Genomic DNA, 72,089 nt, shown 5'->3' with positions numbered 1-72,089 from the left:
AAATGCCAGATAGATTTCCAAAGTGGTTGTACCATTTTACATTCCCACCAGCAGTGTATAAGAGTTCCAATCTCTCTGCAGCCTCTCCAACATTTATTATTTTGTGTTTTTTGGATTAATACCAGCCTCGTTGGAGTGAGATGGAATCTCATCGTAGTTTTAATTTGCATTTCTCTAATGGCTAATGATCGAGAGCATTTTCTCATGTATCTGTTAGCCGCCTGAATATCTTCTTTAGTGAAGTGCGTGTTCATATCCTTTGCCCACTTTTTGATTGGGTTGTTTGTCGTTTTGTGGTTGAGTTTTAACAGAATCATATAGATTTTAGAGATCAGGCCCTGGTCAAAGATGTCAGAGCTGAAAATTTTTTCCCAATCTGTAGGTGGTCTTTTTACTCTTTTGGTGAAGTCTTTAGATGAGCATAGGTGTTTGATTTTTAGGAGCTCCCAGTTATCTGGTTTCGCTTTGTCATTTTTAGTAATTTTTGTATTTTGTTTATGACTTGTATTAGGGCTCCTAACGTTGTCCCTATTTTTTCTTCCATGATCTTTATTGTTTTAGTCTTTATGTGTAGGTCTTTGATCCACTTGGAGTTAGTTTTTGTGCATGGTGTGAGGTATGGGTCCTGTTTCATTTTTTTGCAAATGGATAACCAGTTATGCCAGCACCATTTGTTAAAAAGACTATCTTTTCCCCGGTTAACTGACACTGGGCCTTTGTCAAATGTCAGCTGCTCATATGTGGATGGATTTATATCTGGGTTCTCGATTCTGTTCCACTGTCTATGTGCCTGTTGTTGTACCAGTACCAGGCTGTTTTGACTACTGTGGCTGTATAATAGGTTCTAAAATCAGGTAGAATGAGGCCTCCCACTTCCTTCTTCTTTTTCAGTAATGCTTTACTTATCCGGGGCTTCTTTCCCTTCCATATGAAGTTGGTGATTTGTTTCTCCATCACATTAAAAAATGTCATTGGAATCTGGATCGGAAGTGCATTGTATGTATAGATGGCTTTTGGTAGAATAGACATTTTTACTATGTTAAGTCTTCCTATCCAGGAGCAAGGTATGTTTTTCCACTTATGTCGGTCCCTTTTAGTTTCTTGCACTAGTACTTTGTAGTTTTCTTTGTGTAGGTCCTTTACATCTTTGGTAAGATTTATTCCTAAGTATTTTATCTTCTTGGGGGCTACTGTGAATGGTATTGGTGATTTCCTCTTCGGTGTTCTTTTTGTTGATGTAGAGGAATCCAGGTGATTTTTGTATGTTTATTTTATAACCTGAGACTCTGCCGAACTCTTCTATTAGTTTCAGTAGTTTTCTGGAGGATTCCTTAGGGTTTTCTGTGTATAAGATCATGTGATCTGCAAATAGAGATAATTTTACTTCTTCCTTGCCAATCTGAATGCCCTTTATTTCTTTGTCTAGACTAATTGCTCTGGCTGGGACCTCTAGCACGATGTTGAATAAGAGCGGTGATAAAGGGCATTCAAAGGCTTATTTTTAAATAAGTGTAACTATCCTACTTTGAGCGACTTGTTTTTAGCAACAAAATGATCTCCCTGCATTCATACAGAATAAATTAAAAAAAAATTTTTTTTTTTTTTAATTTCAAGCAGCTATGCATACAGAATAGCTACTTGAAATAAACCCTGTGTTTTGATTATTTTTAACATCAGGATAAAAAACAAAAGACATAGGAAAGGTGAAAAGAACTGTGAAGGAGATAACCATAGAATGCTATGCATGAACCCTGATTGGATCCTTTTTGAGAACAACTGGGGAAATTAGATGATATATAATGGGTATTTTTTTTTTTAAGTGTAATAGTTGCTGTCATGATTATGTAGGAGATGCATGCAAAATATTTTGTAGTGAAGAGTTGTAATGCATGCAACTTATTTTCAAATGCTTCATAAAAATTTTGTGTAAAAAAATTTTTTTATGTACAGAAAGAAAGAGAAAGCAAATGTGACAAAAATGTTAACAATACGTTAATCTAGGTGAAGCATTCGTTTTATTACTGTATTTTTCTTTCAAATTTGCTATAGGTATGAAAATTTTTTTAATAAAAAGTTGAAGGGGAAGAGTTGACACCGATTCATCTCAAACTATTCCAGAATGTAGAAAAGGAAGGGATACTCCCTAATTCATTCTATGAAACCAGCAGAACTCTAATACCAAAGCAAGGTAAAGACACCACACAAAAAAGAGAAAATTACAGGTCAATATCCCTTACGAATATAGATGCAAAAATTCTCAACAAAATCTTAGCCAATAAGCATATTAAAAAAAAATAATAATACATCATGATCAAGTGTGATTCATACCAGGCATGCAAGGATGGTTCAACATTAGAAAATCAATCAGTGTAATTCACTGCATAAATAAAACAAAGGAAAAGAATCACATGATCATCTCAATCAATGCAGATGAGGCATTTGATAAATTCCAACACCCTTTCCGAATACAAACTCTGAACAAAATAGGAATAGAAGGGAAATTCCTCAACATAATTAAGGGCATATATGCACAACCAATAGCCAATGTTATTCTCAATGGAGAAAGATTGAGAACATCCCCCTTGAGAACAGGAATGAAAAAAGGATACCCATTATCACCACTCTTATTCAATATTGTACTGGAAGTCCTAGCCAGAGCAATAAGGGAAGAAAGGGAAATAAATGGTATCCAAATTGGAAAGAAAGAAGTAAAACTATCCTTATTCACAGATGACATGATTCTGTACATACCCAGAGACTCCACAAGAAAGTTGATGGAACTAATAGAAGGATTCAGCAATGTGGCAGGGTACAAGTTCAACACACAAAACTCAGTTGGGTTCCTCCACACTAATAGGGAGAGCTCCAAAAAGGAAATGAAGAAAGCAATACCATTTACAATAACTCCCAAAAGGATAAAATACCTAGGAATAAGCCTAACCAGGGATGTAAAAGAACTTATACAAGGAAAACTATAAAACGGTGCTGCAAGAAACCAAAAGAGACCTACATAAATGGAAAAACATTCCATGCTTGTGGATTGGAAGACTTAACATTGTGAAAATGTCAATACTACCCAAAGAGATCTATAGACATAATGAAACCTCAATCCAAATTCCAACAGCATTCTTTAATGAAATGGGAAAACTAATCTCCAACTTTATAAGGAAAGAAACGGGCCCCGAATAGCTAAAGCCATACTGAAGAAGAAAAAAGTATGAGGGCTCACACTTTCTGATCTCAAAACTTACTAGACAGCCACAGTTATCAAAACAACCTGGTATTGGTACAGTGACAGACACATAGACCAACAGAATGGAATTGAGAACCTGGAAGTAAATCTATCCAGCTACGGGCAGCTGATAATTCAATAAAGTGTTGAAGTCCATTCAATGAGGAAGAAACAATGTCTTTAATAAATGGTGCTGGTAAAACTGGATATCCATTTGTAGAAAAATGAAACAGGATCCATACCTCAAACACCATGCACAAAAACTAACTCAAAATGGATAAAAGACTTAAATGTTAAAGTGAAAACTATAAAGTTCCCGGAAGATAATATAGGGACAAAACTAGGGGACCTAATTTTTAGTATAAATAGATTCAAATACAACTGAAAATGGATGAAGAACAGAAGATAAATTAGATTGCTGGGACCTCCTAAAAATTAAATACTTATTAAAAAAACTTCACCAAAAGAGTAAAAAGAGAATCTACAGACTGAGAAAAAATCTTTGTCAATGGCATATCTGACAAGGGTCTAATCTCCAAAATATATAGAAAACCAGCAATTCAACAACCAAAAGACAAGTAATCCGATAAAAAACTGGGCAAAGTACATGAACAGACACTTCACCAAAGAGGACATTCTGGCAGCCAACAAATACATGAAAAGATACTCTCTATTGTTACCACTAAAAACAGCAAAACAACCCGTTGCTGTGGTGTTGATTCTGACTCACAGTGACCCTATAGGACAGAGTAGAACTGCCCCATAAGGTTTCTAAGGAGGAGCTGGTGGATTTGAACTGCCGCACTTTTGGTTAGCAACCTGAGCTCTTGATCACTGTGCCACCATTAGCCACTAGAGATATGCAAATCAAAACTACAATACAATGCCACTTTACACCTGCAAAAATGTCACTGATCAAAAAATCAGAAAACAACAAATGCTGGCAAGGTTGTGGGGAGATTGGAACTCTAAGCAACAAATGCTGGCAAGGTTGTGGGGAGATTGGAACTCTAAGCAACAAATGCTGGCAAGGTTGTGGGGAGATTGGATCTCTTACACACTGCTAGTGGGATTATAAAATGGTACAACCACTATGGAAAACAGTATGGTGCTTCCTTAAAAAGCTAGAAATAAAAATACCTTATACTCCAGCAATCCCACTCCTAGGTATATACCCAAGAGATATGAGAGCAGTGACATGAATAGACATAGCCATACCTATGTTCATTGCAGCATTCTTCACAATAGCAAAAACATGGAAACAACCTAAGTTCCCATCGACAGTGGATAATCAAATTGTGGTACATATATACAAGGGAATACTATGCAACAATAAAGAATAATGATGAGTCCATGAAAATCTTTTAACCTGGATGAATCTGGAGGACATTATGCTCAGTGAAATAAATCAATCACAAAAGGACACACATTGTATGGTCCCACTATTATAAAAAGTTAAGGATAGATAAACACACATAAATCAACATTCTTTGAGGGTTAGCAGGGAGGGGAGAAAGGGAGGAGGAATCACTTTCTAGATAGTAGACACTTGTTATTTTTGGTGATGGGAAAGGCAATACCAAATATGAGTAAAGTCTGCACAACCTGACCAAGGTAAATGAAGACACTAAGAAGTACACAAGAAAAAGGGACAGACAACTACAGTAAAGGATATAAAATACACAATTTTGCAACAACAGTAATAACAACCAAAGGAAAAAAATGTGTATGGTTGCATAGGCACATATGTGTGCACGCATGTGTGTACGAAAGCATGTGTGAGCACATGCACATGCATTTATAGGTGTATCTGTAGGCATATGTATACACAGTTTTGCGTGTGCTGCATACATATCCATATATATAATAAAGCACATAGGAGGTACAGTTATGGAGACTTTCTAGACATATCCATGCAATTCCAGGAATTGGTTTACTGGGTTAAAATGCTTAGGGCCATAGTCTTGGGGGACAATTTAGTCAGTTAATATAACATAATTCATAAAGATAATGTTCTAAACCCTGCTTTGGTGAATAGTGTCTGGGGTCTTAAAAGCTTGTGAGTGGTCATCTAACTATTGCTCTCTACTTGTTTGGAGCAAAAGAGAAGGAAGGAAACCAAAGGCTTAAAGAAGAAACTATGCCACAGGGCTCTCCTAACCTGAGACCAGAAGAACTAAATGGTGCCCAACTAATACTATTGGCTATTCTGACTAGGGTCACAATAGAAGGTCCCAGACAGAATGGGAGAAAAATGTAGAACAAAATTCAAATTCCTAAAAAAGTCCAGATCTATTGGACTAATAGAGACTAGAGGAACCCTTGAGACTATCGCCCTAAGACACCCTTTGAATTTGGCACTAAAGCCGCTCCTGGAAGTCACCTTTCAGCTAAATAATAAATAGTCTTATAAAATAAATATATCACCCATGAGTAATGTGTCCCTTAAACAATCAACTATAAGAAACCAAATGATCAACATTTACCCAGAGCAAAGATGAGAAGACAAAGAGGGGAAGTGAAGCTAGGTCAATGGAAATAAACAGAATGGAAATACTGAGAAAGCTGACACATTGTGAAAATGGTAACCAACCTCATGGAACAATTTGTATAAAGATTGTTAACTGGGAACTGAATTTGCTGTGTGAACTTTCAACCTAAAACACAGTAAACTGTAAAAAAAAAAAAAGCTGGGTCAGGGAAGAGTGATGTAGCCCCAGGAGTGGAATGCAGGAGGGCAGGGACACAGTCTAACATCCGCCTCCGTGAGGACAGAGGAGGGAAGCTGTGTGCAGTGCCCTGTTTGTTGGCCACAGCGGCTTTGAGGGAGGAGGACTGCAGAGGGTGGAGAAAGCTATTGCTTGTGGTTTGCCATTCCCTTCTTTGGAAGTCTTTAAAGACAGCCTCTGATTATGATTTAAGTGTGAAGAGGGCGGGGAGTTGTGAGTTCCCTGCGTTCTAGGACTCTGAGGTGTCATTTTTGGAGTTTATTTAGACAGTGGCAGTTGTCAGCTTGCCCACAGACCACCTCAGGCTGCTTTTGTGTAGGGTTGGAAACAAAAATAAAGATGCCATTTTATAAGCAAGAGTCCAGACAGGTTTGGATGTAAGATTAGACAATATTTTTGTTTTCATGGAATTGCTAACTCCCTAGAGTGCTACAGAAAGTCCCCTGCCAAGTCTGCAGCCTGCTTTGTTTTATGTAGGAAATGAATCGTAAATCCAACTGCATCCTGGAAGTTCTAGGTTTGGATAAGATCAGTTTCCGCGGCAGTGGGGTGTAACACCAGATGATCTTCAAATTCCCTCTCTGTGACTCACCAAGACCTGTCCTAACAAATCAGACAAAAACTGTTTGGTACAATACCCTGTGACCTATTAGGTGCCACAATGGGACGGCCCTGTTCCGCCCATTTCTAGGAAAGTAATGAGCATATACCTATGAAGTATACATGGAAAGATACGGTAGTACTTACAACAAGTATGATCGACAGCTGTCTGATGGGAGATGAAGTTGTTACTGGGTTGTATAGCAATTAATTGTGAAGGATTAGCATACCTCACAAACAGCTGTGATCAAATGATTTCTACACAAAATAACCTAACTCTTGGTTTGTGATTTTCCGTAGCTCCCACGCTGACAATTTTCTCGCCACCACTCACAATGTAGTAGTCTTCAGCAGGTTTCCTAGGGAAGAGCTCTGAATGAGAAGACAGACCCTGGGTTCTAGTCCCTGATGAGCCCCTAGCAAGCTGTTTGACCTTTCTGAAGCTCAGTTACATCCCCTCCAGAACGAGGGGGCTGACTTAAACCACATGTAAGGACCATGGAGTGCAAATGCTCTGGAATTGCCTCCTGCCACATACTGTGGGATGGGACCATCCATGTCTACTCACCCTTACCCTGGCTCCCGTATCTTGCATCCAATACACGAGGACGGTGCAAGGAGCCTGGAGAGCTGGGAGCAGTTGAGATCAGTCGGGAGGATGTACTTGGGCAGAGGGGGGAAGAAGGAAGCTAGCTGGAGTGTGGGAGGGGAGTGGAGACCCAGAGAGGAGCTGCCCAGTGGGAATGGTGGTTTAGGGTAGGGGGAGGGGGCAGGGAGAGAGGCCTTCACCCAAGGATTTTTTTATTTAGTTTTTCTTTTTTTATTGTACTTTAGATGAAGGTTTACAGAACAAACTAGTTTCTCATCAAACAGAACACACACTGTTGTATGACGTTGGTTAACAACCCCATGACATGTCAGCTCTCTCCCTTCTCAACTCTGGGTCCCCTATTACCGGCTTTCCTGTTCCCTCCTGCCTTCCAGTCCCTGCCCCAGGGCTGGTGCACCCCTTTAGTCTTGTTTTGTTCCATGGGCCTGTTCAGTCTTTGGCTGAAAGGTGAATGTCAGGAGTGACCTCTTTACTGAGCTGAAAGAGTGTCTGGGGCCCATACCCTCACGGTTTCTCCAGTGTCTGCCAGGCCAGTAAGTCTGGTCTTTCTTTTTCAGTTAGAATTTTGTTCTACCTTTTTCTTCAGCTCTGTCCAGGACCCTCTATTGTGATCCCTGTCAGAGCAGTCAGTGGTGGTAGCCGGGCACCATCTAGTTGTACTGGACTCAGTCTGGTGGAGGCCGTGGTGGATGTGGTCCGTTATTCCTTTGGACTAATCTTTCCCTTGTATCTTTAGTTTTCTCCGTTATTCCTTGCTCCTGAAGGAGTGAGACCAGTGGAGTGTCCTAGATGGCTGCTCACAGGCTTTTAAGACCCCAGATGCTACTCACCAAAGTAGAATGTAAAACATTTTCTTTATGAACTATGTTGTGCCAGTTGAGCTGGATGTTCCCCAAGACTGTGGTCCCCGCAGCCCTCAGCCCAGTAATTCAGGCCCTCAGGGAGGCTGGATGTGCCTTTGGAGCTGCCATGACCTTGCCTTGTACAGGTTGTGCTGGCTTCCCCAGTATTGTGTACTGTCTTACTCTTCACCAAAGTTACCACTTAATGTATTGTCTATTTAGTGTTTTTCCACCCCCACCCCGTCCTCTCCCTTGCAACCATCAAAGATTGTTTCTTTTCGTATATAAAACTTTTCAGTACAGTAGTGGTCTCATACTATATTTGCCCTTTTGTGGTTGACTGATTTCACTCAGCATAATGCCCTCCAGAGTCATCCATGTTATGAGATGCATCACAGATTCATCGCTGTTCTTTATCATTGTGTAATACTCCATTGTGTGTATGTACCACTGTTTATCCATTCATCTGTTGACGGGCAACTAGATTGTTTCCATCTTTTTGCTATTGTGAACAATGCTGCAATGAACATGGGTGTGCATATGTCTATTCATGTGATGACTCTTATTTCTCTAGGATATATCACCATGAGTGGGATGGCTGGATCATACGGTATTTCTATTTCTAGCTTTCTAAGGAAGCGCCATATTGTTTTCCAAAATGCTTGTATCATTTTCATTCCCACCAGCAGTGCATAAGAGTTCTGATCTCCCCACAGCCTCTCCAACATTTGTTATTTCCTGTTTTATTGATTGTGCCAGTAATGACGGACTGAGATGGTATCTCATTGTGGTTTTGATTTGCATTTCTCTGATGGCTAGAGATCGTGAGCATTTCCTCATGTGTCTGTTGGCTGCTTGAATGTCTTTTTTGGTGAAGTGTCTGTTCATTTCCTTTGCCCATTTTTTAATTGGATTATTTATCTTTTTGTTGTAGAGGTGTTGGATTTTCTTGCAGATTTTAGAGGTTAGACCTTTGTCTGATTTGTAATAGACGTATTTTTTTTTTGCCAGTCTGTAGTTTCTCTTTTTAGTCTTTTGGTAAGTTCTTTTGAGGAGCACAAGTGCTTAATTTTTAGAAGATCCCAGTTATCTAGCTTATCCTCTGAAGCTTGTGTGTTATTTGTTGTGGTTTGTATCCTGTTAATGCTGTGTATTAGGGCCTCTAGTGTTGATCCTATTTTTTCTTCTATGAACTTCATAGTTTTTGGCTTTATATTTAGGTGTTTGATCTATTTTGAGTTAGCTTTTGCATATGGTGTGAAGTATGGGTCCTGTTTCATTTTTTTGGAGATGGACATCAAGTTTTGCCAGCACTATTTGTTAAAAAGACAGTCTTTTCCCCATTTGATGGACTTTGGGCACTTTTCGAAGATCAGGTGACCGTAGGTGGATGAATTTACATCTGGGCTCTCAATTTTGTTCCATTGGTAAGTGTATCTGTCACTGTACCAGTACCAGGCTGTTTTGACTACAGTAGTTGTGTAGTAGTTTCTGAGGTCAGGTAGTGTGAGTCCTCCTATTTTATTCTTCTTCAGTAGCGCTTTATTTATCTGAGGCTTCTTCCCTTTCTGTTTAAAGTTAATGATAAGTTTTTCTATCTCTTTAAAGAATTTTGTTGGTATTTGGATAGGTATTGCATTGTATTTGTAAATCGCTTTGGGTAGAATTGTCATTTTCACAATGTTGAGTCCACCTATCCGTGAGCATCGTATGTTTTTCCATTTATGTAGCTCTCTTTTGGTTTCCTGCAGTAGTGTTTTGTAGTTTTCTTTGTATAGGTCTTTTACATCCCTGGTTAGATTTATTCCCAATATTTTATTTTTTTAGGGGCTATTATAAATGGTATTGTTTTCATGATTTCATTTTCATCCTTCTCTTTATTGGTGTATAGGAAACCAACTGATTTTTGTATGTTTATCTTGTATCCTTCTAATCTGCTGAATCTTTCTATTAGTTCCAATAGTTTTCTCGTGCAGCCTTTTTGGTTTTCTACATATAGTATCATATAATCCTCAAGTAGGGACAGTTTAAATTCTTCATTACAATTTGGATGCCCTTTATTTCTGTTTCTTGCCTTATTGCTCTAGCTAGGACTTCCAACATAACGTTAAACAGGAGTGGTGATAAAGGGCATCCTTGTCTTGTTCCTGTTCTCAAGGGGAATGTTTTCACCCTCTCTCCATTAAGAATGACGTTGGCCATAATTTATTATGTTGAGAAATTTCCCTTCTATATCTATTTTATTAAGGGCTTTTATCAGGAATGGTTGTTGGACTTTGTCGAATGCCTTTTCTGTGTCAATTGAGATGATCATGTGATTCTTTTCTTTCCTTTTCTTTATGTGGTGGATTACGTTTATTGATTTTCTAATGTTGAACCATCCTTGCATACCTGGTATGATTCCTACTTGGTTGTGGTGTATTATTTTTTTGATATGATGCTGAATTCTATTGGCTAGAATTTTGTTGAGAATTTTTGCATCTATATTCACAAGAGACATTTGTCTGTAATTTTCTTTTTTTGTGGTATCTTTGCCTGGTTTTGGTATCAGGGTTATGCTGGCTTCATAGAATAAATCCAAAAGTATCACTTCCTTTTCTATCTTCTGAAATAGTTTAAGTAGTACTGGTGTAAGCTCTCCTCTGAATGTTTGGTAGAATTCTCCAGTGAAGCCACCTGGGCTAGGGCTTTTTATTTTTGTTGTTGTTGGGAGTTTGTTTTTTTTTTTTTTAACCTTTTCGATCCCTTCTGTTGTTATGGGTCTGTTCAGATTTTCAACATCATTTTGTGTTAGTTTATGTAGGTAGTGAGTTTCCAGAAATTTGTCCATTTCCTCTAGGTTTTCAAATTTGTTGGAGTATAGTGTTTCATAATACTCTGTTATGATCCTTTTTATTTCATCTAGGTCAGTTTTAATGTCCCCCATTTCATTTATTTTTTGGGTTATTTGCATCCTCTCCTGTTTTTCTTTTGTCGGTTTTGCCAGTGGTTAGCTGATTTTGTTGATCCTTTCAGAGAACCAACTTTTGGTTTTGTTGATTCTTTCTATTGTTTTTCTAGTCTCTATTTTATTTATTTCTGCTTTGGTCTTTGTTATTTCCTTTCTTCTGTTGGCTGTAGGCTTCTTTTACTGTTCTCTTTCTATTTGTTCAAGTTGTGCAACTAATGTTTTGATTTTGTCCCTTTCTTCTTTTTTGATGTGTGCATCTATTGCTATAAATTAACCCCTGAGGACTGCCTTTGCTCTGTCCCAAAGGTTTTGTTATGATGTGTTTTCATTCTCATATATTCTAGGAAATTTTTTATTCCATTTCTGATTTCTTCTATTATCCAGTGGTTTTTAAGCAGGGTGTTATTAAGTTTCCATGTAATTTATTTTCTTTTTCCTTGCTCTTCCTGTTGTTAATTTCTACTTTGATGGGGTTGTGGTCAGAGAAGATACTTTGTATTATCTCAATGTTTTGGATTATATTGAGGGTTGTTTTGTAGCCTAAAATGTGGTCTATTCTGGAGAGTGTTCCATGTGCATTAGAAATGAATGTGTACTTTGCAGCTGTTGGGTAAAGTGTTCCATATATGTCTATGAGGTCAAGTTGGCTGATTGTGGCCTTTAGATCTTCTGTATCTTTGTTGAGTTTCTTTCTAGATGTTCTATCTTTTAGCAAGAGTGGTGTGTTGAAGTCTCCTACTATTATTGTGGAACTGTTAATTTCTCTTTTCAGTGCTATTAAAGTTTGTTTTGTGTATTTTGGAGCCCTGTCATTGGGTGCGTAGATGTTTATTATGGTTAAGTCTTCAGGATGGATCATCCCTTAAATCATTATATAGTACTCTTCTTTGTCTTTTATGGTGGATTTTGTTTTAAAGTCTATTTTATCTGAGATTAGTATTGCCACTCCTGCTCTTTTTTGGTAGCTATTTGCTTAATATATTTTTTCCATCCTTTGATTTTTAATAAATTTATGTCTTTGTTTTTAAGGTATGTTTCTTGTAGGCAGCATATTGATGGATCCTGTTTTTTAATCCATTCTGTCTCTCTGTGTCTCTTTATGGGTGCATTTAGGCCATTTACATTCAGTGTAATTATTGATAGGTGTGAGTGTTTGCTGTCATTTTGTCGTGCTTTTTTTGTGTGTGATGCTAACATTTTCTTTGTTCCTCTTACTCTCCTGTGCTGAGTTCCTTTTGTTTGTGGGTTTCTTTTTCATTTCTTTTGTTTTTACTGAGACTTTGTTTTTCTTCTTTATTTTGATGAGTAGGTTTGTTAACTTTCTTTGTGGTTACCTTGAAATTTACCCTTTTCTTGCTAGGTTTGAACTAGTCTATTATTACTTGGTATCACCTTACCTTCCTCTCCATTGGAAAGTTCTATACCTATACCGTTTATTGCTCCTTTTATTGTTCTGACATTGTTGTCATTTATAGATTAACCTCTCTGGTTCTCTGTTGCCATTCTTTTGGTTTTGGATAGTCCTTGAGATTTCATTTCCTGGGTTGGTATCTGGCTGGTACAATCTTGCATCCTAGATTCAGGCTGTGGTCTGATGTTGTTGGTTCTCAGACCCAAAGACTCCCTTTAATAATTCTTGTAAGTTTGGTTTGGTGTTTACATATTCCCTGAATTTCTGTTGATTAGGAAATGTCCTAATTTCACCATCATATTTGAACGGAAGTTTTGCAGGATATGTTATTCTTGGTTGGCAGTTTTTTTTTCTTTTATATATGTCATCCCATTGCCTTCTTGCCTGCATGGTTTCTGCCAAATAATCAGAAGTTAGTATTATTGTTTCTCCCCTGTATGTGACTTTTTGTTTTCTGGAGCTGCTCTCAGGATTTTTTTCTTTGTCTTTGGTTTTAGCGAGTGTCATTATGATATGCCTTGGTGTTTTTTCTTTTGAGGGTCTGCCCTATATGGAGTTTGTTGAGCTTCTTGGATGGTCACCTTTTCATCATTCATGATATTAGGGAAGTTTTCTGTCAGCAATTCTTCAATGATCCTCTCTGTGTTTTCTGTTTTCTCCCCCTGTTCTGGAACTCTTATCACTCGTAAATTTTTGCTTTTGATTTTATCCCACATAATTCTCAGGGTTTCCTCATTTTTCTTCATTCTTTTTTTCTGATTTTTCCTCAGAGTTGTATCCAAGTATTTGTCTTCAATTTTGCTGATCCTGTCTTCCATTATTTCAAACTTGCTCCTCAGCCCTTCTATGACACTGTCCATTTCCAAAATCTTATTTTTATCTTTTGGATTTCTAGTTGTTGTTTTTGTATGATTTCTAGTTGTGAATTCATTTTGTCTTATTGTTCCAGTATTATTATTTTTGGAATTCTTCCATTTTTTTTAATCTGTATTTTCCATGAATTTGTCTGCCTTTTCCAAAAATTTGTCTTTTCCTCATTTTTGTCTGCTTTTTGCTTCAACTCTTGGATTGCTCTGAATATTAAAGATTTGAATTCCCTGTCAGGTGTTTTAGTACCTTTTCTTCTACTGGAAAGCCATCTGGTGTTTTATTTTGGAAGCCTACTGGAGCCATCCTGTCCTATTTTTTATATGTTTTGATATCATCTGTGGTCTTTGGCACATTAAGTAGTTATTTTCTTTGCTTCTTGATTGTAGATTTGTTTGTTTCATCCTGCTTTTTTGTTTTACTTGATTATGTCTGAGTAGGTGGGCTTTGTGTTCTTTGTTGTTTGCTCATCTGTAGTCATAATACTTTTCACCTCCTTGTCCAATGGGCAGGGCCAGTCTCTCAGCTATGGTTCAGCGGGGCAGGTCCAGCTGCAGTGGAGAGGCTGGGATGGGTTGTTTGTTGCACATACAAGGGCCAACAGGGCTAGATGGAAATCAGTGCTGGGCAGGTTCTGGTAGGCCGTGCTTGTGCTGCTTGGGGCTGTGATGTTCAGAGCATAGTGCAGGTAGGCAGGAAGGTGGGGGGGGAGGTTGTGATGTGTGGAGCTAATATGGGGATGGGAAAGAGGCAAGAGAGGAGACAGAAACAGGAGCCAAAACAAACAAAGGAAAAAATAAAGAGTGCTAAGGGAGCTTACCTTTGGAGTGAAGAGATGAGAAGCCAAGAAATGGAGAAAAGCAAAATGGAAAAAAAACTAGATAAAAATTTGGAAAAGAAAAGACCCCAGCGGTCCCACCAGTGGGGCTGCAAAGACTGGGAAAATGGCTCCCAGGCTGCACAGTATAGCCTGGCTAGAGGAGGTATAGATGTCTCACAGTACCAGGTATTCAGGAGACAGGAAAAGAAAGTAAGTATAGAGAGACAGGAACTGAGAAATGAAGACAGAAAAGGAAAAAGGGAGAAAAAAAAGAAAGAAAGAAATGCCCCCAGGGATCCCAGCTAGGTGGCTGTGTGGATTGGAGGAGTGACTTCTAAGCTATGGAGTGCAGCTTAGCTAGAATGGGCTTCCAAGCTGTGAAAAGAAAAAGAAAACAAATAAAAAAAAAACAAAACAAGGAAAAAAAAGTCCCAGCGATCCCACCAGGATGGTGTCATGGCCTGGTTCCCCAGCTGAGCGGGGCTTCACAGCCTTTCAAGAAGAAGTAAAGATGGCACATGGAGCCAGGTGTTCGAGAGAAAGGAGAGGGAGGTGGTGGGAGGCATGATAGAAGCCAAAAGAAATGGAAAGAAGCAACATCAGCCAGGGAGCCGACCAGTGTGGGCAGGGTAAATCCAATTGGCCTGGGGCAGTTGCCTCCCAGCCAAGAGACTGCAGCTGGCTGGAAGAAGAGGAGACCGAGGGGGAGTGTGGAGAAGACTGGGGGTTAGGAAAGCGTATATCACTGGTTACTGGGTGCTCTGTCTCCTGCTGGGAACTTCCTGAAGCTGCTTTCCTGTACTCCTTGTCAGCTGATCTCTTATGTGGATGGGGTGAATCCAAGTGGCACTGATGCTGCATGTCCTGGCCTGCCAAGCCACCACAGCCAGCCAGGAAGTGGTGGTAGAGCAGTGGGGAGAGGATGGGAGGTGGGAAAGCGTGTATCTATGGTTTCCGGGTGCTCTGTCTCCTGCTGGGAGCTCCGTGAAGTTGCTGTCCCATGTTTCCTGTCTGGCGATCTCCAACAGGTGTCCAAGAGGGTGAATCTGTGCTACATTAGCTGATAGGGGACCTCCGCACGTGTCTCTCCTCGCTCTGTCCTCTGTCAGTTTCTTATTCCATTCAGCATTTGGCTGAGTTCTTTATCACTTCATTTGACACTTTGAGTTTCAGAAATGACATTTGTCTCTGTTTTACTTAATTTTTGGGGTCTTTGCTGTGGAGGGATGGCGTGGTGCTTCTGTCTATGGTGCCATGTTGGCCAGAAGTCCGACATAAGGATTTTTTTTTAATAATTTCTATTGTGCTTTAAGTGAAAGTTTACAAATCAAGTCAGTCTGTCATATATAAGCTTATATACACTTTACTCCATACTCCCACTTACTCTCCCCCTAATGAGTCAGCCCACTCCCTCCTTCCAGTCTCTCCTTTCATGACGATTTTACCGGTTTCTAACCCTCTCTACCCTTCCATCTCTCCTCCAGACAGGAGATGTCAACACAGTCTCAAGTGTCCACCTGATATAATTAGCTAACTCTTCATCAGCATCTCTCTCCAACCCATTGTCCAGTCCATTCCATGTCTGATGAGTTGTCTTCGGGAATGGTTCCTACCCTGGGCCAACAGAAGTTTTCAGGACCATGACTGCCAGGATTCTTCTAGTCTCGGTCAGACCATTAAGTCTGGCCTTTTTATGAGAATTTGGGGTCTGCATCCCACTGTTCTCCTGCTCCCTCAGGGGTTCTCTGTTGTGCTCCCTGTCGGGGCAGTTATCAGTTGTGTCTGGGCTGACCCAAGGATTTTTAAAGTCAGCTGAATCAGGGCAATTTTCAGGACTAGACTTTGGCAGTTTATATTTTTAAAATAAACTTTACATTACTTTCCCATTAATAAGTGGCAGATGAGCTTCACAAAAATTGGAAAAGGCTGAAAATAGAAAAAAGACAAAATTCGACCCCTGCAACACCATCAATTATATATTGTTAGTTTAGTACACTTCTTGCTAGTCTTTTATTCTATAACTATTTTTTAAGAAACATAATTGGGTTCCTGTGGCATGTAGACTTTAAAAAATTAACTTTGCAGCCTAACTTCCTTATGTTAGCATGGCAGGTACTTCATGAAAACTGGCTTTAATGGCTGCACAACATTTCATAGTGTATTGGAATTATCCCCTTTGCTGGACATTTGGATGTTTCTAATTTTTCACAGTTATCAATACTGACTGCTTCAACAAACATCTTTGTGCATGAAATATTTTTTGAACTTAGAATTGAGGATAGGTTCCTCGGAGTGGAATTTCAGGGTCAAGTCGTATGGTTCTTTAGAAGGATATAGATACATGTCATCAATCTTCTTTCCACAACTGGCACCATGTCGGTCACCACGTGAGCACTCAGCACAACCTGTGCCAAGTGCTGCCTAGTGAGGAAGACGGCCCTCAGTATCCCACTCGTCTCTGGCAGTGGAAGTGCATCGCGCACATAGAGAATCAGGGCTGCGCAGGTCTCATGCCTGTCCCGGGCCTGGCTTGTGTGGTCAGAGATGTCAGCTCTGCCCTGATTGAGGGTGGGGGTGACGCTGGGAGGCCAAGGTTGTCACTGAAGTGCAAAGGAGGGTCTGAGGCCCCCAGGACCTTGCCCTCATAATTCCCAGTGGATTCCGACTCATGGCGACCCATGCGTGTTAGAGTAGAATTGTGCTCCATTAGGGTTTTCAATGGCTGTGACCTTTGGAAGTAGATTGCCAGGACTTTCTTCTGAGGCACCTCTGGCTGGACTGGAACCTCCAACCTTTTTGTTAGTTAGCAGCAGAGCAAGTAACTGTTCGCACCACCTGGGATCCCTCTGCCACTTCATCCACCACCTTTTAAAAGGACAGCCCCTGACAGTGACATCTGCATTCCCCCCTCCACCTTTGGGAAACACTAGTGCACACAACCCCCTTGCTAAGAAATACAGGTGGCTGGGATTAGTATGTAGTGAAGTGCTAGGGTCTGACCAAGCGGGGGTAAAATGGGGCAAGTCATTCCAGCCTTACAGGATTGTTTTTCAAAAAATGTGTTTTCTTTTGGAGCCTGGCACACAGCTGGCACTCCACATGTTGGGCTCACTTATGTTCCTCTCAGTCCTGGTGCTGCCCCTCAGCAGAAGAAAATGACCTTGCTTTATTAAAGTCATTGGGCTTTAAAAAATAAAGTTTACATAAAGTACAAATTGATCAGCATGATTATTGATTGGAAAGATGGTGGTGTGTGTGTGTTTTAGGGATAAATACTTAGCAATATATATTTATATACTCAATCATCTTTTATTTAAAATCATGGACAGATATTTACTTCATTGACGTAACAAACAATAAAATAAGCATTCAGTTCTGTAATTTATTCAGACAAGAGAAAAGAGAGGGCATCGGAAGGGAATGAGGGAATAGGGAATACAGAAAAGGGTAGAAAAAGCATCATGCGTAAAGGGGAAATGAGAAACGTGGAGAAAGCTGGTGAGCTCTTCTCTGGTGGGGCTGGCTGGTCCTTCTCCAAGCCCTACCCTCCCACAGGCCAACAGAACAGTCAGCGCGTAGCAGGCCCAGGGAGAGAGGCCTTCCAGCGAGAAGCTCAGGACAGCATTAGCTTTGTCTGCTGATTTGGGTGGACGGTACTTTTTTGGGTAGTTAGTGAGGATTCCTTGATTTACTCATTCTTTTCTTCAACAAATATCAAGTGCTCACTACGTCCCAGACAATGCCCTGGGTGCTGATTATTATAGCTGCGGCAGATAAAGACCATGCAATTATAATAATGTGATGCACCAGGGGCGAATAGTGATTGCCATCCTTCATACTACTGAATGACTTGGAAAATTTTTACATTAATTTAATGGAAGAAAATGATGAAAGCGAGTGAAGGCGGCTGCCCTCACGCCAGCAGGCGGAAGGCGTGGGTGGAAGAAGATTCCAATAGCCTTGTGCATGTAGGAAAACGACCACTGGACACCTGGGGTCCGAGGGGCCCTTTCTGACGAGGCCAGGAGCTCAGACAGTGAGGTCTGCTGCACAACTTCTCAACTGGATGCCAGAGCCACTGGCCTGCAGAGCCTGGCTGTGCAGTACTGCAGAGGATCTTGTGTCCAAAGTCCCAGGGAAATGGGTTTCTCCTAGACGTCTCGGCCACCTCTGCCTTTTCTTACCAGACCCATGTTCTGAAGAACCCAATGAGCATTTGCATGCATACTAGGTAAGTTTTTGCGACACTCTTACAAGCGAGATGTGGGTCCATTCATTAGTCATCTCACTCTTTTCATGTGACACTGAACCTTGACCCTTGGTTCCCTTTGGCTCTCACCCTGCTTCCCTGTGATTAAGACCCCGCCTTGGCCTGGTCGTGGAACAGGACCCTCCAGCCTAGTCCCTGGAGGCATCTGGATGCTGCCTGGAGCCTCTCCAGGAGCTGGTCCAGCCCTGGGGCAAGGCTCCCATTTCTGGTCCCTACTCTCTCCTCACCGGCTGCTTCCCAATCCTGGTCCAGACTTCCACCTCCGTCTTCTGTTTGGCTTGGCGCTCCTGGTACCCGTGGGTCTCGCGGCCTTTTGGACATGTTCATTTTTTCCCCAGCCTTTCCTACACCAGTGGAGAGCTATCTTGTAAGGGAAGGGCGTCACCAGAGGCAAATAACTAAAGTACAAATGGGAATGTTTGGGTTTTTGCAGTTTAGCTTTGTGAATTGGGTTCAATTAAGTTAATCTGTATCCTCCCATCTCCCAGCTAGAATGATCCAGTACGCTCTTCTCCAGATTCTGGTCCCAGATTCCTGCTCTACATGACATTACCATCCAGGACTGTCAGTCCCAGGCCAACCGTCCTCCCCTGTGTCTCTGCCAACCACAGTATCACCCACTCACTAGGTGTGGCCTAGGGTCAGATAACCCAAGTATTTGACATTTATATCTTACTAGCCCACTAGATTATAAATTCCTTAAGGCTAAAGGGTAGATTTCCTGTATATTCTCCATCCGTTGCCGTCAAGTCGATTCCCACTCATAGTGACCCTATAGGACAGAGTCGAACTGCCCTATAGGGTTTCCAAGTCTGTAATCTTTAAGGGAGCAAACTGCCACATCTTTCTCCTGTAGCAAGTTGGTGGGTTCGAACTTCCAAGATTAGCAGGCAAGCACTTAACCACTGTGCCACCAAGACTCCTTATGTTCTCCATAGCACTCAGTGTATTACTTCATAAGAAAACACAGTAACTGATTGTGAATGAGGAAAATGGAATGGCAGAAGATTTGCGCAGATAGACTTTCCTTTCCTGGAAGGAAGACCCAGAGTACTATGATGGGAAATAAAAATTAAATAATGCTGACCTAAACAAAGATGTTTCCACCAGGGTTTTCTCAGAATTAAGTATAAATTCAGATCGTTTTTTAAAATGGAGTCAGATGGTCCAACACCTGATGTGATCAACCAGTTATTTGGGAGTTCCATTCCTGCTCAGGCCTTCACATTTTAGTTAGGGATTGAAGTTTGTATCTAGTGTAGTCTTGGCCCTGAATGTTTCTTTGCGGGTAAGGGGAGGAGTGGCTGGTGGTAGCGGTGGTGGTAGAGAGGTTGGATGTGGTCCCATCCTTGCCTGTCCCTTGCATTAGCTATGTGACTTGGCCTCTCTGAGGCTCTAGGGACCTGCGTCCTGTGCCTCACAGTCCTGCTGGGAGAGGTCCTGTTATCATGACTGTAAAGAGCTTTGTAAACTGTGTACGACTCAACAAAATAATGTCAGAATTCTTATTATTTCTCCTCTATGGTAAAACTGTGGCTATCTGGAGAGTGTAACTCAGTTTAAGCAAGGGTCTATGCCTTCTCCCAGCGGTCTCAGCTGTTCTCAGGAATTCTGGAAGTCATTCCCTCAGCTCTCAGCTGGCCCAGTGATCCAGAAAACAGCTTTCCCCACTCATCCCAACAATGCTCATGCCTGATTTCCTAACACTTTCCTACTAAGTTATATTTGTGAACAATGGTTCACTTGTTCAAACAGTGGAGAAAAAAAATGACCTGGTACTGGGCACACACAGGGCTCCAAGAATTGAGCTGGGTGCTTTCACATGTCTTCTCACTTAATTACCATCATTTCCAAGGCAGACAGTACTTCTATTTTTAGTCGAGAGCGCCTAAGTAACCTGTCCTGAGTCACATATTTGGATTCTAGCTTCTTACAAAAACTAGGTCCCTGGGAGCTACAGATGTATTTATAGCTGGCACGTGCCAACAGAACAGTTTCCACTGCAACAGAATTGATTTTAGAAACTGATTAACAGGAAGAACCATTTCTTCGTTGCTCATTCCAGAGAGAAGAAAATTCTACCAGGGAGGGCTGGAGGCCACAGCTTCCTCTCTGTTTGATGAGGTCTTGCTGCACCCTCTCTCTGGACCCCCCACTCTCCCACCCGCACAACCCCGAGCCGCTGAGGGCACCCTCTGTCCCTGCCATGCATTCCCTCAAGTCTCTACGGCAGACACCTCGCCCGCTGTCCTCTCATCTGCTTCCACTCAGTAGAACAGCCGGGCAACGGGCATCTCAAGGCCCACAGACTATTTTTATGTGACCATCTGTCCTGAGACCGGCCCGGCAGGCAGCAGCAGGTCAAGGAATGACATACCAGGCGGGTGACGCCTGAACAGCTGCAGATGCTCAACCCTGTCTTTGACCGTTGTTCTATCTACTAACTCTGGAAATTTGGAGTGAGGAGACCTAAAGGAGGAAAAAGAAGGCCTTTGAAAAATCATAAAACTTGGGCAATGTGGTCGAGCTTTCTTCCTTTTCCACGTCTATAAAGTGCTGAGGCCAGCTCTGTCCTGCCTTTGCCAAGGTCTGTCCCAGGAGGCCAGTGAAGCGACCAGGTCTTCGTCTCAGACTTGGGCCAGCTCCCTGGACGCTGACTGCTGTGAGTGAGGATTTCACTGCCCACAAAGGAGAGGGCCTGGGAGAATTCTCTGCAGAGGAAATTAATTCACAGGAAGCCTTTGGCCTCAGTTTGTGATAAGACCCTAAGATATCAACAGTGTAGCCCAACTTGACTGAAAATAGCCTGAGACAAAGTCAAGTAGGAGGCTTCTCTGCCCAGGAGACATAAAGGGGCACAGAATACTCAAAATTAGAAGAAGTTATTTTGTGAAAATCAAAAGCACAACAAGCTATCACTTCACACCGATTAGTATGGCTATCATAAAAAAACAGAAAATAAGTGTTGTCAAGAATGTGGAGAAATTGGAATCCTTGTGCATTGCTGGCGGGATTATAAAAGGGTGCAGCTGCTGTGGAAAACAGTTTGGCGGTTTCTCAAAAAGTTGAACATAGAATTACTATGTTTAGTATATTGTAGCATTCTACTCCTAGGTATGTACACACACACACACGCACAAAACTTGAAAACTGGACTCAAACAGATACTTGTACACCAATGTTTATTTTGTGACATTAACCACAAAAGCCAAAAGGTGGAAACAACCCAAGTGTCCACACAGATGAATGGATAAATAAAATGTGGTATATCCATACAATGGAGTATTATTCAGTCATAACGACAGACGAAGTTCTGATATATGCTGCCACATGAATGAAACTTGAAAACATCATGCTGAGTGAAAGTAGACACAAAGGAACAAATATATCATCCCACATGTATAAAATATTTAGAATAAGCAAATGCATAGAAAAACCAAAAACCAAACCCATTGCAGTCAAGTCGATTCCTACTCGTAGCCCATAGCGACCCTACGGGACAGAGTAGAGCTGCCCCATAGAGTTTCCCAGGAGGGCCCGGTGGGTTTGAACTGCTGACCTTTGGGTTAGCAGCTGTACCACTTAATCACTATGTCACTAGGGTTTCCAAATTCATAGAGGCAAAGGCTTATTTGTGGTTACTGGGAGCTAGGGTAGGGAGACTGCTTAAGGGGTACTGAGTTTCTGTTTGGGGTGGTGAAAAAGTTTTGGAAATAGTGGAGTTGGTTGTACAACATGGTGAATATAATTCATGTCACTGAATTGTACACTTAAAAATCGTTTAAAAGGCAAATTTCATGTTATATATATTTTATTACAGTTAAAAAGAAAACAAAAAGGAATTATTTGAACCAACAGGGGCCAGCAACTCTCTTTTGGGCAGTTAAACTGCCCGCCGAGATGGAGAGATTGAAAAATTAAGCCACACTTCCCAAACTGCCCTGCGAGGAGGGTTCTGGATACAAAATACCGTTGCTAATAAGATGTTCTTGGGCACAGCTGAGCAGCGGTACTCTTGCTGTTTCTCTTATTGATGGCAAGCAAGACCAGCATGGAGAGGAGCTGCTGGGTGATGCAGGGTGCTGCCCCACTATGGTGGTGTTGGGGACAGTTTGGTGGCAGTAGAAGCAGTGCCCTGACCTTTGGGTTAGAGTCTGTTGGTGGCCCTGCCCCACTCCTGCAGTGCTTTCCGCCATTTTGCTTGAACCGTCTGGAAGGATTGCTCTTCCTTAATTGGAGACTGCTGGAGCTGGCAACGCAGGGCTGCATGATAAACCAGCCTCCAGGACTCGGATCCACTAGGCCTGGCTCTCCCTGTCTCTGGTTGGTTTTGGTCTCTGTTGCTGTCATTCTCTTAGACTTTTTGGGTACCAGGAACACGATGCTGATTGCGCCCACCTGGATCATGTAACAAGTGGCAGTGTGTTTTTGTGCTGCTGGTGTTTTTATAGTCAGTGATCTTGTCAAATCTCCTGGTGTTTTAGCTACAATATTGTGGTAATTAGCATGGGGGTGTCTTAGTTATCTAGTGCTGCTATAACAGAAATACCACACATGGATGGCTTTAACAAACAGGCATTTATTATCTCACAGTCTAGGAGGCTAGAAGTCCAATTTCAGGGTGCCAGTTCCAGGGGAAGGCTTTCTCTCTCGTCAGCTGTGGGGGAAGGTCCTTGTCATCAGTCTTCTCCTGGTCTAGGAGCTTTTCAGCACAGGGACCCCAGGTTCAAAAGACCCACGCTCCTGCTGTTCTTTCTTGGTGGTATAAGCCCCACCCTCCACCCCATCTCTCTGCTTGCTTCTCTCTTTTATATCTCAAAAGAGATTGACTTAAAGCACAACCTAATCTTGTAGATTGAGTCCTGCTTCTTTATTAACATTACTGGTGCTAATTCCACCTCATTAACATCATAGAGATAGGATTTACAACACATAGGAAAATCACATCAGGTCACAAAACGGTGGACAATCACACAGTAGTGGGAATCATGGCCTAACCAAATTGACACACAATTTTGGGGGACACAATTCAATCTGTAACAGCGGTTTACGCCATGAGTTACTGCACTGACACTAACCCTAGTGATGCCACTGGCAAGTGGGCAGCTTCTCCCCCCAAAAAACAGTCAAATAGGGTAAGGGCTATTTGAGGGTGAGCTTGTCTCACCTGAAGAATGGGGAGGGCTGCTGCACAGAGAGAGCAGCACATGCCAATTCATGCAACTCCACACAAGTATTAGCCAAGAAAATGAAAATAAGTGCCGAACTCTGGTGTCTGGGGGTTGCATTTTGTGTTGCTGAGTCACACTGTGCACCGAGGCCCTCCTCCCCCAACGCAGTGGCTCAGAAAGACCAGCACCTGTTTTCTTGCTCAGGGGCCACAGTTGGCTGGCAGCTCTGCTTGGTGCCTTGGGGCAGCTTTGGACATGGGGGTGGGACCTCTGTCACATGTACTAATCTGCCATGCCCAGTGTCATGGTGGGGACACCATTCCCATACCCTTCACCACAGAAGCTGGAGACACTGAGCCTATTGTGAGGGTGGCAGGAGAAAACCATTTGTTTCATGTTCCATGAATTGAGTTAATCTGAACGTTGTTTTCATAAAGGATTTTCTTCACTAGTAGAGCCAGGTGGCCTGCTTCAGATTAAGCTTTTTGCTGTTTTTCACAGTGATCAAGAACAATGTATAGAGAGGCTGAGCCAACATGGCATTATAGACAGAAGCACCACGCCATCCCTCCACAGCAAAGACCCAAAAACCTAAGTAAAACAGAGACAAATGTCAATCCTGGAAATTTAAGCATCAAATGAAAGAAGAAAGAACTCAACCAAGCTCCGAATAGAATATAAAACAAAACTAAAAGATTTGCAACAGGGAACCAGAGAGGTTAATCTGTAAACAACAACGTCAGAACATAAAAGAGGGAATGAACAGTGTAGGTATACAACTTTCAAATGGAGAGGAAGTCAAGGAGATACAAAGTAATAAAAGACTGGTTCAAACTTAAGAAGACAAGGGTAAATTTCCAAGTAACCACAAAGAAAGTTAACAAACCTACACATCAAAATAAAGAAAATAAATAAATAAAGTCTCAGTAAACACAAAATCTATAATAACAAAAGAAACAGAAAAAAAAAATACACAAACAAGGAATTCAGCACGGGACAGTAGAGGAACAAAGAAAATGTTAGCACCACAAAAAAAAGAAAACTCTATAAAATGACAGCAATAAACTCACACCTATCAATAATTACACTGAATGTATATGGTCTAAATGTATCCATTAAGAGACAGAGAGTGAAAAAGTGGATAAAAAAACAGGATCCATCAATATGCTGTCTCCAGGAGAAACATCTTAGAAACAAAGACATAAATTTTTTAAAAATCAAAGGATGGAAAAAAATATATCAAGTAAACAGCTACCAAAAAAGAGCAGGAGTGGCAATACTAATCTCAGATAAAATAGACTTTAAAACAAAATTCACCATAAAAGACTAAGAAGGCACTATATAATAATTAAAGGGACAATCCATCATGAAGACATAACCATAATAAATATCTATGCACCCAATGACAGGGCTCCAAAACACATAAAACAGACTCTAATGCACTGAAAAGAGAAATCAACAGTTTCACAATAATAGTAGGAGACTTCAACACACCACTGTCGCTAAAGGATAGAACATCTAGAAAGAAACTCAACAAAGATACAGAAGATCTAAAGGCCACAATCAGCCAACTTGACCTCGTAGACATATATAGAACACTTTACCCAACAGCTGCAAAGTACACATTCTTTTCCAACACACATGGAACATTCTCCAGAATAGACCACATTTTAGGCCACAAAGCAACACTCAACATAATCCAAAACATTGAGCTAATACAAAGTGTCCTCTCTGATCACAATGCAAAGTAGAAATTAACAACAGGGAGAGCAAGGGAAAAAAGTCAAATAAATAGAAATGAAATAACAGCCTTCTTAAAAACTACTGGGTAATAGAAGAAATCAAAGATGGAATCAAAAAATTCCTAGACTCAAATGAGAATGAAAACACATCATACCAAAACCTTTGGGAAGCAGGAAAGGCAGTCCTCAGAGGTCAATTTATAGCAATAGATGCACATATCAAGAAAAGAAGGGACAAAATCAAAACGTTAGCTGCACAAGTTGAACAAATAGAAAGAGAACAGCAAAAAAAAAGCCCACAGCCACCAAAAGAAAGGCGATAATAAAGATCAGAGCAGAAATAAATGAAATAGAGTATAGAAAAACAATAGAAAGAATCAACAAAACCAAAAGTTGGTTCTTTTAAAGGATCAACAAAATCAATAAACCGTTGGCCAAACTGACAGAAGAAAAACAGGAGAGGATGCAAATAACTCAAATAAGAAATGGAATGGGTGACATTACAACAGACCCAACTGAAATAAAAAGAATCATAACAGAGTACTATGAAAAACTATACTCCAACAAACTTGAAAACCTGGAGGAAATGGACAAATTTCTAGAAACGCACTACCTACTCAAATTAACACAGACTGAAGTAGAATATCTGAACAAACCCATAAAAAGAGAAGAGATTGAAAAGGTAACTAAAAAAAACCCAAAAAACAAAACAAAATGAAAGACCTCCCAACAAAAAGAAAGCCCTGGCCCAGATGCCTTCACTGGAGAATTTTCCCAAACATTCAGAGAAGAGCTTACACCAGTACTACTCAAACTATTTCAGAAGGTAGAAAAGGAAAGGATACTTCTTAATTCATTCTATGAAGCCAGCATAACCCTGATACCAAAGCCAGGCAAAGCCACCACAAAAAAAGAAAATTACAGACCAGTATCTCTCCTGCATACAGATGCAGAAATTCTCAGCAAAATTCTAACCAATACAATTCAGCATCATATCAAAAAAATAATACACCACAACCAAGTGGAATTCATACCAGGTTAGAAATCAGTCAACGTAATCCACCACATAAATAGAAGAAAGAATCACAAGATCATCTCAGTCGATGCAGAAAAGGCATTTGACAAAGTCCGACACCCATTCCTGATAAAAACTCTCAATAAAATAGATATAGAAGGGAATTTCCTCAACATAATAAAAGGCACCTATACAAAACCAACAGCCAACATCATTCTTAATAAGAGAGGCTGAAAATATTCCCCTTAAGAACAGGAACAAGACAAGGATTCCCTTTATCACCACTCCCATTTAACATTATGCTGGAAGTCCTAGCTAGAGCAATAAGGCAAGAAAAAGAAATAATGGGCATCCAAACTGGTAACAAAGAAGTAAAACTGTCCTGTCCCTATTTGTGGATGATATGATCCTATACATAGAAAACTCAAAAAGACTCCATGAGAAAATTATTGGAACTAATAGAAAGATTCAGCAGAGCACTAGGATACAAGACAAACATATAAAAATCAGTTGGATTCCTATACGCCAGTAAAGAGAACTATGAAAAGGCAAGCAGGAAAATAATACCATTTATAATAGCCCCTAAAAAAATAAAATTCTAAGGAATAAATCTAACCAGGGATGTAAAAGACCTATACAAAGAAAACTATAAAACACTACTGCAAAAAACCAAAAAAGAAATACATAAATGGAAAAACATATCATGCTCATGGATAGGTAGACACAACATTGTGAAAATGTCAATTCTACCTAAAGCAGTCTGCAAATACAATGCAATCCCGATCCAAATAACAACAGCATTCTTTAAAAAGATGAAAAAACTAATCATTAACTTTATATGGAAAGAGAAGAGGCCCTGGATAAGTAAAGCACTATTGAAGAAGAAGAATAAAGCAGAAGGGCTCGCACTACCTGACCTCAGAACCTACTATACAGCTACAGTAGTCAAAACAGCCTGGTACTTATATAACAATAGATACATTAACCAATGGAACAGAACTGAGAATCCAGATGTAAATTCATCCACCTACGGTCACCTGATCTTCGACTGGCGCCCAAAGTTCATCAGATGAGGAAAAGTCTTTTTAACAAATGATGCTGGCAAAACTGGATGTCCATCTGCAAAAAAATGAAATAGGACCATACCTCACACCATACACAAAAACGAATTCAAAATGGATCAAAGGCCTAAATATAAAACCAAAAACTATAAAGATCATAGAAGAAAAAATAGGATCAATGCTAGAGACCCTAATACACGGCAATAAAAGGATACAAACCATAACTAACAACACACAAACTCCAGAATATAAGCTAGATAACAGGAATCTTCTAAAAATTAAACACTTAGGCACATCGAAATATTTTAATAAAAGAGTAAAAAGAGACTCTACAGACTTGGAAAATTTTTTGGCTATGATAAATCTGACAACGATCTAATATCTAATATCTACTGGAAAATCCAGCACCTCTACAACAAAAGGACAAATAATCCAATTAAAAAATGGGCACAGGAAATGAACAGACACTTCACCAAAGAAGACATTCAAGCGGCCAACAGACACATGAGGAAATACTCAAGATCACTAGCCATTAGAGAAATGCAAATCAAAACCACATTGAGATACCATCTCACCCCAACATTACTGGCACGAATCAGAAAATAACAAATGTTGGAGAGGCTGTAGGGAGATTGGAACTCTTATGCACTGCTGGTGCAATTACAAAATGGTACAACCACTTTGGAAAACAATATGGAGCTTCCTTAAAAAGCTAGAAATAGAAATACCGTATGATCCAGCAATCCCACTCCTGGGAATATATCCTAGAGAAATAAGAGCTGCCACAAATAGACATACGCACACCTATGTTCATTTCAGCATTGTTCACAATAGCAAAAAGATGGAAACAACCTTGATGCCCATCAGCAGATTAATGGATAACCAAAATATGGTACATACACACGATGGGGTACTACCCAACGATAAAGAACAATGATGAATCCACGAAGCATCTCACAACATGGATGAATCTGGAGGGCATTATGCTGGGTGAAATAAGTCAATCACAAAAGGATAAATGTTGTATGAAACCACTACTACAAAAACTCATGAAAATGTTTACACACAAAAGAAACAATCTTTGATGGTTACAAGGGTGGGGAGGGGTGGGGATAGAAAAACCCTAAATAGACGATAGATAAGTGGTAACTTTTGTGAAGGGTAAGCCAGCACAACTTGTACAAAGCAAGGTCATGGAAGCTCCATAGACACATCCAAACTCCTTGAGGGACTGAATTACTGGGCTGAGGGGTGTGGGGACCACGGTCTCGGGGAACATCTATCTCTATTTGCATAACAGTTTATAAAGAAAATATTCTACATTCTGCTTTGGTGAGTAGAGTCTGGGGTCTTAAAAACTTGTGGGTGGCCATCTAAGACAATCAGCTGGTCTCGCCCCATCAGGAGCAAGAAAAAATGAAGAAAATGCAAGACACAGGGAAAGATTAGTCCAAAAGACTAACGGACCACAAGTACCACAGCCTCCCACCACCACCAACTGCTTTGACATGGATCACTACAGAAGTTCCCGACAGGGCTGGAGAAAAATGCAGAACAAAATTCTAACACACACACACACACACACACACACACACACACAAAAAAAAAAAAAAAAAAAAAAGACCAGGCTTACTGGCCTGACAGAGACTGCAGAAACCCTAAGAGTATGGCCCCTGACACTCTTATAACTCAGTACTGAAGTCACTCCTAAGGTTCACCATTCAGCCAAAGATTACACAGGTCCATAAAACAAAATGAGACTAAAGGGGCACACCAGCCCAGAGGCAAGGACTAGAAGGCAGGAGGGAACCCAAGATCGAGAAAGGGAGAGTGTTGTTGCCGTGTCATGGAGTTGGCAACCTATATCACAAAACAATATGTGTACTAATTGTTTAATGAGAAACTAGTTTGTTCTGTATACTTTCATCTAAAGTACAATTAACAAAAAAAGAACTATGTATATATCTGGCATTATTTAATAAAACCTTATTTTTTGTGTTTGTGTTATAATTTTCAGTATGCTTTAATATCCATTATCTTATTCAATCCTTATAACACTGTAGATGGAATGGAAAAACAACACTATACCCATTTTACAGATGCGGAAATTAAATCTCAGAGATATTAAGTAACTTCCTCAAGGTCAAACAGGTAACAACACAGTAGAACTGGGACTAGATAGTGCATGAGTCTTCAAGAAAAATCTACGGGCTTCACACACATAATTTTGCAGTTTTAGGATTCCATAACTTGAAATAGTTTAATACTCTTATTATAGTTTTCATTATGTCATTAAACTACAAATACGTTTTTATGTAATTGATTAGACAATTTAATAGCTTTTCTCTTGGAATTGAAATTTTTCTTTGTTTATCTTAAAATGGTATTTCATGTACCTTCATTTCTACAGTATCCTTTGTTTCTAGCTCATAATTTATTTTATTTTATATATTCAATCACTTTTATCTTTATGGAATTAATCTGACATCATCAATAACTGAAAAAAATTTCTTTTATGTAAAACTAAAGAAAGTATTGGCACCTCTATTAGATTATAATTTATTATTTCTACATCTCTCACATAATTTTTATTTTCCAAAGTTTTAATGACTTCCATTTCAGAATTTTTTTATTAGAGTGAAATATGAAGCCCGATAGGATTATAAGCTGCTTTTATAACTCTAGTCTTACAGACTACCCAATGAAGCCTTCTTATCTCAATTTCCAACTTTTCAGACATATTATTTAATTCTCTGTGATATTTATGTGATATCTGGTAGTAATTAAAAAGTTTATAGGAAAGATTTAAAGTGAGTTCACATTTACAAATTTTGTTGCATTATCCAGAGGTAATTAAACAAGGCAATTTAGACAACGACTTAAACAGCTGTAAGTTTTCCAAAACTTTTGCTGGAACGTGAGGCTTTTTCATTAGCATTACACTGGTCCTGCTGTACAAAGTTTCAAGTAAATAGTTTTCAAGTAAATATTTCTGAATGAGACCATTTTTCTTGAGCACCAAAAATTAGGTTGATACATCAGATGTTTTTCCAACTTTATGAAATCAACAAAAACCATAAAACTATCTTCAAACAAGGACTTGGATCCTGCATTTTAAGTAAGTGATTAAAACACTTTAATGTGAAATTTTATATGAAACAGTTGAAGCTTTGTTGATAGTAATAGTTTTACCATTTTCACAGATGCATATTTTAGAGCAAGCAGAACCATGAACTGAAATGACCATATCTCCAAATCATGAAAACCAAATCATGAAAACACTATTGAAATGTCGTATTTCATATGAATGTTTTCTTAAAGTTCTGTGAAATACATGCTGCCTGAAAATGCTTGATTTGTAAAAAAATTTTATTATAGAATATATTAAATATGAACAAGAGTAGAAAAAATAGCATAATGAACCCCCATGTACCCATCACTTGGCTTCAACAATTAGCAACTCAGGACTAATCTCGTTTGATCTATATTCTCATCTATTTTTCCACACCACTCCAAATTGCCTTGAAGCATATCCCAGATAACATTTAATTCATCTGTAAATATTTTCTAACTCTAAAAGGTTGAGAGTCCTTTCCAAATCGTAATCATTACACACCTAAAAATTGATATTTAATACTATGTTTGGTTTTTTTAACCATACAATAGACAAGGCTAACAACTTTGGTGTGTTCTAAATGCTTTTCATTTGCTTTATCATTTTTCTTTAATAAAATATTTGAAAAGTTTTCTTTATTACAATTGGTCCATAGTGTGAATTTTTTTCCTTATAGACAATTATACTTTTTTTTTTTTTTAACTATGAGCTTTAATATAACATGATTGCCATTCTGAGGAAATACATGTTTTTAATGTTTTCAACTTGAATGAATCAAACTTTATCACCACCAGTAATAAGCCAGTCATGTTTTGTTGCTGAAATAATAATTATTTTTCAACCCACAGATCCAAATTTAGGAAATGAGCTGGGTACTGGTTTCTTCTTATTATTTTTACAGGTGACCTGCTGATGGGGGGGCACATCTTCTAGGCTGAGTCATTTGCATTTGAATAGCTTTTAGGACTTTCAAAAATGGGCTCACATTCTTTTTCTTTTTTAATTGTACTTTAGATGAAGGTTTACAGAACAAACTAGCTTCTTATTGGTTATCAACCCCACAACATTTCAACACTCTCCTTTCTAGACCTTGGGTTCCCTACTACCGTCTTTCCTGCCCCTCCTTCCTGCTAGTCCCTGCCCCTGGGCTGGTGCCCCTTTAGTCTCATTTTGTTTTATGGGCCTGTGTAATCTTTGGCTGAAGGGTGAACCGCAGGAGTGACTTCATTACTGAGCTAATAGGGTGTCAGGGGCCATACTCCCAGGGTTTCTCAGTCTCTGTCAGGCAAGTAAGTCTGGTCTTTTTTTGTGAGTTAGAATTTTGTTCTACATTTTTCTCCAGCTCTGTCCAGGACCCTCTACTGTGATCTGCGCCAGAGCACTGGCAGTGGCAGCCAGGCACCATCCACTTGCACTGAACTCAGTCTTGTGGAGGGTGTGGTACTTGTTGTCCATTAGTCCTTTGGACTGATCTTTCCTTGGTGTCTTTAGTTTTCTTCATTCTCCCTTGCTCCCAATGAGTTGAGATCAGTGGAGTATATTAGATGGTCAGTCATTCACAAGCGTTTAAGACCCCAGACGCTACTCACCAAAGGAGAATGTAGAACATTTTCTTTATAAACTGTTATACCAGTTGAGCTAGATGTTCCCAACACCGTGGTCCCCACAGCCCTTAGCCCAGTAATTTGGTCCTTCAGGGAGTTTGGATGTGTCTGTGGAGCTTCCAAGACCCCGCCTTGGTCAAGTTGTGCTGGCTTCCCCAGTATTGTGTACACTCTTACCCTTCACCAAAGTTACCGTTTATCTATGGTCTATTTAGTGTTTTTCCAACCCCACCCCTGTGGGTGTATCCTTCTCTCTGCCCTCCCCACGGATTTAGAAGGTGCTTTATTATTTTTTGAAGAGTGATTGTGGCCCCCCAGATGCTGAGAGCTCAAGTAAAAAAAAAAAAGAGAGAGCTCAAGTAGTTGGGTCTAAATGCAGAGTCTGTACCTGACAGCCAGCCACACAGCCGGGCCTCACCTGTCTGCAGTCCTCCCCACGTGCACAGCCCCTGTCCCTTTAGAACACAGCCCTCTCCCACAGCCAGCTCTGAACCCAGAGCGTCCCAGAGTCCTCCAGTACTCTGCTCTGGGGTCTGGCTCTTCTCTGGACTCCCGCAGCTGTGGAAATCTGCTCCCTTTGTGCTGCACAAATCAGGAAATGTCTCTGGAAGCTCTTGTTGTTGTCTCACTTTTCCCATTCACATGGTAGAGGCTGCAGGAGAAGATGCTAATGAAAGGAATTCTGATTCCAGGGAGTGCTCCTTCAGGTCTGGAGATGGCCCAGGAGTTGGAGACCACAGTGCCCGCCCTGATAAGGGCTGGGTAGCTTCTCTGCTGGTGCCTGAACTGCCCTGAGGCCACGAGGGCACGTGCAGAGGCCCATGTGGGGAGATGCTGGGCTCAAATATTAACTGCACCCCGTGTGGAGGCCAGATAGGCTTTACTCAAGAGGCAGAATTGGAACCTATGGGTGGAAGTTTTAGGGACCCAAAATTTGGCTTTTAAAATAACTAACAAAACTGACAACGTATAATCAGCTGCTTCTGTGAGGGGCCCCGTACCAGAAAATGTTCAAACCGAAGGTGATGAGAACATGGAGGCTTCTGTCACATGCCACCATGACTCACGCTCACCCTTAGATAACAAGTGGCCTCTGGTGGAGCGGTCCTCCGGACCCACAGCACCTTCTTCCACATGCCCTCACAGGGGATGCTTCACCCTGTATGGGTAAATGTGAGTTTTGTTTTGTTTTTTTAAGTAAAATGTCATTTGGAGTGAATCCTTGCGAATTAGGTAAATGAGCATGTCAAAGCAATACCCTTTTAGGTTTTTCTTTTGTTTGTATATTTGAGGTATAACTATATAAAGAGGCAGGCGTTGGTATGTGGCTTGACAGTAATCACATCTCACATATCTTCCCACACCCCATTCCCACGAATTGTGCCCGATTAGGAGAACTGAGGTCACAGCATCTGTGATAGGAGTGAGGTCTTCTTGCTTCCCCCATCCCCAGTCCTCCTAGGTTTTGAGTTTCCTGTTGGGCTCCCTGGTCCTTTGTGTTGCTGAAGGGTGATAAGAGTAGAAAAGGTTGGCAGGGTGAGGGAGAAAAGTAGAGCACTAGTTAGGAAGAGTCAGGTCCTGGACCCTGGAGTCAGTGGTGGGGTCACAGACACCCAAGCAGACTAGAGATGTGTGTGCACCTCTGTTTCCCTCTGTGTTCAGAGGAGGGAGGACCTGGTCGTGACCAGTGGGATTTTAAACAGCCTCACAGCTGGGACAAGAAAGGTGTAGCAGTGACCTTCACAGACTGACCTCCAAAGATCACAGCAGATGGGGTAACTTGGGGAGGCCAGAGTATGTTTCCCCCCTCCTCCCCCCCACATGTCTGGGGTGTGAGGTGGAGAGACCCTGCCACCCAGTGGAATGTGGCTTGAGTTTGAAAAGTGAATCAACCTAGATGCCCATCCACAGATGAATGGACAAACAAACTATGGGACATACACGCAGTGGAATACTGTGCAATGATGAAGAGCAATGATGAATCTGCAAAGCATCTCACAACATGGATGAATCTGGAGGGCATTATGATGAGTGAAATAAGTCAATCACAAAAGGACAAATATTGTATGAGACCACTACTATAAAAACTCATGAAAATGTTTACACACAAAAAGAAACAATCTTTGATGGTTACCAGGGAGAGGAGAGGTGGGAATGGAAAAACACTAAATAGACAATAGATAAGTGGTAACTTTGGTGAAGGGTAAGACACTGCACAGTCCTGGAGAACCCAGAACACCTCGTACAAGGCAAGGCCATGGAAGCTCCATAGACATGTCCAAACTCCCTGAAGGATCAAATTACTGGGCTAAGGGCTGTGGGGACCATGGTGTTGGGAACACCTAGCTCAATTGGCATAACATAATTTATAAAGAAAATATTCCACATTCTACTTTGGTGAGTAGCGTCTGGGGTCTTAAAAGCTTGTGAGTGGCCCTCTAAGACACTCTAGTGGTCTCACCCCATTGGGAGCAAGGGAGAATGAAGAAAACTAAAGACACCAAGGAAAGATTAGTCCAAAGGACTAATGGACCACATCCACCACAGCCTTCATCAGACTGAGTCCAGCACAACTAGATGGTGCCAGGGTACCAACACTGACTGCTCTGACAGGGATCATAATAGAGGGTCCCAGACAGAGCTGGAGAAGAATGTAGAACAAAATTATAACAAACAAAAAAAGACCAGACTTACTGGCCTGACAGACTGGTGAAACCCCAAGAGTATGGCCCCCAGACACCCTTTTAGTTCAGTAATGAAGTCACTCTTGAGGTTCATCCTTTGGTCAAAGATTAGACAGGCCCATAAAACAAAATGGGGCGCACCAGCTCGAGGGCAAGAACTAGAAGGAAGGAGGGAACAGGTAAGATGGTAATAGGGAACCCAAGGACAAGAAGGGAGAGTGTTGACATGTTGTGGGGTTGGTAACCAATGTCACAAAACAATATGTGTGGAGTAAATGTGTACCAACCGTTTAGTGAGAAGCTAGTTTGTTATGTAAAACTTCATCTAAAGTATTCAAAAAAAAAAGAAAGAAAGTGAATCAAATTTTAAAAGTTACACTTTTTGCCCATTTCTGACCCAAAGGTCAGAAGTTTGAGTCTACCAGGTGCTCCTTCGAAACTCAATGGGACAGTTCTACTCGGTCCTATAGTGTCACTATGAGTTGGAATGAATTCGACGACAATGGGTTTGGGTTTTTTTTTTTTGGTTATAGGGCCTTTGGAGCCCTGGTAGCACAGTGGTTAAGAGCTCAGCTGCTAGCCAAAAGGTCAGCAGTTCAAATCCACCAGCTGCTCCTCAGAAACCCTATGGAGCATTTCTACTCTGTCCCATAGGGTTGTTATGAGTTGGAACCGACTCTGTGGCACTTAACAACAACATAGGGGCTTTGAGGGGCTGCTGTTATGACGAGAGGGTCTTGGGAAGATCGCACCTCACTCTGTGATTTCTTAAGTTGTGACAAAAGAAAGTGACACCCAGAAAGGGGAGGGGAAGCTGCACTGGTTTTCTCTACATACGATCTATGTGTAACAGCGAGTGGTGAGTGGCGGAAGCAGAACACAGGAGGCACCGCATGGGAATGGTGCCTCTTGCAGTTACAAGTCTGCAGGTGAAGGCAGTTGCAAGTCTGTGGCTGGTTCCTGAGGAAAGACTATGGTTCTTGCAGCTCTAGGTCCCTGGAGGAAAGCAACCATCCCCCTCATCCCCGCTGTGATCCCACTGTGGGCCCGCAAGGGATGGCCTTGGCTCTCTACAGGGTGGATATGCTCACCTGACTTCTCTGAATAGAAGCAGCACAGAGATGCTGTGTCATATGAGAAGAAAGGAGAACTTTTGTGTGAGGAAATGGAATCCCAGTGTTAGGGTCGCCATGTTGGAAAGACATTTCACAGGGCTGGACATAGAAGAGAGGGCTGTGGAGAGCTGAAGGATGAGAGGTTGACAAAAGGCCCTCAGCTTAGGTTTTTTTTTAACCCCTTTACAAGAAAATAAGTCTGAGAATGGAATTCCAGGACCACCTAGTTTTGGCTTTAATTTTACAGATGGGGAAAGAGACTTGGGGAAGCAAAGTGTGTGCACAGCAGACTGATTATAAGAGGTAATGGCTGTGAGGTAATGGCTTTTAAAATATTTCATTTTCACATCCTCAATTCAACCATTCAGAAATTTGTTCTCTGTTCCAGCAGAGAGCGCCCCTTGCCCCTCGCCCCTGGTGGGCTGTTCCCGGACCTGGGGGGAAGCCGGGCGTGGATGGAGCTCGTTGTATAGGTCGCCTTGGAAAGGGGGTGCTAATAAGCACCAAGGTCCACCCAGAAATGAAAGAGTCTGGAACCTGCAGCTCATAAGAGCGATTTTCTTTTTTTCTGAACTATGAAGTCGGTAAATGGGTGCTATAGGGCTTAGCCACAGAGAGGTTGCCAGGAGAGGCACCGGAGCCCCGGGTAGGGATGCCGGCGACGTGTAGACCTGCTGAAGTTTCTTGGAGGCACAGCCACCCCCAGCCCGGCACGAGAGCTGCGCCCCGGTAACAAAGGGTGACAATCCTTTCCCTGAGCTGGTGGGGCTACCGGGGCGGGGGGGGGGGGGTGGGCGGGGAGGGAAGCACAGAAAACGAGACTAGACCCAGAAAGCGTCCTGTTTGGCGTGCAAGCCGCTAATCAGAGCCAGAGACACGGGCTCCCTTTCCGTGTAGAGACCCCGGGTAAACGGGGGCTCTGGTGCTGCGGTCTCCTTGGGACGCACCCCGAGGTGGGGGAGGCTGCCTTCGCTGCAGGCCCCGGACGGGTCCCGGGATCACTGACGTGCTGACTGGGGAAGGCGCCGCGGCTTCCAGAAGCCCCCGGGCGTCCTGTGGAATCGAACGCCCCCCGGGCGCGGGGACCGCAGACGCCCCGGTCCCCAGCAGGGCCGGGCGCTGAGTCAGCGGGCTCCGGCGCTCCAGGGAAAAGTCCTTTTTTGGAAACTTATAGTCACTTCCTGCGACCGCCGCAGCCTGGGTGAGTGACGCGATTCCCAGTGGGCGGGGGTCGGGGCGGTGATGGGGGACTTTAGGAAGGAGCTCGGCAAGCCTTGGCAAACGCCCTCCATCTGCACTGTATTCTGAAATAGGGAAGCAATGACGCAAAAATACTGAATTTTTCACTGTGTTAATGGAAAGGCTGTCTCTAGGTATTTTTACCTCTCCTGGGGGTCGTGATCGAGGGTGGGGGGGGGCGAGGGACTTCCTGGCCCAGTTGTCCAACCGATCCTACCAGCCCCAAGCTCAGAGACAGCGACAGTTGGAGGAGCTGGGTCACAGCAAGGAGGCAGGGGGATGCAGCTCTGTCTGTGAGGGGCCAGCGGGAAGGTCTGAGGTAACCAGGAGCCAGAGACCTGGGGCCAGGATTCTGTTCTTCTAGTGCTTTGGGTACTCCGGAGTGTCTGCGTGTCAGCGGGGAAAGGAGAAAGGCAACATTTCTTAGTAGGAAAATCAGAAGCTGCTCACACTTGACTTGCCTCCCAGCATCTATTCCCCTTTACTCTGGTGATAGTCCCCTTTTCCCTTTGGGGTCCTGTGCCCCAACTCGAGTCCACCTGGTGGGGGCTTATTCTGCCCTGTCTCCAGGGCTGAGTGTGCAGCCTGCCTAGCCAGAGCCTACCACCAAGCACCATAACTGCACCCGGAAGGTCATCCCCAGAGCTTCCTGTGAGGACAGCCATCCTGAAAACAAAGCCACTTCAGAGAAAAGCAGGCTGAAAAATGTGGAGAGATGGCCTCACAACTTCACTGAGTGTCTGTGACCAGCCAGGCCTGGAGCTAGAGCAACTGCTGGCCTTCTCAGTGACATGAGCCAGTATGGCTCCTTTTATCCTCAACCAGCTGAGTCGACCCTTATTCCCCTGACCAAGGGCCCTGACTGATACCACAGGCGACATTAGTAACTGAAGATGCTGTCCCCTACTACCATGCCTCCCTTCCAGCAGGGTTTTCGTTTGTTTAGAAAAGGGCTGAAAGTGTGTCTTGAAGTCAAAACCACAATGAGATACCACTTCACACCCACTATAAAAAAAATGGAAAATGACAAATGTTGGCCATCATGTGGGGAAATTGGAACCCTCATCCACTGCTGGTGGGAATGTAAGATCGTACAGCCACTGTGAAAACCAGTTTGGTGGTTCCTCAAAAAGTTAAACATAGAATTACCCTATGACCTAACAATTCTACTTCTATGTATATACCACGAAGAACTGAAAGCATCGACTCAGACACATGTACTCCAATGTTCATTGTAGCCTTGCTCACAGTAGCCAAAATGTGGAAACTACCCAAGTGTTTATCAGCAATGAATGGATAAAATATGGTGCAACATACAATGGGATATTATTCAGATATAAAGAGAAATGGAGTCTTGATACATGCTGCCACATGGATGAGTCTTGAAAACATTATGCTGAGTGAAGTAAGTCAAACACAAAAGGACAAATGCTACATGATCTCACTTATATGAAATAGCTAGGATAGGCAAAAGCATAGAGACAGAAGTAAAATAGTGGTTACCAAGGGCTGGGGGATACAGAGCTATTGCTTAAAAAAATATATGGTTAAAATAAAATTTTGTCAGAATAACAAAAACAAAAGCCAAAAAACTCTTCACGAAGGCAACTCCAGGAGCAGAAGATTTCACTCGTGAATTCTATCAAATATTAAAGTAAGAAATACAGTATTCACACACACACACACACACACACACAGGAAAGAAAGGGAGAGAGGGACGGAGAGAGGGCGGGAGGGAGGGAAGGGAGGGAAGAAGGAAGGAAGAAAGAAAGCAAACGAAGTGGAAGTGCTGCTTGAAGACCTCCAAAGATTCAAGTCCTTAAGCTTTCTAGTCCCTTTGGGCACATGAATGACCTACATTAAAAACAAAACAAGACAAACAAAAACAGCCCCCCACAAAATAGCTTTTGACAGTTCTTTACTTTTGCAGCACCAAGTACTACTAAAGACTTAAAAGGGTTTCGAGTTTTGCAATTGCATGAAAGCACTGTTTGTTTTTTGGGGAGATGAAAGAGATAGGAGGAAGTCCTGCACATGTTAAAAGTAACTCTTGTGACTGATATATGGCAGTCGGTCTACAGTATGTGCTGCTGCTCCTTGGCCACTCCAGGACACACCTGCTGCTTGGTGGCTTCCTAAGGCCCATGAGCCCCCTCCCCACCACCCTCCTCCTTCCTGGGCACCCTGCTATAGAGCCCCCATTTCAAGTGACATGACACCTCTTTTCTTTCATCTGGCCACTAGTCCAGAATAGAAGTGGCTGGCAGCCTGCAAGTGGCATGTGGCTAAGAACATAAGCATCTTCAGAATTAGTTACTGGAAGTGGACAACTGGATAAAAAGGCTGGTGGCTCCCCACGCACATCATTACCCACACATGGCCTTTCCCTTGGAGCGTGACCTGGGGGCAGGCGGCTCTTCAGAGTCACCCAGCACTCGCAGCATGTAGGAGCCCGTGTAGATGAGAAACTGCCCAGTCACCTGGGCGGCGTAGGACAGGAACCGCAGCACACTCCTGGGGGGAAGGGACAAGGAGACGCATCAGGAGAGCTCTGCTCCCACCACTTGCTCCGAGCTCAGGATGCGCAAACGCTCCGTGCTTCAGCGTTGGAGAAGCACTGCTCTAACGCTCTAATGGCACACAGTCACCTGGGATCCTGATACGGCACAGGTGCCAATTCACTAAGGCTCCCAAGTGATGTGATGCTGCCGCTCTGGGGTCATCCTTTGAGTAGCATGGCATCTACCAGCCACTTCCAAACCTGGCCTGGTTATTCATCCAGGGAGCTCCGGGGAAGGTAGACCCCACTGCACGAAGGAACATGCTGTGGCTAGTACTTTGCCTGCTCAGTTGTTCCAGCGGTCTTGTTGGTTTTGCGAAACTTGTTACCGAAATCAATAGTCAGTGTGAAAGGAGAAGAAAGGGCAACGAGGGTATTCACACTTGTTTGCAGAGGTTACAGTGAGAGAAGAACTTGACCCCACCATTGCATCTACATCCTAGGGCTGAGTCCGACAGTAGTACTATTTCAGACTAAACAAATAGCTTTAATATAAATTCTTAATCTCTACCTAGTCTGAAGCTAAAGTATTTTGTTTGTTTTTTAAAGTTCCATCACTTCTAAGTTAGTAGTGGGACCGCAATCAAGCGAGCTGCGACTGAAGCCCATTCTGGGCCACTAGACCTGGGAGGGTCAAGGGGCTGCACCCACTCCGGTGGCCTGTCCTTTGCCACAGACTCCGTCACAGGCAGTGCTTTTGTTTTGACATTTCAGCCAATTCTGTGGCTGCTCGTAGACTGACTTCACCTTTCAAGAAAGATTTTGCCACGGCGGGGTTTTGGGGTGAGGTTTACTTTCTTCATTATAGTCATCTAAGTTGTTACTCATGCCTCGCTTTAAAAATCAAACAATAAAGCTGTTTTCTCCCATTCTAGCAAAAATAATCAAGATTTTAACACCAGGTCAGTAACCGTTGTCTGAGCATCAGCCACAAATGGTGTACGTGGAAGACGGAGGCTTCACAGAAGCCAAATGCCCAGCCATGTGAGACCCACAGAGCAGAGCAGGTTCCACCCCAAGGCATTTTCCCTGCTATGAGCACAGGGAAGAGGAAGGCAGCCCTACAGGGACAGCGGAGGAAGAGGAGGGCAGTCCTATGGAGACAGCAGAGGAAGGAACAGTGCCATCAAAGAGAAGAAATACTTCAGGCAAACCCTGCCCAGAGGGCATTTACAGAGAGCACTGGAACACAGCAGTTGCAAACTTTTTATAGTAGCTTCAAAGACTATCCTGTGTTGTCAGCCTCTCTCCTTCCATCCTTTCGGGCTACATAAAATTAGTTTCTTTAGAGAATCAAGGGTGAATTTATTTAAGAACTGGAAGTAGATGTATTTAGAGCCTATGCAACCATAAAAAATTTGGAAGTACCCTCATTTTAAAGATGATGAAACCAAAGCTCAGAGATGCTGAGTAACCTGCTAACGGTCACACAGCTGGTGCTCAGGAGTAAGGCAGGTGTCCGTCTCAGACCAGGGCTCTGTGGCAGGAGCTCTCCAGCCTGCTCATGCAGCAGGGGCCCCACGGAGCCTCTCGAAGGCCCTGAATTGCTCAGAGGGACCTGGGTGTAAACTGGGAGTCTGTTTTCTAAAGGCTGCTGGGTGATGCCCTGCAGACAGCCTGGCACCAGCCTCGGGAGCTGAGGGCGCCATGGCACAATGTGAGGAGGGAGCATGGCAGGCCACACTACCAGGAGGGGCAAGTTTACTACGGAAAACACGGGTCAAAGAGCTGGTGGGGGAGTGGGTGGCTACACCAGGCTCTCCAAGGTCTGGTTTTAGCTGCTGTTGCTCAGAGTTAATGTTTTACACTGTGCAGCTCTAGTTTTTAAAAGGAATTTGGTTCTTCTTTACATTTATTATGTGGTTTTTGTTTCCTTTTAGTATTTAATGGTCTTTGGAGAAAAAAAATATTATATTTTGGCTCAAGACGAGACTTTCTGTTTTTTAAAATAAGTCAGTAGCATAAAGTTAAACACAAAATAGGGTGTATTTAAACAATAAAAAGCTAGACCAGAACCTCAGGCTCTGTGCCCAGGGAGTAAGCTGGGAGCAGCCACCCTGCTCTGTCACCTTGAGCAGGGATGAGGCCCCTATGCTTGACTGCGTGAAGTCCTTACCTCAGCAGGGCCTTGGCACTGGTACACCGGATGTCGTAGGACACCGAATACATCTCATACATGGTGGCCTTCACATTGAGGCAGCCGATGAAGTCTCTGGGGCTCAGCTTGTATAAGTCGAAGGTGACTCTTGCTATACCTGATTTCTTTGGCTGTTGGTAAGCTGGAGCATACTGATTGCCCTATTGCAATGAAAGCATAAACAGATGTTAGGAGCATTCCTAACCATTACATTTACATCTTGTAATTCTGGTTTTATGTTATTCAGGCTCTTGTAAAAGTCAGTTTAAAATCTGTTAGCAACTAGGCTGCTAATCATTTGAGTGGTGTTTTCAGCAGGACAGTATGCTTATCCTACTTTGATGTTCAGAAGGTTCCAGGGTGGTACAAACGGTTTGCTCCTGGCTACTAACCGAAAGGTTGGTGGTTTGAGTTAACCTAGCAGCGCTTCAAGAGAGAGTCCTGGTGCAGCGTGATGGATCGCTTTTGTGTGGCCTTTCTTGCTATGGTCTTGTAACCACTTGGATGGGACTGTGCAGATTAGGTAATTATGGTCAGTTTTGCCATCCCACTATGCTTAAAACAGAGCTAATTCCAGAGCAGAAAGAGGATCTCACCATGACCAAGGAAGAAGAATCGGGAGTGGAGTGTGTCTTTTAGATCTGTAATTCCTGTGCTGAGACCCTCCTAGACCCAGAAGACAGACAGAGAGCTGTGACACTGAAGATGGCAAGACAGCAAGAAGCAGCAGCATAGAAATGGCAGCAGCAGAAGCAGCAGAACCAGGATACTGACAGGAGACCATCAGGGTGGTGTGGTCAGCTTCCCTGCCCATGGAGCGAGAAAGCTGAGAGCCTTTGGGCAGGAGGCTTGCTGGCAGAGTGGGGTGTCTCTGGGCGCTTTGTGGAGCTAGGTTTGCTGACCCACAGAGCTAGAACTGAGTGCCTTCAGGCCGAGGCTTACTGGCTGAGTGGGGTGTCTCTGGGCACTTATTGGCAGAGCTAAAAGAGCTTTGTAATGCTTGACCAAACAGGGCAGCGGCCAAGGGGCCAGAGAGAGTTGTGGCATGGCTGAGAAGAGGCTGTCCTGATGGGAGAACTGTATCCTGACTGTTCCTGAGCCTGAATTGTAACTGTTACTTCCCTGATAAACCCCATAACTGTGAGTGTGGTGTGTGAGTTCTGTGTGGCCATTGCAATGAATTATTGAACTCAGCAGAGAAGTGAAGAGTGCCATGGGATGACTGGTGTCAGAGTCGGTAAAGGTGGTGGAGAGAAGAGACATGTCTGACCTCTGCCTCATAGGAATCAGCCTTGGGCTATTCATCTTGGTTCTCCTTCCCACTTGTGAAGGACACTGCCCCCATGCCATTTTTACACCCGGTGATCTGCTGCCATATGGATTACAGCCAAGAAAACCCTATGGAGCAGTTCACTTTGTAACTCACGAGGTTGCCATGAGCCGGAATAAACTCGATGGCAATGAGTTTGGTGTGGTTTGGCATGTTCAAATTAAGCAACCAAGTATCTGTCACTTCACACTTTCAGTTTAGTGACTCAGGATGAGTCTGATCTGGCTTTGGGCCTGGATTTCAGGGTAACACTGTGTGGTGAATGTTGTGTTGTTGTTGAGACTCACTCTCCCCTGTAACTTAAAGCTACAATGTTGCTTGATGGACATGCGTGGCCTCATCTCATGACTACAATACTGTAACACCTTCAAAGAAGCTGTTTGCATTATACAAGAGGAACTAGGCAGAAGGTACCAGAACCGCATGGCCTAAGTAAGGGATAGAATTAGAACTTGCCCAGTGCTTCCCCAAACCCAAGCGTTCTATTTTCTAGTAACTGCCCTGGATGGAAGCTGACTTCTTGGGAGCACTGAATGCCATTTGCTTACAGTATCCACTCTTAGTCTACCCAAAGCCTCAGGCGCCCATTAAGACTGGGAGGGGTAAGTCAGAGACCTCTGAAAATCTCTAGATTTATAAATGACACCGTAACACAATGTTTCCCACAAAAAGCTTTAAAAAAATAAGAAGAGAACAAAGGTGTCCCAGAGTGTAGGAGCTGCTCTTCCTAAGGAGTTTGCTCCTCACACTAATCTTGCAGTATTCAGGACTCAAATTTAGATGGTTAATTGATTTACTGGATCCCAAGAACCTCTGAGGTTGGAAGAAGTTGACACTGTGAATGTTAAATTCATTAATGACAATAATATATTGAAGTTAAAACATAAGTTCTCTTAAAAGAACAAAAGTCCTTCTTATTGTAGCCACTCTTCTTTATTCCCATATTCCTACCACACAGACCATAAACAACTAGAGGTTTAGATGTCTAATGTACCCTTTTGGTCCACTGGGCCAAAGAGACCCAATGTCTAATGCATATGAGGCCCTGCTGCCTTTTTAGGGTGCAGAACTAGCCATCATTTAGGCAACATTATTTTTAAAAGTTAAGATGACCAACCCCTATGGAAAAGAGTTTGGTTGTTCCTCAAAATATTAAATGTAGAATTACCGTATGACCCAGCAATTCCATTCCTAGGTATATACCCAAAAGACTTGAAAACAGGAACTTAAACAGACACTTGGACCCCAGTGGTCATTGCAGCATTACTCACAATAAGTAAAAGCGGAAACAACTCATTTCCATTAACAGACGAATGGGTAAATAAAATGTGGTATATCCATAAAATGTCATATTATTCAGCCATAAAAAGAAAGGAAATTTTGATATATGCTACAACATGGATGAACCTTGAAAACATTATGCTGAATGAAATAAGCCAGACACAAAAGGACAAATATTGGATGATTACACTTACATAAGGTACCTAGAATGGGGATATTCATAGATATAGGAAGTAGAATGGAAATTTCCAGGGACTGAGGGGAACAGGAAATAGGGCGTCATTGCTTAATGGATTCAGAGTTTCTGTTGGGGATGATGACAAAATTCTAGAAATAGGTAGTAGTGGTAGTTATACAACATTGTGGATGCTACTGAACAGTACACACTTAGAAATGATTAAAATGGCAAATTTTGTGTTATGTATATTTTACCACAATAAAAAAATAAAGATAAAATAAAAAAAATTAAGATACCAAGAATCCAAAGGGGTTTTCACCTATAAGCCTGTCTTGTCCAACTGTTTTTCATTGCCTCACATTTCTGACTTTTGAATTTTTTTCTTACTTCCTCTAAGTGTCTTCCTTAAGTCTCAGTGTTCCATCAAGGTGAAGATGCCTTCACAAAATCAGTGCACACGTGACCTAGCATCTGAGCATGTGGATTTCTGTATTCACTAAAGGTTAAAAAAAAAAAAAAAAAAGGTTAAGGAAGAAGGAAATGATTCCTGCCCTACCCTCTTCCCTAAGTCCCTAAAGAGCTACTTTCTTGCAGGCTTTAAAAGGAGTTTCTACTGAAGAAGGGAGACATCTGGTGGTTACTTCTTGGTTGAAATTCTTGCCCAAGTCAAACAGAATGGGCCTCACTGATAAAAGTGCCTGCCATTTCTGTCCTAAAAGGAAGAAGGTTGAAAAGTATAAAACAGAAGACTCCCTTCACAGGTTTTTATCTGCTGTCCAGTTAGTAGGGACACCCTGGTGCCGCAGTGGTCAAAGAGCTATGGCTGCAAAACAAAAGGTTGGCAGTTTGAATTCACCAGGAGCTCCTTTGAAACTCTATGGGCCGTTCTACCCTGTCCTACAGGGTCGCTATGAGTCGGGATCAGGATTGGCTTGATAGCAGTGGGTCTGGTTTTTTTCTTTTTGGTCCAGTTATTAAGTGTGTAGTGTTAAGAGGCTCTTCTGGCCAAGTCTAGAAACCTAACTCATATCCCAACCAGGCTGATATCAGACTGAGAAGTCCCTAACAGTCACACCACAGCATTATCCTTCTCAATCACATCACCACTTCAGCTAAGTATCTTGGTGGCCCACTCCACTCTGGGGATGAGTCTGCATCTCAACTGACTCCTAACCCAGGCCTATGTTCACAGGGTCTCGTTTATAAAAACAAACAAACAAATAATTCCTTCCCTCTGAATTACCACAAATTCAATGGCTTAAAACAACACTATTCTCTTACAGTTCTGGAGGTGAGAAGTCCAAAATTGGTCTCCCTGGCTCACAGCCCTTCCTTACGTCACTGCTCTCAGCTTCCATCTCTCACCCTGCCTGCTGCGTCTCTTTTGTGAGGACCCTTCTGATTACATTGGCCCACCGGGATAATCTAGGATAATCTCCCCATCTCAAGGTCCTTAACTTAATCATATCTGCCAACCATGTTAGGTTACATATTCACAGGTTCTGGGGATTAGGATGTCTGTGGGGGCCATATTTAGCCAACCAAACCAAACCAAGCCCATTGCCATTGAGTTGATTCTGACTCATAGCGACCCTACAGGACAGAGTAGAACTGCCCCATAGGGTTTCCAAGGAGCACCTGGTAGATTTGAACTGCCAACCTTTTGGTTAGCAGCCGAGCTCTTATGTGCTGTGCCACCAGGGCTCCATTTAGCCAACCACACCTTCCTTAAACAAAGACTGTCTTATAAAAGACTCATCTAATTCACTACACTGGTCCCCCATCTACAGCCATGGTCTGCTCACCTGCTACAAAAATAGAATTTTATTTAAAATTTTGTGGTTTTTATAACTGATCTGTAGTTTTTTAGGAAACCCTGGTGGCGTAAGAGTTAAGTGCTATGGCTGCGAATCAAAGGGTCGGCAGTTCGAATCTGCCAGGTGCTTCCCGGAAACTTTATGGGGCAGTTCTACTCTGTCCTATAGGGTGGCTATGAGTCGGAATCGACTCAACGGCACTGGGTTTGGTTTGGTTTTGGTTTTGGTAGGTTTTTAATTCTACTTAGAAAAATTATAAAATATTTGATATGTAGAGGAATATACACACAACATATGTAAAAATGAGGAATAATAAGATGATGGGTGTACTCACCACTCTACAGACAAAACATTTTCAGTCTTTAGAGGCCCATGAACCTCTCCCAAATTACACTCCCACCTCCCCTCTCCCACCTCCCACCTCCCCTCAAGAGGTGACAGCATGTAAGGTGTGTATCATCTGTTTGTTTTTAGCACACATATATCTCAAATGTTGTGTTACTAATTTTGCATATTTTTGAATGATATGTAAATGGTTAATGCAGACATTCTCAAAGTGTACCCTGGAGACACTTGGGGGCTCCCAAGACCCTTTCAGGACGTTGAGATGTCAAAATAATTTTCATAATAAAAACTAAGCCATAATGTGCCTTTTTTGGCTCTCACTCTCTCAGGAACCCGCAGTGAAGTTTTCCACCATACGTTAGGGAAAGCTGTATAACTTGGTGAATCGATTTTTCCAGAATAACCAGTGCATGATGTCTCTCTCAGGGTAAGAGACCCACTCTACATGCAAGATGGACTGAGATGGACTTCAGTGTAACGGAAGAGGAAACCCACTGCCACAGCTTCTGGTTCCACATTGCAGCTAGCCTTTATGGAACTACCAGTTGTTGAATTTTGATGTAGTATCACAGAAGGATATCCACAATTATCTGAAAAGGTTATATTAGAATATTCCCCTATTTGCCAATTACTTATCTGCGTGAGCTGGGTTTTCTTCATACACTTCAAGACAACATACTGCAAACAGACTGAATGTTGAAACAGATAAGAGAACCTAGCTGTCTTCCATTAAGCCAGGCATTAAAGAGATTTTCAAAAATGTCATGCTTTTCACAGAAAATTTTTTTTTGTTTAGGAAAATATTACTTTTCATAAAAATATGTTATTTATGTTGAGTTGTTATTTTAATTAATTAATATTTTTAATTTCTAATATGATAAATATCTATATAACAGGGTTTCTCAGCCTCAGAATCCTGATGTTTGGGGCCAGATAACTCTCTTGTGGGGGCTGTCCTGTGCATTGTAGGATGTTTAGCAGCATTTCTGGGCTCTACCCACTAGCTGTCAGTAGCACACCATGCCCTCTGTTGTAACAACCAGCAGTGTCTTCAGACATTGCCTAGAGTTCCCCAGAGAGCAAAATTGAACCCAGTAGAGAACCACTGATTTATCGATATCTATATTTTATAGATTCTCTTGATATAACACACATAAACAAGGATGTGCGTCAACTCCGTGATAGAGGCATATTGTTTTAAAGGGCTCTTGGTGGGAGTAGAAGACAGTTTGTTGTTCCATACCTTAAAAATGGAAAAAATCTGATTGTGTAGAATGATACTGTATTGTGGTTTTTCTTTTTTTTAATTTTCTTTTGTTGTTGTTGTTGAGGATATACAGAGTGAAATAACACCAATTAAACAGTTTTTACATGTACAATTCTGTGACATTGATTACATTCTTCAAGTTATGCCACCATTCTCACCCTCCTTTTCTGAGTCGTTCCTCCCCCATTAACATAAACACAATGCCCTCAAAGGTTCCTATCTAATCTTTCAAGTTGCTGTTTTCAATATGATCCCATATAGATAACTCCTAAAAGAGTGTAATGCTCAAGGCAGACATTCTTTACTAGTTAAGCTAAACTATTGTTTGCTTTTAAGAGGATTTCAGGGGATATTTTTGGTTTAAGATTTAAGGATTATCTCAGGGCAATAATTTCAGGGATTCATCCACCCTCCATGGCTCCAGAAAACTTGAATTCCATGAAAATTTGAAATTCTGTTCTAATTTTTACTCCTTTTGATCAGGATACTTCTATGGAATATTTGCTCAAAATTTTCAGTAATGTTTTAACAAATGGTGCTGGCAAAACAGGATGTCCATCTGCAAAAAAAAAAAAAAAAAGAAACAGAACCCATACCTCACACCATGAACAAAAACTAACTCAAAATGGATCAAAGACCTAAATATAAAACCAAAAACTATAAAGATCATAAAGAAAAAATAGGATCAACACGAGAGGCCCTAATACATGGCAATAACAGGATACAAACCATAACTAACAGCACACGAATTCCAGAAGATAAGCTAGATGACTGGGATCTTCTAAAAATTAAACACTTATTCTCATCAAGAGACTTCACTGAAAGAGTGAAAAGAGAACCTACAGACTGGGAAAAAAAAATTGGCTATTACAAATCCGGCAAAGGTCTAATCTCTAAAATCCACAGGAAAATCCAATGTCTCTACAACAAAAAGACAAAAAACCCAATTAAAAAATGGGCAAAGGAAATGAACAGACACTTCACCAAGGAAGACACTTATGCAGCCAACAGACAGACACGTGAGGAAACGCTCGAGACCACAAGCCATTAGAGAAATGCCAATCAAGACAACAACGAGATACAATCTCACCTCAGCATCACCGGCACGAATCAAAAAAAAAAGAAAATAACAAATGTTGGAGAGATTGCGGGGAGAGTGAAACTCTTATGTACTGCTGGTGGGAATGCAAAATGGTACAACCACTTTGGAAAATGATACGGCGCTTCCTTAATACCATGTGATCCGCAATCCCACTCTTAGGAATACATCCTAGAGAAATGAGAGTCATCGCATGAACAGACATACGCACACCCATGTTCACTGCACCATTGTTCACAACAGCAAAAAGATGGAAACAACCTAGATGCCCATAAACAGATGAATGGATAAACAAACTATGGTGCATACATACACACAATGGAGTATTACGCAATGATAAAGAACAATGATGAATTTACGAAGCATCTCATAACATGGATGACTATGGAGAGCATTATGCTGAGTGAAATAAGTCAATCACAAAAGGACAAATATTGTGTGAGACCACTGCTATAAAAACTCATGAAGAGGTTTACACACAAAAAGAAATAATCTTTGATGGCTACAAGGGAGGTGAGGGGTGGGGATGGACAAACACTAAATAGACAATAGATAAGTGGTGACATACTGGGGAAGCCAGCACAACTTGTCCTAGGCAAGGTCATGGAAGCTTCATAGATACGTCCAAACCCCCTGAGGGACTGAATTACTGGGATGGGGCTGTGGGGACGATGGTCTCAGGGAACATGTAGCTCAATTGGCATAACACAGTTTATAAAGAAAATGTTCTACATTCTACTTTGGTGAGTAGCATCTGGGGTCTTAAAAACTTGGAGTGGCCATCTAAGATACTGCACTGGTTTCATCCATCGGGGGCAAGGGAGAATGAAGAAAACTAAAGACACAAGGGAAAGATAGTCCAAAGGACTAACAGACCACAACTACCATGGCCTCCACCAGTCTGAGTTCAGTGCAGCTAAATAGTGCCCAGCTACCACCACTGACTGCTCTGACAGGGATCACAATAGAGAGTCCCAGTCAGAGCTGGAGAAAAATATAGAACAAAATTCTAACTCACGAAAAAAGACCAGACTTACTGGCTTGACAGAGACTGGAGAAACACCTGAGAGTATGGCCCCCAGACATCTTTTTAGCTCAGTAATGAAGTCACTCCTGAGGTTCACCCTTCAGCCAAGGATTAGACAGGACCATAAAACAAAATGAGACCAAAGGGCCATACTAGCCCACGGGCAAGGATTAGAAGGTAGGAGGGGACAAGAAAGCTGGTAATAGGGAACCCAAGGTTGAGAAGGGAGAGTGTTAACCAATGTCATAAAACAATATGGGTACTAACTGTTTAATGAGAAGCTAGTTTGTTCTGTAAACCTTCCTCTAGAATACAATAAAAAAAAATTTTTTTTTCAGTAACGGTAGCCGGGTACCATCCCAGTTCTTCTGGTCTCATGGCAAAGCAAGCAGTTGTTTATGGAGGCAATTAACCACACATTCCATTTCCTATCCTATTCCTGACTCTCCTTCTTCCTCTGTTGCTCCAAGTAAATAGAGACCAGTTGTTTTGCCTTGGATGGCTGCTTGCAAGCTTTTAAGACCCCAGGCACTACACAAGGAAGTAGGCGGTAGAACAGAAGCAGTAAACATGTTATTAGGCCAATTAACTGGGATGTCCAATGAAATCATGACCATAAACCTCCAAACCAAGGAACCAAGTCCCCTGAGATGTTTGGCTGTACATAGGTAGCCTCAGCAGCTGCTACTCTTTTTTGTTGTTGTAAATACGTCTATCACAAAACTTTCGCCAATTCAACTTTTTACAGGTAGTCAGCTTATTCACAGCACTTATAAAAATCAACCATGCAACTCTACCCTTAATCAGTTTCACTTTTCCCCATCACGGTAAACTGAAACTTAGTGTTCCCCCTCCCTCCCACCCCTGGTAACCACGAATAAACTTCAGTCTCTATATAGGTGCCTTTTCTTGTCTTTTTATATAAGTGAGGTCATGCAATATTTGTCCTTTTGTGATTGACTTATTTCACTCAGCAAAGTGTCTTCAAGCTCTATCCATCCTGTAACATGTATCAAGACTTCATTTCTCTTACCGACTGAGTAGTATTCCATTGTGTGTATGTACCAGATTTTGTTTATCCATTCATCTGAGTATTGTGGGCTTCCCTAATCACCAATAAGTTGTCCATCTTCCTCTTGTTTTATCGTCTCTTTCTTTTGCTCATTTGTGTGTGTGTGTGTGTGTGTTGGATTGTCTGTTGTTTCCATAACCAACTTGTGTGGAACATTTAAATTTTCTGAATACTAATCCTTTGCCAGATTATGGTGTAAACATCTCCCATCTTGTGGCTTATTGTTTTACTTCCTTTATGGTGTCTTTTCATGAACAAAATTCTTCTTTTTAAAAAAAATATTTTATTGTGCTTTAGGTGGAGGTTTACACAACAAGATAGTTTTCCCATTCAACAATTTGTACACAGAATGTTCTAAGACATTGGTCACAGTTCCCTCAATGTGTCAGCACTCTCCCCGTTTCCGCCTTGTGTTCCCCATTACCTTTTGTCCGGCTTTCCTACCCCTTACTGCTTTCTCTTCTCCGATTTTCATCAGATTTTGCCCTTTTGGTCTCATATAATTAACTGTTCTAAGGAGCTTGCTCCACTAGGGTGTTATCATTTATTTTGTAGGCCTGTCTGTCTACTGTTTGGCTGAAAGGTGGTCTCCAGGAATGGCTTCAGTTCCATGTTAGAAGAGTGTCTTAGGGCCATAGTCTCTGTTGTGTAATGTATTTCCTTTCACCAGCATTAACATGGTTCTTCTTTCTAGTTGGTGATTTTTCCTCCTTCACCCTCCCACCCCTGGTAACCATCAAAGAATTTGTGTGTGTATAACCCTTTTACTGATTCTTTATAGTAGTGGTCTCACACAGTATTTGACTTTTTTCAATTGACTTATTTGTCCTCCAAGTTCATCCACATTGTGAGATGTTTCTAGGATTCATCGTTGTTCTTTTTCATTGGGTAGTATCCCGTTGTGTGTATATACCACAGTTTCTTTATCCATTTTCCTGTTGATGTGCACTTAGGTTGTTTCCATCTTTTTGCTATTGTGAATAGTGCTGCAATGAACATTGAAGTGCACGTGTCTATTTATGTCACGGCTCTTATTTCCCTGGGGTATATACCTAGGTGTGGGATTGCTGAATCATACAGTATTTTTATTTCTAGATTTTTAAGGAAGCACCACACAATTTTCCATAGTGGTTGTACCATTTTACATTCTCACCAATGGAGTATAAGAGTTCCAATCTTCCCATAACCTTGCTAGCATTTGTTGTTTTGTTTTTTGGTTAGTGCCATTATTGTCAGGATGAGATGGTATCTCAACTGTAGTTTTGATTGGCATCTCTCTGACGGCTAACGACTGTGAGCATTTCTTCACGTGTTTGTTTGTCACCTGAATGTCTTCTTTGTTGAAGTGCCCATTCATATCTTTTGCCCATTTTTTAATTCGATTGTTTGTTTTTATTGTTGAGGTGTTGATGTTTTCTATAAATTTTAGAGATTAGCGCCTTGTTGGATATGTCATAGCCAAAATTTTTTTGCCAGTCTGTGTTTCTCTTTTCACTCTTTTGGAGAAGCCTTTCATTGAGCATAGGTGTTTAATTTTTAGGAGGTCCCATTTATCTAGTTTATCTTCTGCTGTTTGTGCATTTTTAATTATGTTTGGTATGTTATTTATGCCATGTATTCCTAGAGTTGTCCCTGTTTTTTCTTCTGTGATCTTCATAGTTTTAGGTTTAGATCTTTGATCCATTTTGAGCTGCCTTTTGTATATGGGGTGAGGTATAGGTCTTATTTTTCATTTTTCTACAGATAGATATCCAGTTTTGCCAGCCCCATTTGTCAAAGAGATAGTCTTTTCTCCATTTGATGGGCTTTGGCCCTTTTTGGAAGGTCAGCTGTCCATAGGTGAATGAATTTACTTCTGGGTACTCAATTCTGTTCCATGGGTCTATGTGTCTGTCATTGTACCAGTACCAGGCTGTTTTGACTACTGTGGTTGTATAGTAGGTTCTGAGATCAGGAAGTGTGAGCTGAGCAAAATTCTTAATGGAGTTGAATTTATAATTTTTATTTAATGGTTTGTGCATTGTGTCTTGTTTCTTAAAAATAAAGTAAATCAAAAACCCTTCTCTATCCTGAGGATGCCAAGATCTTCTCAGTCATGGCTCTGACTTCTGTTGTGTTTTCCATCTCTGTCTTGCCTGTTATGTCGTGGGCACTTTCCACAGACATATCCTGTAGGCCTGTTATTATTTCTTCAATTCTGTCTAACCTGAGTCTCCATTTACTTTATTTCAATTGCTATATTTTTCATTTCTAGAAATTCTAGCTAGATGTTTTAATATTTTGCTTTACACTTTTAGGTGTTTTTTTTTTTTTTGTGGGAGAGTTTTTCAAGGTGTATAATCTATAGTTTTCCCAGATATAGAAGACTTCATCCTATGTCTTTGCTTTTCTAAACCACTGTATTTACACACACACACACACACCCCCTACCTGACTTCATTGGTTATGTTAGCTTCTCTGGCCTCCTAAGGAAACAGGTACAGTGATTAGTCACCAGGCCGCATTTTCATACTTTAAAAGGATCTGGCTTACTCACTGGCCAGAGCTTGTCCCTCAAAATTGCTTGCTTTAAATCATATAGGCCAAGTTTACAGAGGTTCTAAGGTTCCTAGAAATACAAGAACCAGTAGTCCAATTATTAGACTGATGCAAAGTTTATATTTAGAGAGTGGGCAAGTCAGCACCACAGTAGCGAGTACACTTTGGCAGGTCAGATGCTTGTTTGGATAACTGTGTTTTTGCTTACCGGGGTCCACTTCTGTTCTTTTTCCAAGATCATGAAATGTGTGTTGTCTGCTAAGGTCTGAAAGAACTCTTCTGTATCCACCACGGTGCCATCTTCCTCCAGCACCAAAGTGACCAGCCCAGCAGTGATAATGAGGGCATCCAGGGTCTAGATGTGCATCAGAGAAACAAGATGAAGCAAGACATTTCCATGTGTCCATTTGATGACATTTATTAGGTTAGAGTTTTCAAAAGTGTTGGCTGATTTTGATAAAATGTAAATGTTAAAGATATACCTTAGTTGGTACCTATGGTTCAGTCTCATGCTTAGAAAACTAGAAGTTAAGATTTTTGAAGGACCTACCTTCTTAAGGAATTTTAATGACATAAGTGATTACACTGAGTAACATTTATGATTTCAAAAATTGCTAACTTCACAAATACTAAGAGTCACCCTGTAGGTGTGATTCCTGAAGAGCCTTGTCTCCTGAGGTGTACCTGAATGCTCTCTTGCTGCAGAGACCGCATTTGCAGGCTCGCTTCTTGTTTCCGTAGCTATCTTTACCTAAGTTATGCTTCTCTGAGAGGCTGTGATACGTCTTTATCTGGTGATCTGGGACACAGTTTTGGATTAAGGATTATTCTTCCCTGGGCTTTATAACCAAAAACAGATTTCCAAAGTTTGCTCCTTCCCTGTATTCTCTATTATCAAAGAAATCAAGCAACATGATCCATTGGTGGCTATGTTTAAGGGTTTTGCCCTTGTGCCTGTCTTTTACAGTATAGAGAGGCAACGATGTCTCCTTGGACCACTGAGAAATGGCTGCCCTGACTCTCAGAGGCAAGAAGATGGTCTAACAAGTTGGACATGCTTTTTTTCCTAAACATTTTTGTCTTTGCATTGGCTCAGCACTCGTGGCAACAGCCCTCTGAGTTTTGGGACCTTCTGAGGACTGGTGGAACACACACCTTGCTGATGAGTTCCTTTAGGCTGCTGGCCATCACCCCTCGCCGGCTGCTCCTGTCATGGTTTGAGACACGGAAAGGACGAGCCGAATGTGTGAGGGGAGTAAGCAGAACCCTCTTTGTCTGTGATCCCATAAATGTCAGGGGCCTGAAATGGAGAAGAGTAAAAACCATCTTAGTGCTTTTAGAAAGAGTATTTAAAGAGAAGTTTGAAGTATGCAGGAATAATGCAATTTTAATATTTGCATCCAAAAGAAAGGAATTCTGTGGTTGCGGGCTATTGGACATTTTATATATATGTCCCTATATGCAAAGAGGAGCTCTGGTGACTCAGTGGTTAAGTGTTTGGCTGCTAACCAAAAGGTTGGCAGTTTGAATCCACCTGCTGCTCCTTGGAAACCTGGTGGGGCAGTTCCACTCTATCCTATAGGGTCGCTATGAGTCAGAACTGACTCAATGGCAACAGGTTTGGTTTTTGGTTTATATGCAAGGAGCCCTGGTGACACAGTGGCTTAGGGCTCAGCTGTTAAAGAAAAGGTCAGCGGTTTGAATCCAGCTGCTTCTTAGAAACCCTATGGGGCTGTTCTACTCTGTCGTATAGGGTTGCTATGAGTCTGAATTGACTCGATGGCAATGGATTTGGTTTTGGTTTCTATGCAAGGAACAAACAAGTAATACATTAAGTTAAAATGCACAACCACCATTACTCCTATTTTACTCCAGAATTCAAAGTCCTTGCAGTAACTATTTAAGAAGGAACGGTAAAGGCATAAAACTCAAAAAAGAAATAAGAATTATATTCTGCAAACATCAGTTTTTTAAAAAAAATTTTTTATTGTGCTCTAAGTGAAAGTTTACAAATCAAGTCAGTTTCTTATACAAAAATTTATATACACCTTGCTATATACTCCTAATTGCTCTCTCCCTAATGAGACAGCCTGTTTCTTCCCTCTACTCTATACTTTCCGTGTCCATTCCGCCAGCTTCTAACCCCCTCTTCTCTCTCATCTCCACTCCAGAGAGGAGATGCCAACATAGTGTCAAGTGTCTACTTGATCCAAGAAGCTCATTCTTCACCCACATCTTTTTCTATCCCATTGTCCAGTCCAATCCCCATCTGAAGAGGTGGCTTTGGGAATGGTTCCTGTCCTGGGCTAACAGAAAGTCTGGGGACCATGACCTCTGGGGCCTTTCTAGTTTCAGTTTGACCATTAAGTCTAGTCTTTTTACAGGAATTTGGGGTCTGCATCCCACTGCTCTCCTGCTCCCTCAGGGGTTCTCTGTTGTGTTCCCTGTCAGGACAGTCATTGATTGTAGCCCGGCACCATCTAGTTGTTTTGGTCTCAGGCTGATGCAGTCTCTGGTTTATGTGGCCTTTTCTGTCTCTTGGGCTTGTAATTATCTTGCGTCCTTGGTGTTCTTCATTCTCCTTTGGTCCAGGTGGGTTGAGACCAATTGATGCATCTTAGATGGCCGCTTGCTAGTGCTTAAGACCCCAGACGCCACTCTTCACAGTGGGATGCAGAATGTTTTCTTAATAGATTTTATTACGCCAGTTGACTTAGATGTCCCTGAAACCACAGACCCCAAACCCCCGCCCCTGCTATACTGGTCTTCAAAGCATTCAGTTTATTCAGGATACTTCTTTGCTCTTGGTTTAGCCCAGTTGTGCTGACCTCGCCTGTATTGTGTGTTGTTTTTCTCTTCACCTAAAGTGGTTCTTATCTACTATCTAATTACTTCTTATCTGCTATCTAATTATATACTATATAATCGTAACTATCAAAGAATATTTTCTTATCTGTATAAACTATTTCTTGAGTTCTTATAATAGTGGTCTTATACAGTATTTGTCCTTTTGCAACTGACTAATTTCACTCGGCATAATGCCTTCCAGGTTCCTCCATGTTATGAAATGTTTCACAGATTCATCACTGTTCTTTATCGATGCGTAGTATTCCATTGTGTGAATATACCACAATTTATTTATCCATTCACCCATTAATGGGCACCTTGGTTGCTTCCATCTTTTTGCTATTGTAAACAGTGCTGCAATAAACATGGATGTGCGTATATTCCAAGGAGTGGGATTGCTGGATCGTATGGTACTTCTATTTCTCGTTTTAAGGAAGCGCCAAATCGATTTCCAAAGTGGTTGTACCATTTTATATTCCCACCGGCAGCGTATAAGTGTTCCAGTCTCTCCACAACCTCTCCAGCATTTATTATTTTGTGTTTTTTGGATTAATGCCAGCCTTGTTGGAGTGAGATGGAATCTCGTTGTAGTTTTGATTTGCATTTCTCTAATGGCTAATGATCATGAGCACTTCCTCATGTACCTGTTAGCTACCTGAATGTCTTCTTTAGTGAAGTGTCTGTTTATATCTTTTGCCCATTTTTTAATTGGGTTATTCGTCTTTTTGTAGTTGAGTTTTTGCAGTGTCATGTAGATTTTAGAGATCAGGCACTGATTGGAAATGTCACAGCTAAAAATTTTTCCAGTCTGTAGGTAATCTTTTTACTCTTTTGGTTAAGTCTTTGGATGAGCATAGGTGTTTGATTTTTAGGAGCTCCCAGTTATCTAGTTTCTCTTCTGCATTGTTAGTAATGTTTTGTATACTGTTTTTATACCATGTATTAGGGCTCCTAATATTGTCCCTATTTTTTCTTCCATGATCTTTATTGTTTTAGATTTTATATTTAGGTCTTTGATCCATTTTCAGTTCATTTTTGTGCATGGTGTGAGGTATGGGTCTTGTATCATTTCAAACATCAGTTTTATATCTAAAAATTTGAAGAAAATGATTTATGGAAGCCATGAAATAGGTAAAGCAGAGTAAGAAAACTGGACCCCACACACAGAGGGTTACATAATTGTACAATAAGGCTGAGCCAGTAATGAGTTCAAAAGCCAGATCTTGGTTACTATAGCAACAAACAAATTCTTTTGATTAGGAAAAAATGGGAACAACAGAACCACCGTTTCAACTATTGTTGGAATAACAAGATGGAAAGGAACTTAATAGTCCTGTATTTACCAAAGAATTACTTTAAAAATCTACTATAGAAAAGCACTAACATGAAAAAAAAATCATAGCAAAACCAAAACATGACCTAATTTTCAGAGGAAAAAAACCCCAGCACTTCAATATTATGTTTTGGCTACTTAGGAACTACAAAAAAAAGTACTAAAATGGAGGGTAAATGAAAAGTAGATGATCAGAAGCTTAATACTTCCTCATTATTTAATAAACACACATTTAACTTCATAAACATTAATCTACTCACATTACTCACTTCATCCTCAAAGAACCCCGAGACACAATTTATGGACTGAGGGACATGGCCCAGTGAGCTGACATGCAGCTGGACTCAGTTCCAGCACTTGTTTACCTTAGAAAGTTATCCAGATGCCACATGCTAAGTAATTAAAGAATAAGAAAAGAATTGCCTATTAGTCAGTATATAAAGATTTTGATTGCAATTAAAGAAAAGTGAGACCACCTTTGACACACTACCACATGCTTTTTTTAAATCAACAAGCAAGAAGTTATTTTTTTACATTTCAATGTGAGAAAGCAGATGTACCTTGCTGGCGGCAGTATAAAGGTGTTTGATCTCTTTGGAGACTAGTCTAGCAACGCGTAATGTGTTTTTACACAGAATTGTGAAATTTTTTATATTTAGAAATGTATTCACAAAGAAATTATTCAAAATTATATAAATAGAAAATAGCAATGCTTAGTTCTTGTTTTGTGCCAGGGCACTGCGACAAGAGTGTTACTGGTAGCGTCTTTTAATCCTAACAACCCTGTGAAGTGCTATTACTTGCACACTGCAGTGTCTCCAACATCTAGGACAGTGCCCATCAATGTTAGCTGCTCAGATATTTGCTGATATTTGGATAAATATTTGTACAGTAACATTTAGGAGAATGAAACAAAGGGCTTTATTTTTAGGATAACGTGTAGAAGGTAAAAAATGAAGAGATCTCTGTTTTCTGACATAACAGTTTGTCGAGATTAACTACGAAGGCTAAAATTCTAGGGAATAACTACTTTTGTTGTTAGGGGTTGTCAAGTCAGTTCTGACTCATAGAGATCCTGTGTACAACAGAAAGAAACACTGCCTGGTCCTGCGCCATCCTCACAATCATCGCTATGCTTGGGCCCATTGTTGCAGCCACTGTGTCAATCCATCTCATTGAAGGTCTTCCTTTTTTTTCCGCTGACCTTCCACTTTACCAAGCATGATGTCCTTCTCCAGGGTCTCTCCTGATAACAAGTCCAAAACACATGAGACGAAGTTTTGCCGTCCTTGCTTCCAATGAGCATTCTGGCTGTACTTCTTCCAAGACAGATTTGTTAGTTCTTCTGGAAGTCCATGGTATATTCAATATTCTTCTCCAGCACCACAATTCAAAGGCATAAATTCTTGTCCTCCTTATTCATTGTCCAGCTTTCACATGCATATGAGGCGATTAAAAACACCATGGCTTAGTCAAGAGCACCTTAGTCCTTAAAGTGACATCTTTGCTTTTCAACATTTTAAAGAGATTTTTTGCAGCAGGTTTGCCCACAGCAATGCATCTTTTGGTTTCTTGACTGCTGCACCCATTGGGTGTTGATTGTGGATCCCAGTAAAATGAAATCCTTGACAACTTCAATCTTTTCTCCTTTTATCATGACATTCCTTATTGGTCTGGTTGTAAGAATTGTTGTTTACTTTATGTTGAAGTGTAACCCATACTGAAGGCGGTGTTATTTGATCTTCATCAGTAAGTGCTTGAAGTACTCTTCACTTTCAGCAAGCAAAGTTGTATCATCTGCATAAAGCAGGTTGTTAGTCTTCCTCCAATCCTGATGCCCCGTTCTTCATATAGTCCAGCTTCTCGGATTATCTACTTAGCATACAGATTGAATAAGTATGGTGAAAGGATACGACCCTGATGCACACCTTTCTTGACTTTGAACCATGAAGTATCTCCTTATTCCGTTCAAATGACTGCCTCTTGGTCTAAGTACAGGTTCTTCATGAGCACAATTAAGTTTTCTGAAATTCTCATTGTTTGCAGTGTTATCTATAATTTGTTGATCCACGCAGTCAAATGCCTTTGCATAGTCAATAAAACACAGGCAAACATCTTTCTGGTATTCTCTGTTTTCAGCCATGATCCACCCCTCTGACATCAGGAATGATATCCTTTGTTCCATGTCCTTTTCTCAATCCGGCTTGAAATTCTGGCAGTTCCCTGTCAATGTACTGCTGCAACTGCTTTTGAATGATCTTCAACAAAATTTTACTTGTATGTGATTGTCATGGATTGAATTATGTCTCCCCAAAAATGTATTAACTTGGCTAGGCCATGTATGGTTTTCCTCCATTTTGTGATTTTCCTGTGTGTTATGAATCATAATCTCTACCTGTGGTTAAAAGGATTAGGGTGGGATGTAACAGTCCTGTTCAGGTCACCTCCCTGATCCAATGTAATGGGAGTTTCCCTGGGGTGTGCCCCGCACCAGCTTTTATCTTTCGAGAGATAAAAGGAAAGTGAAGCAAGCAGAGAGTTAGGGACCTCATACCACCAAGAAAGCAGCACCAAGAGCTGCGCCTGAGAAGCTCCTCGACCAGGGGAAGACTGAGGACAAGGACCTTGCTCCAGAGCTGACAGAGAGAGGAAGGCTTCCCCTGGAGCTGATGCCCTGAGTTTGGACTTCTAACCTACTAGACTGTAAGAAAATAAATTTGTCTTTGTTAAAGCCATCTGCTTGTGGTGTTTCTGTTATAGCAGCACTAGATGACTAAGACAGTGATATTAAGGATATTGTTTGATAATTTCTGCATTCTATTGGTTCACTTTTCTTTGCAATGTGTGCAAATATGGATCTCTTCCATTTGGTTGGCCAGGTAGCTCTCTTCCAAATACCTTGGCATAGATGAGTAAGCACTTCCAGCGCTGCATCTGTTTGTTGAAACATCTCACTTGGTATTCTATCAATTCCTGGAGCCTTGTTTCTTGCCAATACCATCAGTGCAGCTTGGTCTTCTTCCTTCAGTACCATCAGTTCTCGATCATATGCTATCTCCTGAAATGGGTGAAAGTTGACCAATTCTTTTTGGTACAGTGACTCTGTGTATTCCTTCCATCTTCTTTTCATGCTTCCTGCACTGTTTAATATTTTTCCTGGAGAATCCTTCAATATTGCGACTTGAGGCTTGAATTTTTTTTTTCTTTAGTTCTTTCAGCTTGATATATGCTGAGTGTGTTCTTCCCTTTTGGTTTTCCATTTCCAAGTCTTTGCACATTTCATTATAATACTTTTCTTTGTGTTCTTGAGCTGCCCTTGGAAATCTTCTGTTCAGCTCTTTTACTTCCTCATTTCTTCCTTTCGCATTAGCTGCTCTATGTTCAAGAGCAACTTTCATAGTCTCTTCTGACATCCATTTTTGTCTTTTCTTTCTTTCCTGGCTTTTTAATGACCTTTTGCTCTCTTCACATATGATGTCCTTGATGTCATTCCACAACTCATCTGGTCTTTGGTCACTAGTGTTCAATGTGTCAAATCTCTTCTTGAGATGGTCTCTAAATTCAGGTGGGATATACTCAAGGTTGTACTTTGCCTCTCGTGGACTTGTTCTAATTTTCCTCAATGTCTACTTGAACTTGCATATAAGCAGTTGATGGTCTGTTCCACAGTCGGTCTCTGGCCCTGTTCTGACTGATGATATTGAGTTTTTCCATCATCTCTTTCCACAGCTGTAGTTGATTTGATTCCTGTTTATTCCACGTGGCGTGGCCCATGTGTATAGTTGCTGTTTATGTTGTTGAGAAAAGCTATTTGCAACGAAGTCATCCCTAATAAAATTCTAAGGAATAACTGTACTTATGGCTAATGTCTACTACCTACACTTTATTATTTATTACTATACTTTATTACTATATGTATATACATATTAAAAATGGCATGATGGCATCAGAGGTCCTCTAACTTCCTGAGGGGGAGAGGGAACCACCATCAGCATCAGCTCAAAGCTGTTTCCTATGAAGCGGAGGTCAGACATACCTCTCTCCAGCCTTTTATTTATTTATTTATTTATTTATTTATTTATTTATTTATTTATTTACCAATTCTGACACCAGCCATCCCTGCCATGGCACTCTCTACTTCTTTGCTGGCTTTGATAACTCATTGCAGTGGCCACATAGAACTCACAGACAATACTCATGATTATGGGGTTTATTAGGAAAGTAATAGGTTACAATTCAGGATCTGCAAAAACTCAGGATACAGTTCTCCTGTCAGGAGTGCTTCTTGGTTGTGCCCGTAGGTAGGCCTCTTCTTGGCCCTTGGCCTCTCAGCCTTCCGCCCCTAAGCCCTTTGGGCCCTTTGGGCTAGCCTGGCCTCTGCCCTGCTCGGGCAAGTGTTACAAAGCTCTTTTGCTCTACCATAAGTGCTCAGAGGCACCCCACTTCTCCAGCAAGTCTCCTGCCCTAAGGGGCTCAGCTCTGTAGCTCCCTGGGTCGGTAAGCCTAGCTTCACCAACTGCCGGGAGGCACCCTACCCTGCTAGCAAGCTCCTGTCCAAAGGCACTCTAGCTTTCTTGATCCATGGGCCAAGAGGCTCACTGTGCCATCTCCTTCCAGTCTCTTGTTTTTGCTGCTTCTGCTGCTGCCATTTCTCTGCAGCTGCTTCTCACCATCTCTGGTGTTACAACCCTCTCTCTCTTTCTCTGTCTTCTGGATGTAGGAGACTCTCAGCACAGGGATCCCAGGTTCAAAGGATGGACTCCACTCCTAATTCTTCTTTCTCTGCCTCTGGGACGGCTCATTTTAAGCCTACCAGGATAGCAAAACTGGCCAATCCCTTTGTTAGGGTTCCACGAATCCTATTCACATGAGCCCACCACCACAAAGTTGCCATGCACATTGTTTGCATTATTAACAAGGTGTCAAATCCCTTTGGTGGGCCATAAGCACCTTATTTGCATAGTCCCAGCCAATCACTTGGTGGGAGTTACAAGACCATGGCTAGAAAGGCCATATAAAAGTGATCCATCACACTGCATATGCACTCACACAAACCAAGTGCCATTGAGTTAGTTCTGAATCATAGTAACCCCAGGTGTGTCACAATAGAACTGTGCTCTCTTGGGTCTTCAATGGCTGATTTTTTGGAATTAGATAGCCAAGGCTTTCTTCTGAGATGCCTCTGGGTGGACTCAAACTTCCAGCCCTTTCCGTTAGCAGTAGAATGGGTTAACTGTACAAAGACTCTGATATATATATGGTTTATTTTCCCAACTAGATTGAAATTTCATTATGGACAAAGACTTCATTCTTATATTTCCCATAATGCCTAGCTTAGTGCTAGGCACATGTGTTTAAAATAGTATCTTGTCTAACTAGAAGCTCTTCAATTGGACACAAATGAAAATTGACTGACTTGCCAAGTAATTTGCTGTATGGAAAACTGGGTAGTATAGCAAGCAACCAGCTTCCAAAAACTGTCAGGCCGAGTTCATGCACCCAGCATGATGAGCCAGTTTCAGGATGGGTCACCACAGAAGTGAGGGCGCATGCCTTTTCCCGGTGCCAAGCCAACAAGCTAAATTGTGAGCAGGAATTAAAAAAAAAATGTTCTGGTCATTACAAACTACGCTTTAAATAGTTCAGCTTTTAATAGATGAACATATTCAAGTGATTCTCATGAATCGGTGGGGAACTACTTTAACCTGAGTGCAAGAGTAAGGCTAAAGAACTTTAAAAAGAAAAGGGACAGGTGGAAACAGTGCAGAATTTGCTGGTGGTGTGTGATCAAAGTACAAGGAAGGAGAGAAGATATTATGGAAATGGGATTAATAGAATACTCAGACAGACCACGGTTCTCCAGTGGGGCAGAATTTCAGTGAGGTAGTTGAATAACATGAACAAAAACCCACAAGAAGGAAGCGGCTAGAACACCAATAAGTCTAAACCAAACCAAACGCGTTGCCATCGAGTCAATTCCGACTCATAGTGGCCCTATAGGACAGAGTAGAGCTGCCCCATAGGATTTCCAAGGAGCGCTTGATAGATTCGAACTGCTGACCTTGTGGTTAACAGGGGTAGCTCTTAACCACTATGCTACCAGGGTTTCCCCAATAAGTCTAGATACCCAAATTACAGAAATATTGATAGAAGAAACCAGCTTGGGAGGACTCACAGCTAGTTAGGCAAACAATCATTAATTGGCTCATGGTCCACTATTAAAGATCAAAGAGATAATTATAATACCAGGTTTTAAGCACTAGATTTTACTCTAATATCGAGCTATTGCAAGGCTGATTGAACATTTCCAAGTGAAAATAGCTTTCCAGCAGATTCTAATCTAATTTATATCAGCAATAAACGAGATGCTTTAGTCTCTAAATTGAAGTCAGGAAACCAGAAATGGTGGCAGCAAGAAAATCAGGTCTGACTGGGCGGGCATTGCCTAGACGCTGACTGACCCCTTTCACCTAAACCCCGAGTAAATGGTCTAGCATCTGCCAAGGTAAAACATTCTTATTTCCACATAGTTTAGAAATCAGACATTTTAGGATTTAATGTTGCCCGGTATTGAAAAAAAGTATGCTGTTGTTGTTAGGTACTACTGAATTGGCTTTGACTTATAGCAAGCTTATGTACAACAGAGTGAAACACTGTCCGGTCCTGCACCATCCTCACAATCATTGCTATGTTTGAGCTCATTGTTGCAGCCACTGTGCCAATTCATCTCGTTAAGGGTCTTCCTCTTTTTCGCTGACCCATCACTTTACCAAGTATGATGTCCATCTCCAGGGACTGGTCCTTCCTGATAACATGTCCAAAGCATTTGAGATGAAGTCTCACTTCTAAGGAGCATTCTAGCTGTACTTCTTCCAAGACAGATTTGTTCATTTTTCTTGCAGTCCCTGGTATATTCAATATTCTTTGCCAACACCATAATTCAAAGGCATCAATTCTTCTTTGGTCTTCCTTATTCATTGTCCAGCTTTTGCATGCATATGAGGGGACTGAAAACACCATGGCTTTGGTGAGGCACACCTTAGCCCTCAAGGTGACATCATTGCTCTTTAATACTTTAAAGAGGTCTTTTGCAGCAGATTGTCCAATGTAATGCGTCTTTTGATTCCTTGACTGCTGCTTCCATGGATGTTGATTGTGGATCCAAGTAGAATGAAATCCTACTTCAATATTTTCTCTATTCCTCATGATGTTGTTTATTGGTCTAGTTGTGAGGATTTTTGTTTTCTTTATGTTGAGGTGTGATCTATACTGAATGCTGTGGTCTTTGGTCTTCATAAGTAGGTGCTTCAAGTTCTCTTCACTTTTAGCAAGCAAGGTTGTGTCATCTGCATAATGCAGGTTGTTAATGAGTTTTCCTCCAATCCTGATGCTCCGTTCTTCTTCATGTAGGCCAGCTTCGCAGATTATTTGCTCAGCATGCCGATTGAATAAGTATGGTGAAAGGATTCAACCCTACACACCTTTCCTGATTTTAAACCATGCAGTGTTCTCTTGTTCTGTTTGAGGTATTGCCCCTTAGTCTGTGTAACAGGTTCCACATGAGTACAATTAAGTGTTCCTTAATTCTGATTCTTCAAAGTGGTATCCATAATTTGTTATGATCCACACAATTGAATTCCTTTGTGTAGTCAATAAAACACAGGTAAACATCTTTCTGGTATTCTCTGGTTTCAGCCAGGATCCATCTGACAACAGCAATGATGTCCTCACCTGAAATCTGGCTTGAATTTCTGGCAGTTCCTTGTCAATGTACTGCTGCAACAACTTTTGAGTGATCTTCAGCAAAATTTTACTCGTGTGTGATAGTAATGGTATTGTTTGATAAATTCTGCATTCTGCTGAATCACCTTTCTTTGGAATGGGCACAACTATGGACCTCTTCCAGTTGGTTGGCTAGGTAGCTGTCTTCCAAATATCTTGGCACATATGAGTGAGCACTTCCAGTGCTGCATCCATTTGATGAAACATCTTAACTGGTATTCTGCCAATTCTGGGAACCTTGTTTTTTGCCATTGTCTTCAGTGCAGCTTGGACCTCTTCCTTCAGTACCATCAGTTCTTGATCATATGCTACCTCCTGAAATGGTTGAACACTGACCAATTCTTTTTGGTGCAGTGATTCTGTGTATTCCCTCCATTTTCTTTTGATGCTTCCTGCGTTGTTTAATATTTTCCCCCATAAAATCCTTCAATATTGCAACTCGAGGCCTGAAATTTTTCTTCAGTTCTTTCAGCTTGAGAAATGCTAAGCGTGTTCTTCCCTTTTGGTTTTCTAACTCCAGATCTTTGCTCATTTCACTATAATACTTTACTTTGTCTTCTCGAGTTGCCTTTTGAAATCTGTTCAGCTCTTTTATTTCATCATTTAAGAAAAAGTATAAAAAGGAGAAATTCTTAAATCTAAATTAAGTCAAGCTGAGTGTTAGCTTTCTGAGAGTAGGTGCTATCATCTGGCTTCATTTCCTCTGCCTTTGGCCCCCATTGCTTTATATCATAGTCCAAAAACAACCACGACAAAATCACCCATTGTCATCAATTCTGACTCATAGCAACTACATAGGACAAAGTAGAGCTGCCCATAGTGTTTCAAATGCTGTAAATCTTTACAGAACCAGACTGTCACATCGTTCTCCCATAGAGCAGCTGGTGGGTTTGAACCACTGACCTTTCAGTTAGCAGCTGAATGCTCAGCCACTGTGCTAACCAGGACTCCTTATATTATATTAGATACCTACTAAATGTGCTGACTGAAGATGTCTATACTCAATTTAGCTGGCTTAATACGGCACTGGGTTTTGGGTTAATACCACTTTAATACTAATTCAACAGACCACAATAGATTACCCATAAACCACTTTACATTTTAATCAAAAAGTTGGTTTGTTTTTCCTATAGCTTGGTATTTAATATTCCTTCATTTCATTCTGTTATATTTAAGGTTGCCATGAGTCGGAGCCCATCTGACAGTGATTAACAGCAGCAGCAACACCACCACGTGGTCTGAGGTAGACAATGTGTTATAGTAGAAAGAAAATGAGCTTTAGAGCTGGACTGACCTAGGTGCTGGAACCTTGAAAAGTCACCCAGTTCAGTAAAAATCTTAGAGGACTTTTTCTTTTAAAGAAAAAAAGACAGTGCCTGACATTGCAAGTGCTCAATGAAAATTAGCTTCTCTTCTTTCCCAGGAGCCCGCCTATAGCAGCGCTGTCTAGAAGCAGGGTCCCAAGTGCATTCAGCCAGCACTACCTTAGTTCTTACTGTGGCCAGCTGCATGCTAGCTCTTCAAGTATATTAACTAATTATCACAACCCTGCAAGGAAACACTACCCCATCTTGCAGATAAGAAAACTGAGGCCGAGGGTGGTTTCTCAAGGTCACCCAGGTAATAAGAGAAAGAGGTGGGGCCAGGGGTTTTTTTTTTTGAAGGGGAAGGAGGGTAGGGGAGAAGGTTGGCTTATTATTATGCCTTCTGAACTTCAAATCTCAAGCAATAAATTAAGCATTGTGAGGAAGAGGTAAATGTACAGCAATGTTTTGAGTTCACACTTTCAATTCCTTTTGCCTTTTAGGTCAACAAAGGCACTACACGATTTGGTTCCGGTGCAGCGGCTGTTGAGGAGATTGTGCTAGGCCCGCGGTCCCTCGCCCTGGCCACTCACCACAATGACTGGGAGCCTTCACTAGAGACCCATGGAAGGACTCAGAGCCTGGAGCCTAAGTGACAGTGGACTGATGCAGTGCCAGGACTGGCAGGCAGTGCTGAACTTTTGCCTTGATTAAAAGGAGTTACACCAGGTTTCTCAGTTACACAAGATGAACGAGACGTTCACATACGACTGAGCCAGCATTACAGAGAATTCACTCGTGTTCTTGTCCCTGGTGACCTGGGTGGATAGGGCAGCAGAGATTACCCACAGTATGTTTATTATTTATCTATAAGGTAAGTATTACAGATGAGTAAAATTGAGGCTCAGGGCAGTTAAGAAATGAGTAAGGTCAGAGTTAGCAAGTGACAGAGCAAGAGTCTGAATCCAGCTCCGATTTCTACATCCTGGTGCCAGATCTACCAGATGAAACCCCCAGAGTAGAGGGGACTCTGGGCCCTAAGAAGCAAGAGCCTCTCTTCTCCCTGAAAACAGGAAGTCATTGCCATTGTCCAAGGCCTTCTAGAACCTGTGCTCACTGAGGCCAGGGGCTGTCAGTATATTTTACCTCTCCTCAGCACAAAGCCCCCTGACCTTCTCACTGGGTAGGAGATACGCTTCGACAGAATTGGAGAAAGGGGAGAACAAAGCTAATGCCATCGAGCCTTCAGTCCGGCCCCAATGGTCAATGGCATGTCTGTTGGGTAGGAATACCTTTGACCTAGTTAGTTGTGGTACATTATTTCCTCACACCTTGGTGACCCGTTACAAGTGACAAATTCAGAGTACATACTGTCTTTTCACTTCTGACAAGACAAGATGGCAATCATTTCTGGTCCTCCACTGCCCTCAAGATTGCCGTCCTTGATAAGAAAGGACACACCAGCTATTGTTCTTCTTACTCCGTACAGATCCAGTGACTGTGTTTTCCTAACCAAGAACTGGGGCAGAGTTGGACAACAGATTTATGGACTACTCATAAAAATTCTTTTGAAGCTATAGAAATGAAATTTGATCATTTTTTTCAATGAACAGGATGAGTGATTTGAGGTGCCAAATTATATGAAATCAAGACTATCCTATATATTACATAAAAATGGATTAAATAAAATTTTATGTACATAAAGCTATTTTAAAAATGCTAAATAGGGACTTATTCTGCTCCAGCTAAATAGCCAGCTAGAAGAGCAATGGGGTTACATAGCTAGCTCATTCCTGGCCCGCTGAATAGGCAGAATATTTTATGTCAATGGCCATTAACACAATGCCAAAATGTTGCTATTCTCACCTCAATATTTTAATATATCAAAGTTAAAACAGAGCCCCTGTGAATTCTTAGGAGTCTTTTTTGAGACACACCACATGTGAGAGCAGTCACTCCCTCAGTTCCTGAGAAAGTGGCTGCAGGGGGGAAATAACTCACTAAAAGGAAAAAGAAAAAGCCAACAAGGGAACAGGTTGTTTAGGGAAATAGGCTGTTTCAGGGAAATCAAGACGATAACAGAAGTCAGATTTCTCAGAATACTCTTGAAAATTGTGAGGTGGCAGACCTTTCAGAAATGAGTGCAAACAGTCACGTCTTTGTATTTTTGGCTGGGGGAAGCAGGGAGTCACCAGCTTATAGAAATGTGTGAAATACGGTAGGAAGCCACAGACTACAGTGGCCGTGAACTTCACGCCAGTAAACCTAACCTGCCCTGCCATGATAAAAAGCACTCTTCATGTGCCACTGATGCCACTTTACACAAATTGATGTTGGCCGAGAGGCGGGCCAGGAATAAGGTCTCAAAACCAAAAACCAAACCCACTGCCGTTGAGTCTATTCCCATTCATAGCGACCTTATAGGACAGAGTAGAACTGCTCCACAGTTTCCAAGGAGTGCCTGGTGGATTTGAACTGCCGACCTTTTGGTTAGCAGCCGTAGTTCTTAACCACCGTGCCACCAGGGTTTCCAAGGTAGGAGGTAAATGTTCTGATGTCATGGATGGTGAGAAATGGTGGTGACTTAGAGAGTGCCCAGGGAACTGGGAGTGGAGTGATGGCGGAGGGAGCCCCACATTTCGTTGTTAGGTGGGGAAGGAGGAGCCTACAGGAGAGTAACAAAGAGCAGGCAGGGTAGGATATAAGCCCACAGAATACTGTTAAGGAGCCAAAAGGGAAAGAGCAAGTTCAGAAGGGAAGTGGTGAGGTCAAATGCGGTGACACCCAGTGGTCAGACAGGGCTTGGGCAGTGTCCACTCACTTGGAGAGGTGTCCCTGAAGTGTAGGGGGTAGGGTCAGGAGTGGGCCTAATCCAAAGGGCAAGAGCGGCTGGCCTCTGTGAGTTCCTCCTTTCTAGCTCCCCCTCCCAGACTCTGCCCGGGGGAAGAATGGGCTCCTTCTGACAAGGGCTGTGTCCCACACTCACCTTTGTGTCTTTATCAGCCTGTCAGGATACTTGTGTAGTAAAACTGCTCAAGATGTGAATGTGGAAGTCTTGAGGCACTTTGGAACATCGTTAAAGTCCGAGTGTAGACTCATGAATGAGTAAACGTCTGTAATCTGGGAGGTTTCCTTGTAGAATACTTAATTCCTTACTTATATCACTAATAAGACCATGATAATATTTGTACTGAAATAGCAGTTATACAAAACCTAGAGTTCCTTGTTCAAGGTGAGAAAAGATGTACCACACAAGCAGCCATTTTGCACAAAGTAATCTATGTCAGATTTGTAACAAACTCAGGGCTTGGCATGAACGTTATCCCTGACAGGATACAAAACAAAGAAGACTTTGTTTATGACAAACATAGCACTGCAGTCCACCCTTGATTTCCAGCGCTTTGCTAAGAGGCTGTTGGGGTTATGACTAGGCACCTATGATTGCAAACTATTAACAAATGTGTGACTGGTTTAAGGTGCTTACAAGAATCTCATTTGTTTATTTTAAAGATTTATATATTGAAACCCTGGTGGAGTAGTGGTTAAGTTCTAATGCTGCTAACTAGGAGGGCAGCAGTTCCAATCCACCAGGCACTCCTTGGAAACTCTATGGGCAGTTCTACTCTGTCCTATAGGGTCGCTATGAGTTGGAATTGACTCCATGGCGGTGGGTTTGGTTTTTTGGTTTTGTGTCGATTAAGTTATTTTCTTGGCAAAATGCAATCCTACTACTAAGAAAAGACATGGTTGAAACCCACTGCACCTGGTGGTTTAAACTAAGAGACACCGGGAGGAGGCAGGAGCCCCCCAAGACCACAATTCGCGAAGGTGTTCCCACCTTACCTTTGGCTTCATGGGGCCTTTAACCTGGCCGTGGTTTTCAAGACAGCAGACAGAAAAAGTGTTTTCCTTACAAGAAGTATTACAGGTTGTCTTCTCGTCTTGTTTGGAAGCAGGCAGACCACAAAGAATTGCAACAAGTTTGGCTATAACAAATATTCACATGCTCCTAGAGCTTAGAGCTCAAAAGAAATGTGTTTTAGGAGATAAGACATTTCGTTATGCTTTGAATTGCCAAGGCTTCATCAAGGGGTCAACTCCCAACACACCTGGCCCAGCAGAGGCTCACACGGATACCCTGTGGAGCTTGAGACATAGTCCTAAGTGCTCAGCTGCAAGGACAGTCTCAACCTTGACTCTGCCGGTTCTGCCTCTTCCTCCTGACCAGAGGCAAGGCCAGGGATTAGTGCAGCTCTCACCCCTCTTTAACACTCAGTGCTCATGGGAACACGGACAGCAGGGTGTCCTACATGCATAGGAAAAAGGCTTGGAATGGTTCACGTCAACTGTCAACAGCTGTCTCCTACTGGGAGTGGGCTGTGCGGTGGGTGGGTGGAAGAGCAAGGAGGCAGAGAGCAAGACCTTAACTTTGTGCTTAGAAATGTTAGTGCAGATACATTGAAAAACTCTGTTTCCCACCTTTCCCCTGACTTCAGGTTTTTGTTTTCATTTGTTTTTAAAAAGCAAGCCACTCAGAAAGGTCACCGTTATTTTCTGGCAGCTGTTTTCTTCGCCTTGAACATTCACACACAGCTTCCCTGGAAAAGCCCAACCACAGAAGTGTACACATGGGGCCAGTTCTGTAACTCTGTTCTCTATCCCTGCTGTCTACGGCGCGCCTCCGCTCCGCACTACGTAAACGGACCGGTCTCCCCGGACCCCTGCATTTCCAAGGACTCAACGGCCTCTCCCTTCCTTCGGAGGCACTTCTTGAAGACCTTCAGAGAAACACCGTATCCCCCTTAAACCCACACTTTAAAGCTGCTGCCACAGCCGAGCTTTAGGACTTTACCACCGAGGAATGGCTTGGGGCGGTGAGGCTGCGGAGACGACCCCGCGCAGGAACAAAAGCCAGGCGGCGCGGAGCCCCAGCTTGCCCTGGGCACGGGGGAGCGCTCCCCTCAACGTCCCCTATCGACGCGGGCGAAGCCGCCCAGCCCCAGGCGCCGGCTGGAGAACCGGGAGGTGTCGCCCCAGGGCTTCGGCCAGAGATGCCGCCACTCCCGCACTGTCACCTCTTACCCGGACTCCCGCA

General features: G+C 41.9%; 1 protein-coding gene across 1 annotated transcript; it reads right to left on the bottom strand.

Annotated features, from left to right (window-relative positions):
* Positions 1-38,836: 38,836 nt before the first annotated feature.
* CIDEA (cell death inducing DFFA like effector a) lies at positions 38,837-55,530 on the bottom strand. The gene is made up of 4 exons (XM_023543999.2): positions 54,884-55,530; positions 53,937-54,083; positions 41,754-41,935; positions 38,837-39,591 (listed from the first exon to the last, which is right to left on the bottom strand). The coding sequence occupies exons 1-4, from the start codon at positions 55,166-55,168 to the stop codon at positions 39,444-39,446; spliced, it is 762 nt and encodes a 253-aa protein (XP_023399767.1). The 5' UTR covers positions 55,169-55,530; the 3' UTR covers positions 38,837-39,443.
* Between the last annotated feature and the right edge of the window lie 16,559 nt (positions 55,531-72,089).

The sequence above is a fragment of the Loxodonta africana genome, chromosome 11 (assembly GCF_030014295.1).
Source record: "Loxodonta africana isolate mLoxAfr1 chromosome 11, mLoxAfr1.hap2, whole genome shotgun sequence".
Taxonomy (NCBI): Eukaryota; Metazoa; Chordata; class Mammalia; order Proboscidea; family Elephantidae; genus Loxodonta; species Loxodonta africana.
This window is presented reverse-complemented; position numbering and strand designations above follow the sequence as displayed.

Coding starts and splice junctions, on each gene's coding strand:
- CIDEA (XM_023543999.2), bottom strand. CDS start 55,168: ATGTCCAATAGCCCGCAACCACAGAATTCCTTTCTTTTGGATGCAAAT. Junction 54,084..54,883: donor TAAAGGAACTCATCAGCAAG/GTGTGTGTTCCA, acceptor ATGCACATCTAG/ACCCTGGATGCCCTCATTAT. Junction 39,592..41,753: donor AGTGCCAAGGCCCTGCTGAG/GTAAGGACTTCA, acceptor CCTTCCCCCCAG/GAGTGTGCTGCGGTTCCTGT.